The sequence below is a fragment of the Hyperoodon ampullatus genome, assembly GCF_949752795.1.
Source record: "Hyperoodon ampullatus genome assembly, chromosome: 10".
NCBI lineage: Eukaryota > Metazoa > Chordata > Mammalia > Artiodactyla > Ziphiidae > Hyperoodon > Hyperoodon ampullatus.
This window is the reverse complement of record NC_136923.1, coordinates 72,027,203-72,098,558: the sequence shown is the minus strand read 5'-3', so window position 1 is coordinate 72,098,558 and position 71,356 is coordinate 72,027,203. Positions and strand designations below refer to the sequence as shown.

General features: G+C 49.9%; 1 protein-coding gene across 1 annotated transcript; it reads left to right on the top strand.

Moving 5' to 3' along the window:
- Positions 1 to 32,830: 32,830 nt before the first annotated feature.
- Positions 32,831 to 69,250, top strand: LRFN2 (leucine rich repeat and fibronectin type III domain containing 2). Its single transcript, XM_079713672.1, has 2 exons — positions 32,831 to 34,245; positions 68,096 to 69,250. The coding sequence occupies exons 1-2, from the start codon at positions 32,846 to 32,848 to the stop codon at positions 69,063 to 69,065; spliced, it is 2,370 nt and encodes a 789-aa protein (XP_079569798.1). The 5' UTR covers positions 32,831 to 32,845; the 3' UTR covers positions 69,066 to 69,250.
- The last annotated feature ends 2,106 nt before the right edge of the window (positions 69,251 to 71,356 follow it).

Genomic DNA, 71,356 nt, shown 5'->3' with positions numbered 1-71,356 from the left:
TTTTCTCTTTGGACTTCAGGTGCCCAGACCTGAAGTTGAGTCTCATGTCTCACTGATTTTCTATGAACCACTTTTATCCGACTATTGAGTTAGTTTTCTTTAGTAACGGAGAATATGCACTAACTCACCACCAAAGAAACAGCTTGACCATAACCTACATCTGGGCCCAGTCCCAGCATCCCACACCCCCAGCACCCTCTAAATCTGAATCTCCCCGTCACTCTGAATGTTGGCCATTTCCCTTTGCTCTCCTTTCTATGTGGTTTTATTGCATGTCTTTCTTATCATTTTTTTCTTAAATTATGATAGTTTCAAGCATATAGAAAGGTGTAGAAAGTAGTGTATCGATACCTGCCTTGCTGTGTGTTAAATGCATCCAGTAATTGTTGAACACCAACTCTGGGGCTGAACTCCGTGCCAGGCACAGGTCGCAGAGATGGCCAAAGCAAGCCCGACAGCTGGCGAGGTTGGAACATGGAAACAGGGCATTATGGGATCTCTAGGTGCTTGGGGTAGGGAGGAAGAGCAGTGGGAGGAGGACTTGTTCCCTCGTCTGACACCGGGTGGGAATTGCTAGAAGGCAGAGACCAGATTCAAAAAGTTCGTCTCTGAAGCCCCACTGCCTGGCTGAGAACAAGTGCTCACTAAACACGGATAGAATTAATGACAATGTTTTTTGGAATACATGCTAAACCTCCCATTCTAGGTCAGCAGGGCCTGCGGTCCACTAAAGAAAGTCATGAACGAGGCTTGGGGTTGGACGGATGGAGGGGTTTGCAAGGCAGCCCCGCGCACATCCATTCAGGGAAATCATTCCCTAACGAGCCCATTATATCCCTTTCCACATGGTGACATTTGCACTGGCTTGTGACAGATGCTCTCTAAGTGTGTTCTAATCCTCTCACTAGGAGTTCCCTCAGGCAAGGGTTTGGGGGATCTGAGGTCAGGGGCTGAGTTTCCTGCATCAGATTTGGAGATTCCTAAAGCAGAGGCTGTCTGCTGCCATTAGATTGGGGCCACCTGCGGCAGGGACGGTGCCTCCTCCATCATGAAGGGAGATGCCATAAGTCAGGTCTGTCTCCCCTCTCAGACTGGGGCATCCTGGGTTTCAGGTGTCTTTCATCGGATAGATCTTCCTGAAATCGGAGGTTGTTTTCCTCCTTTGACTGGCAGTCCCCTGAAGACAGAGGCTGTATCTCCCCCATCAGACTGGGCCATCCCTGAGGTTGGGGTGGCTTTTTTCCCATCAGAAGCTCCTGCAGTCAGAGTTGTCTCCTTGCCATTGTGCAGGAGAGAGGGGACACGTTCCCTGTGTGCTTCCAGAGAGCAGAGCCAGGCCCCTGCCTCCTGCCCCTGAGATGTCCTTGAGCAGCGTGAGACCTCTCTGAGACATCCTTGTTTTCTCTTCTTACCTCCCACTCTGGAGGTAACTCATCTAAAAAAATCCCTGTTGCATCACTCTGAACTTTGCCAGGAGTCACTCACGATGTCCCCCAGACACTGTGTCTCCAGCTCTGAGCAGCTGAGATGTGAGTGTGGCCGGACTGCAGGGGGGTGCGGTTGCAGGTGGGGATGTCACGTCCTGTAATCCAGGCCTTGGCTCCAGCCCAGAGCCTGCTACAGTGTCCGTGGGCTGAGTCCAGCCTCTGGGAACGTGGGCAGCTGAGCCTGCCCCAAGATGGGATCTAGAGGAAGCTTTTCCCCTCCGCTCACCGACTGATATCAAAGTGAGGACACCAGGGACCTAGGCGAGCAGAGGGGAAGGGGAGAGGACCTTATTTTTGGACCATACACACCATCATCATCATCACCTCATTCAAATGTCCAAATACTGAGATAAGTAAAACATACACTGTCTTCCTTTGGCAGATGAGAAAATTAAGGTAGAGAGAGGAGTGGCTTGCCTGGGGTGATCTGAGTAGAGGTAGAGAAGCAGAAGTGGGTCAGAGTTCTACCTACATTCTACCTATAAATCTCATGCTGTGCCCAACCTAAGACCCTGTGGCTTGCCCTCCAGAAGGAGCGATCCTGGAAGATTCTTGAGTGGGGTCCTCTCCTCTCTGTCCATATCACCTCATGGGGAAGACACCCACTCATCCAGGGTTTTGTTGGATGTGTGGCCAGTGGGTTTCTTTCAGGTGGGTGCCCTATCTCCCCCCACCACCCCCATTATATCAGGGTCTCCTTGAAGATAGGGCTGAGTCTCTGCCCTCAGACTGGGAGCTCTCCAGGGCAGAGCTCTGTTTCCTCCTTCTAGCGGAGGCAGTAGTTGCACCGGGAAGACCTTTGCTTAGTACATTTATAGGTTCTCCCCCTCTTCCCCCTCTCTGGCTGTTGCCTGCTCCCTGGGGTGATCTTGTCATCTTGTCTTAAGGTCATAAAAACTCCAAACTTCAGATTTGAATGGGCCTGAAAAGGTCATCCCATTTATTCTATCTCCTGGATTCTCTGCAAAGAACATCCCTCTATCCCACGTGCTTGGTGGCTAAAGAGAGACAGTTAGCTGGAGTCTGACTTCTCCTGCTGCATCACTTTCCCCTCCTTTCTGTACACTGGGTAAGAGCCCTGGTACACCCCTGGTAGGGACTTTAGAGCACTGCGCTTCTCCACCACCACCCTGTTCTCCAGCTACTGTCCTCCCCAGCCTTTTCTTCAGGTTAAAGCTTCTTATTTCCCATGGGCACCTTTCTGAGGGAAGCAGGGGATGAGTGGGAGGTCACTGCCACCCTTCTCTGGGTGGCCCTTCTGAGCCCACTGCTGCTCCACCTGCCCTCCCTCCCCTCTGTTCCATCCCATCCAGCACACCTCTCCCTTTGAGCCACTGCTGGGCTTCCCCTAATCCCTGGTAACTGCGGGATGTCTCTTAACTTTCCAAATTCCCACAAATTTGATCATCCTGGGAACTTAATTGGCCCAGAATTCCTAAAGCTGTCAGGTATCAGATCTGGGTCAAATCCTGGGTCAGGAGAGCCCAGGCCTTTTTGGTCAAGTAACACTAGTTCTTCCAATTAATTAATATCTTATGTTGGGTCCCCTTAGAAGCAAACCCAGGTGAGGATTTGAGGGTAAGTAGAATATTTGGGGGTGAACTCAGGAAGCATGAGTAGAGAAGTAGGGAAGTGAGAACAGGAAGCACAGGAAACCGATAGAGGGTGTGTTAATGAGCAAATTACTGATTTGAACAACTGGGACTCAGTCCCACTGGGGACCTCTAGGAGTGCATTAGTTTCCTGTTGCTGCTGTAACAAATACCACAAACTTAGTGGCTTAAAAGAACAAATTTATTATCTTATAGTTCTATAGTTCAGAAGTCCACAATTGGTCAGACACAGCTGAAATTAAGGTATTGGCAATGCTGCCTTTCTGGAGGCTTGAGGGCAGAATCCACTTCTTTGCCCTTTCCAGCTTCTAGAGGCTGCCCACATTCATTGGCTTATGGCCTCATCCTTCAGAGACAGCCATAGCAGGTTTTTTTCACATTACATCACTCTGCCCTCTTCTGCCTCCCCCTTCTACATTTAAGGGCCATTTTGATTACATTGGGGCCACCAGGATATTCCAGGATTATTTCTATTTTAAGGCCAGCTAATTAGCCACCTTAATTACATCTGCAATCTTAATTCCCCTTTGCCACATAACCTAACATATTCACAGGGTTAGGATATGGATATCTTTGAGGGGCCATTATTCTGCCTACCAAAGGAAATTGTATAGGTCACACTTCAGAGTTGTCCCACCCAAGGGGTGAGAAAGCCAGGGTATTTATCCACCATTTCCCATTCAAGATTGGTTGCAGGGGGAAGTAATTTCTCAGCATTTCTGGCCTGTCTGCCCTAGCCCAGTGAGCTCCTATGGCCAGAGAAAGCCTTTAGTTAGAGTCACAGATGCTTGGAGTGTGAGGCCATCAGCATGCGTGGGAATGGTGAGCCCTGAGGAGATATGGGCCACTTACCAACAGAGTCTGCTACAATTAATTCATCCATTTCTTCATCGATAATGTGAATGTCTGGTTTGGCCAGGTCTTTACCAGGTCCCAGTGAGAGAATGATGAAATTGACACCAGAACTTACTCTAGAACAGTGGTCCCCAACATTTTTGGCACCAGGGACCAAAATGTTTGTTTCATGGAAGACAATTTTTCCATGGACATGAGGGGCAGGGGATGGTTCAGGCAGTAATGCAAGCGATGGGGAGCGGCAGATGAAGCTTCGCTCACTCACCTGATGCTCACCTCCTGCTGTGCGACCCGGTTCCTAACAGGCAGAGGACCGCTACCAGTTGGTGGCCCGGGCATTGGGGACCCCTGCTGTAGAAGGTTTCACAGTATAGTGGAGGGGAGAGACACATAGGAGATGATTATATTGCAATGTGGTCAGTGTAGCATAGGGACATGAGCTGGAAGTTTACGTGGTCTGGAGTGGGGATAAGAAGTAGATCAGAGAAGGCATCCTGCAGTGCTGAAGCCTGAGTTCACACTGAAGGACATTTAGGAGATGGCCAGAGCACAGGGGCAGGTCACTGTTCCCGATGGAGGAGATGACACAAGCAGATACACCAGGGCAAGCAATGGTGTGATACATGCAGGGAGGATGGAGTGGAGTAAGTAGCCTGGCTTAAAACCCTGCACAGGGAACTGTGAGAATTCCTCTGTAGAGCTAGGGGGCATGATCGTGGGGCATTAGGGCCCGCAAGAAGAGGTTTGAACACCATCTTGCAGCAAATGGGAAACCATTGAAGGTTCTGAGGCGGGAAGGGTTGTAGCCAGATGAGCATACTTGGTAGGTCCCTCTGTTCCTGGTGTGGAAAATGGGTTTGAGGTAGTGGGACTGGAAGCAGGGGAGATTAGTGAAGAGCTATTGCAGTGGTCCAGGGGAGAGAAGAAGAGCCTCCAAATTAGGATTCTGGTTACAGAGGTAGAAAGGCATATGTTGGTATTCCAAGGCCAGCTCTGTTTGTAGATAAAATATTATTTAGGTTGAAGTATGACTTTGACTTACAGAAAATCCAAATTGGACATCAAAAGTTTATTCCATTTTACATAAAAGCCCAGCTAGGCAGCCTGGCCTCCTTCCATCTTGTTGCCCTGATGGCTATGGCCTCCATTTCCAAACTCATGTCCTGGTCCAAGATGGCCAGTGAAACTCCAGCCACCACATCTACATTCCAGGCAGCAGGAAGGAGAAGAGGGAAGGGTCAAAACCCTCTATGGTTCTGACACTAATTCCCATGTGTGTTGTTTCCCCACTCCACCAAGCAGTTCTCCAAGACCAGCTGTGTGTCCTATAGCTCAACTCAATTCTGACGCGATCTACCTGGAGACAGTGTCAGATCCTACAGGTTAAGGACTCAGTCCCACAAGACTGGTCCCCCAGCTTCAGACATCAGTTGCAAGTCCAGTTTGTCTTCTGTGCTTCTGAGTAACTGACTATAGATCAGAGGTTCCCCATGACCCTCTCCTTGGGTTTGATTAATTTGCTAGAGCAGCTCACAGAACTGAGAGACATTTTACTTACCAGCTCACTGGTTTGTTATAGAAAAGATATAACTCAGGAACAGTCAGTTGGAAGAGATGCACAGGGCAAGGCATGTGGGAAGGGGCATAGAGCTTCCATGCCCTGCCCAGGTGTGCCACTCTCCTGGCACCTCAAGGTGTTCACCACCCCGGAAGTACTCCAAACCATTTTTAATGAGGATTCATCATAGACCCATGAATGATTAATCTTTGGCGATTGGTGATTGATTCAGCCTCTCTCCCCTCCCAGGAGGTCAGGAGGGTGGAACTGAAAGTTCCAACTCTCTAACTAAATGGTTCACTCCCTTAGCAACCAGCCCCTACCCTTAGGTGTTTTCTAAAAATCACCATTAACGTAGAAAAGGATACCTTATGGCTCTCATCACAGGAAGTTACAAAGGGTTTTAGGAGCTCTGTGCCAGGACTAGGATGAAAACCAAATTATATTCTGATAAGAGTATATCACAACTGCCTGTAAGGACACTTCTTGTAAGTCACATATACCTCTGCCCCTTACACCTCTTTGGCCAGAACTTAGTCCTGTGGCCACACCTAGTTGCAAGAAGAGCTTGGAAATGTTGTCTTCTTTCTGGAAGCCATATGCCCAGCCACAAAAGAAGGGCACAGTGGACCCTGGAGGCAACTGGTCGTGACGAGGTAAAGGTGAACATGTGTATTGTGGCCAGACTGTCCTGGCTTCCATTCTTTGTTACCTTGGACGCTTCCTTCGAACCTTGGTGCCCTCATCCATAAACAGAGATTTAGGACTCTTGTAAAGATTCGATGAAGTAACAGATGCAGAAACTTTATAAACTGTCGAGTGCTATCACTTGTGAGGTACCCCTGTGGTTGTATTCATTGTGGCCCCATTGATGAGTTGGAATTGCTTTACAAGGATGTCAGTAAAAAAGCTTGGAGTGGAAGAAGGAAAAGAGTAATGTGGTGGCAGGGCTTCTTCCAGACAGAGAGGGCTTAGGGCAGGAAGGCTGTGAATCAAGTACTGAGGGCACCTGTGGGGTGTCCTGGAATGAGGTCCACCTATCTCTGAAGGAGACATCTTCAGCCAAAGCCCAGTGGTTGTACCTGGAATTGGGCAAGAGCATATGGAGGCACTTGGATAGTTTCCTTCATAATCCAGCCATCTTCAGGGCCTCCCCCATCAGTCTGAGCCTATACCAAGCTTCTGTCCTGGGACCAAGACAAAGTGAAGATTCCTTGCTTAGGCCCTGTTTTTCTCTTCATTGGCAAATTAAATCATTTCTTGGTTTAGCTGAGGTGTTCCTTATAGTAGTAATTTCTCTATCAGTAAACGGAAAGGTTTTAATTCCACAAGGGTGCAGGCAAATTGCGCATTTTGCGTTTGCTCAGCCTTAATCAATGCTGTAACAGAATTAAGAGGTCCCAGCAAGCCTTGTGATCTTACCTAAGCTAATAAAGAATGAGCCTACATAATTACATGTAAGACCTTAGCTAATGCACTTGTCGATAACTGGTGACCACATTTTTCTGTCTTGTATCAAATTTTCTCTAGTTTATTCAGATATTGACTAAAAGCATGTGGTTTTTAGAGGCAGGGCCAGTCTATCATTGCTACTACCATTTAAGGTTTTTATGTCATCTTCTTTCATGTCACCCTAATTACGTTAAATTTCAACCTCAAGCCCCGTCATCAGTAATCTCCGTCCTCTCTCCTGCTTGCTTTTCCTCGTCACTTACCACCTTCCAGTATGCTCTTTATTTTATTTGTTTATCTCATTTATTCTCTGTCTCTCCTCTGTTGTTGTTGTTTTTGTTTTGTCTCATTTATTCATTGCTGTGTCCTCAGAGCCTAGAACAGTGCCTGGCACGTGGTAGAGACTGTAAATTATTTGCTACTGGAAGGAATGAATCACCTGATACGATTGTTGTATACTCAGTGGGCATAATTTCTAACGTCACTTTTGGCTCTAAAATTCTGTGTTTCCAGATGCTTGGTATATAGTGTATGCTTGCCCCGGCTGGTTGATTAAATAAACGGATGAATCAAATGTTACAAAACAATGATGGAAAATAATGTCGTGTTCCATCCAATAGCCTCCCCTCCCCCCTAGGTGTTCCGCAGACCCAGTTGGCCAGAAAGAGGGAGGCATGGAGAACAAGCATATATTCTCTGCCCTTATCTCTCCAGCACACGGCCAATTTTTAAAATAGCATGTAATGACCATTGCATAAAGATGTCACTGCGTCAGTGCTGTCCCCAAGCAGCTGGGAGACTTTGAAGCCCTCGAGTCTTTCTGTGACATCCCTCCCAGGGACCACAGAGGGGGCCTCCTGGCCCAGATCACCTACTTCATTTGTAACCCAACTCCCAGGATAGGGTATTCTGCTAAATACACGTCTCCCTTATCAGTCTCTCCTATGGTAATGTTCTTGCTACACAAGCCAGACAATTAGAGGTAATTGGGATAATCAGCATTTATTATGGCAATTTGCATTTTTCTACAGCAGGCAGTACAGAATTTACCATCCGGCTTGGGAATGTGCTTTTTGGATCTGCACTGAATTTGGCTCTCCATTCTGAGGCACGTTTTAGAGCCCACAGGATTTGTCCCTCCTTTGCTCACATGATGTCCTAAGGGCTGCATTAGGTGTGAATCTTCCCAGCCAATCAAAGGGGAACATGCAAATTAGGGTCTGGGAATTAGGGAAGCCTCACTTCCATCAACTGGAGCCTGGGGAAGAATCTACTGCCTGGAAGGAGCCCTGGGTCTGTGGCCAGACCCCTGGTGACTGATTTTTTGCTACATTGACCAGATGTTTGACTTAATTGACAGAATTGTTTTGTGGTCTCAGCTGAGTAACTCAAAGCTCAAGCCTGCTGTCATGTGATGGCTCTCCACACATAAGCCCAGGGGGCTTCTGAACACAGGGGTGCCTGTTCCTGTCTGCAGCCACCTCCTCTGGTATGGATATTTCCATTGTGCCAGCTTCTTGGGTACCCACTTTTCCCTCTTATGAATGAGGGCAGCGTTGTGCAGTGATCATAACGGTCAGCTCTCCACTGCAGCTTCCTGACTTGAAATCTCTTCTCCACCAGTTGTTAGCTGGGTGACCATGAGTTCCTTAATCTCTTGGTGCTGCAGTTTCCTTGTCCTTAAAGTGGAGGTAACAATAGTACCTGACTCTAGGGTTGACATAAGAATCAAGTGAGATCTTGTCCCCTAGCAGAAAGCAGGAGACAGACATTAGATGTTCTCATTAAAAGATCCTCTCTCCAGCTACTCCACAAGCCTTCATTATGCATCTTCACCAACCCATCTACAAGGTACAAAGTTTCAAGTGTCCCCAAGGAAGCACAGATAAAAATGCTTTAGCTGATTGGAGAAGGGAGCGATCGATCTGGGTGTGGACAACATGCAGGTTTTTCGAGGGGAAGAGGTGGCATTTGTTCTGGGCCCTAAAAGACTGATAAGATAGGACCTGCAGAGAGGAGATGGAGGCCATTAAGAAGCAGGAAAGGGTGGGCTATGGATTAAGAGACGTTCACAGCAAAGGGCGCATGCTTGTATCTGTACTTGAAATATCTCTATTTACATAAAAAGACAGTGTTTTCAATTTCACTGCAATTCACAAGGGAGTTATACATTACTCACAGGCTACCCAAGCCTCTTACTCTATTCCATCACCCCCTGGGCAGGGATACCAGGGGGACCTGTCATCCCCTTCCATGGCAGCTCCTCTGGTCTAAGACTTTATTCCTATGCCAGTTCCATCATAGAGTTTGTCCACTCTGTTGAGAATGTGGCAGCCAAGCTGGAGAGACAATTTCCTTGGATTATTGGGGAAAGTGAGGAGTGTTAGATGGTGGGGGTAATAGATTGCTAGACCCTTCAGAGCCCCCAACCTGCCTGCCTAGAAGGACCTGGCTTTCCTTCTTAGGGAGGAAGCAATCTTTAGCCAGGCTCATAAATAAGAAAGATTGCTTTTGTTGCAGTTGGTCCTATGGGTTCTTGGAAAGCATGTGTGAAATAAACCAAAACGTTCGCTGCAGCCTCTTTTTATCCAGCGTATCAGTTAGTATAAATGTGAAGTTGCTATAACAGAGTCCTGAGAGAGTGGCTTAAAAAAGATGAAGGTATGTTTTACTGTCACATAACAGTCTAGCTGGTTCAGGCTGGTGGGGCCACTGTGATTGACAGAGCAGTCAGACCCAGGTTCCTTTTGTCTTGTGCCTCAGCTCTCCCCTGGGCATTGTGCTCATCTGCATGGTTGGAGCTGTGTGGCTGGCACATTTGCTTTCCAACATGTGGGAACTGGAAAGAGAAGCTGAGTATAAAGGCTCTTCATTAAAACAAGGGACGCAGGAGTTGCATTCAGCGCTTCTGCATGCTTTCTTTGGAAAACACAAGATCACACTGTCACACCCAACCCTAGGAGGGCCTGGGAAGTAGTCTCTGGCTGCTGCTTTGTGCCCAGTGGAGCCCTGGGGAAGGGATGGGGTCTGTTAACATAAGGAATCAGAGTGCTTAGTGTTTCTGCTCTGACTGTTGAGGAAATAGAGGCAGCTGAGAGTTATTTCATGTTGCTCTGGACCATCACCTCCCAATGGAGCTAGGACTTAGAACCCAATTATGCAGATAGCAGTGGACAGCTGTGGAACTGAGCACTAAAAGGAATGTGTGTTGCTGTTTTCTGGGCCCTCTGGGCTTCTGCTGCTCTTAAGCAGTACCTCATTTCACGAGGATGTCCACCACCCAGCCCTCCCCGCCTCCTGCACCAGGGCCATCCCTGGTTACATGAAGGAACAGCACCAAGTATCAACAAAACCTCCATTCTGGTGAACTGCCCATTCTCTGACCTGTCCTGACATCGATTCATGTTTGCAAAGCAGTTGTCTGTGGTTTCATCTGTTCCTCATGGCAACTTTAGGATGAAGGCTGACAGGTTTTCTCCACATCATCAAAGAGAAGACAGGCTCAGTGAAGTTATGTGATATATTAGTTAGGATAAGCTAGTTATGCTTTAATAACAAGCAGCCCCAACCTCGGTACCTGAACACAACAAAGGTTTACTTCTCACCCACATGAAGTAAAAGGTGCCTGAGTGACTCTTCAGGGCAACTGTCCTCCATGTGGTTCTCAGAGATCCAGGCTGATGATGGCTTCGTCTTCTTGTAGCTTCATCATCTGGAACATGTAACCCCCTTGGTCCTCATGATAGGGCAAGAGAGAGACTGAATCATGTCTGATGATGACACACTGTCTGCTCACGTTCCGTTGGCCAGACGTAGTCACAGTGCTCACAGACCTGCAAGGGGGCCGGGTTGAGGAGTGTTGTCTGGAAGCAGGGAGAGGTGGGTGTTGGTGAACACTAGACTTATTGACCACAGATGTTTTGCTCAAGATCCCATGGCAAATAATGGCACCTGAAGCTTTTTTAAGAGTTTTCTCATTTCTGATGTAACCCTAGTCTGACAATAAGGCAAGCTCCACTTACTCTTCCCTGGGAATAACAACAAATAGTTGCAAATAATTACCTTTGTGACTGATAAGATAGTCATTTGGGGGAGAAAAGGCTACTCCCATACCCAGAAACTCTGTGTAGATGCTGGGCTTTCTTGCAAATTAGGCAGCTTACTTATATTTCAAGGCCTCAAATCCACATAATTACAATTCCTTTTTTGGGTTAGGGCCGTGGGAAAACCCTCTTAAAATGCACACTTTCTCTTGGCTTGGAGACAGGCATGTACAGCCAATATTATTCATTCATACCTCCATATGGCCATGGTATTCTTAGTGGGCAGAGTCTGGGAGTAAGAACAGGTAGGGGAAGAGGGGGAGGAGAAAGAGGAAAGGGGAGGAGGTGCAGAGGGGAGAGTGTGGGATGCCTGGAGGGGAGGGATGATGACCAGCCTAATCTTTCACTGAGTAAAAAGCCGAAGAGCTATATGGTTGACCTGTTACTGGTTAGAGAAAAGCATGTATAGGTTGAGAGGGACTCTGGTGCCATTTTTCCCAGGTGCCAAAATTCCTCTAAGTAAATATGAGTAGGGCTGCCTTTGAGGCTTGTTCGTGTGGCCTCGACCCAAGGAACACAGCTGCTCTTTCCTCATTCTTCTCTTTTCTGGGAGGGAGCCATGAGCCTTGGGTCCCGGACAGCCATTTAATAACTGTGTAACTATGGAGAGGCTTCCAATCTCTGTTTTCATTTTCTTCATTTGTAAAATAGAGATGAAAATATTCTCTCCGGGGATCTTGGAGAATCAAACATGCAAACAAATATACCAGTTTTGTTAACTATAAAGGGCTGTGCAAACTAAGGGGTTACCACTGTGCTATTGTCATCATCACCACCATCATTACCATCATCACCATCATCATCATGATCCTCCTCATCATTATTGTTATTTTATTCCCATACATGAGAGCAGAAGATACAAAGATAACAGCAATTATAAATATCCAGAGTGGCTGCAGAATCTGGCTATTTCTGGCTTAGGAAGCAAATCTCATTGGCATGCCTGGATCTGGTTTCTCTCAGTCTCTCTTTCCTCGATCCACTTCCCTCTGGTGCAGTGTCTTTCTCCTCTGGCTGTTGGTGCAGTTAGCTGCCTCTTCCTTTTAGTCTGAAGTGAAACCACACTTCTGGATATCTGTATTAGTTTTATATCGCTGCATAACAAATGACCACAGATGTGGCTTAAACAACACAGATTGCCTCGCTGTGCCTGTAGATCCTCTGCTCAGGGTCTCACGTGGCTGAAATCAAGGCATTCTTACCTGGAGGCTCAGCTAGGGAGATATCCACTCCTAAGCTCTTTCAGATTGCCAGCAGAATTCAGTTCCCTGTGGTTATAGAACTGAGGCCCCTGCTCTCTTTTTGGTTGTCAACTGGGGGCCTCCCTTAGCTTCTAGAGGCTGCCCTCTGTTCCCTGCCATACGCCCCTTCCACAGCATGGTAGTTTGCACCTTCAAGGCCAACAGGAGAAATCCCTCTGATCTTAGGAAGGGCTGAGTCCCTTTTAAGGGCTCACCTGGTTAAGTCAGGCCCATGCAGGATAATCTCTCTCTCTCTTTTTTTTTTTTTTTTTTTTTCTTTTGCGGTACGCGGGCCTCTCACTGTTGTGGCCTCTCCCGTTGCGGAGCACAGGCTCCGGACACGCAGGCTCAGCGGCCATGGCTCACGGGCCCAGCCGTTCCGCGGCACGTGGGATCCTCCCAGACCGGGGCACGAACCCGTGTCCCCTGCATCGGCAGGCGGACTCTCAACCACTGCACTACCAGGGAACCCCAGGATAATCTCTCTTTTGATTAACTCAAAGTCAGTTGATTAGGGACCTTCTTTAGTAACATCCACAAAACTTTTATGTCATATAATGTAACGTAATCACAGGAGTAATATGCCATCATATTCACAAGTCCCCACATCCCACTTCCTCACTCTCAAAGGGAAAGGATTCTACAAGAGGTGGCCTCTTGGAGGCCATCTTGGAATGCTTCCTACCACGGTATCCAAGAGGTCTCAGATCAAGCTGAATTCTAGTCTAATAAAGGTTGAGTCTCCTTTTGTACCCTAACTTTGAAAGATACAAAGAGACCTAGAAACAAGTAATTGTCAGCATGGTTATCTTAGCCTGGGGTCCTAGAAATGAGAGCCTGGGGTGGAGATTAAATACTGATGCTTATTTGGGAGGTACAGTCCCAGGGCAGTGAGAGTGAGGAAGAAGGGGAGGAAGGCAGGGAAGGATGGGAGGCACGGCATGGTGATGGGTCACTGTCATTGCGATGGCCACTGCTTCACAGCAAGCCACAAGGAGGCATCAGATGAACTTGCTCAGCTGAGCAAAAATTCTCTGGACAGGTTGTGTGGAGAATCCATACTTTGGATGGAAGAGGCAGCAGAGGAAGCTAGCTGCCTGGCTTTCTCCTGTCTCCTGTTTCCATTGGCCCCTTTGGGGAGCTGCTCTAGAAGCCAGATCCCATGCCTTGGAAGGTGAGGTCTTGTTCCAGGCCATGCTTGTCTTCATGGAAGTGTTCTGCCATGGTGGCCACTGAGATGGGGCAAGTGGCTAATGATCTGGGAGCCAGGTGAGGCCAGGAGATCATGGTGTGTTTGGTAGGTGACACACATGAATCCCGTGGTGATGCAGAGGTAACCACTCATAGAGGAATGAGAACAAGGGCAACAGAGAGCTCCTGCTGTGGTCCAAGTGGGGGAAATGGCTCAAAGGCAGGAACAGTAGGAATACGGGGGCGAGCCGGGGGATCAAGACATTTTCATTTATTTAAGGTATTTATAACTACTTTTTTATTATAGAGGTAGTGCCTTTAAATAAAGAATGGAAACAGTAAAAAAGTGTGAATGGTAAAATGAAAGTCTTTTTTATGGCCCAGATTTCCAGGTACAGTTCCCAGAGAAACCACAATTTTTCTGTGTTCTTCCAAATATTGTCTGGCTTATAAATCAAAGATAGATGAGAGATAGATCGATCGATAGATAGATAGATAGAAAAAGTGTGTATCCTTTTGGGGGGTACATATAGGATCTGACGATACATTAGGTTTTGGCAACTCAGCATTTCAAATATGGATGTGCTACAGGTGAATACTTAAATTATATACAGTCTTTGTCTATTGTAAACAATGCTGTAATTAAATCCTCGTACCTACTTCTTTGTGCATATGGGCAAGTATCTGTGTAGAATTAACTTCCTAGATGTGGACTAGTAGATGCAATTTGAATTTCTATAGGTATTGCCAAAGTGTCTTCCTAATTTGCACACCCTCTCCTCACTACCCCAACAGTATTTGGTTGTACTTGTTTGCCTATAGCCCCACCAGCACTGGGTATTCACAGTCTTTACCACCCTCTCAATAAAAATATTGAGATGTTTTCATTTGGATTTCCTTAGTTATGAATAAGGTTGAGTATATTAGACATTGAGGGAGTTTTTGTTTTAAAGATTTTTTTTATGTGGACCATTTTTAAAGTCTTTATTGAATTTTGTTACAATATTGCTTCTGTTTTATGTTTTGGTTTTTTGGCCACGAAGCATGTGGGATCTTAGCTCACTAACCAGGGATTGAACCTGCACCCCCTGCATTGGTAAGCAAAGTCTTAACCACTGGACCTCCAGGGAAGTCCTGAGGGAGTTTTAACGTAATGAAGGTCTGACTTTTTACCTGCCCACTGGATCTGGCAGTCCATCCTCTTGGTCTGGAGCATCCCAGCTGAACGGGGTCACTTCTAACAGGATGAGATGGAGCAGAGAGATAGTCCAGCACAAAAGCTCATGGGGACTGAGGGTTAACCTGAATCAGGGAGAGGCTGGTAGATGTTTGAGCCCAATGCATGATGGATGGGGCTGGACTTTTACATGCCTGTTGACTTTGAGCTTTGGCATATCTGTGAGAACCTTGAAATTGGTTTGCTGTAAAGGATAGTCAGTATGAGTGACTTCCTGATCCTGGGCACAAAGCACACACCCAGCAAATCAGAGACCCTGCGAGAGATCTGTGAGTAAAACTCCAAACCTTCCTGCAAAACATCCAGTCCTGACCACACTGCCCTTGGGGAAATGGCTTTGGGGAAAAAGGAAGGATTTTTGAACCCAGAGGGAAGAAACATCTGGACATCAAAGCCAACTCAAAGGGAGTTGTGTGTGTCTGTGAATGTCTGGGTGGGGGGAGCGGTGGTTGGGGGGGCTTCCACCATTGGGGGAGTTATGGTGGGAGTGGTTTTGCTAAGGGTGGTGGCTGTCGGGGTGTTGGGGTGATGCTCTTTATAGAGATGCTTCCCTCTTAGATCCTTAAAGCTAGAGAGAGCTGAGACTTCCTTCATCCATCCTCCATAGTGGGATATAGATGAGAATATCAGTGCCAGCCAATCACATCCCCCTTTCTCCACAATAGCATTGCCACATCCTCACTCTCCAACTCTCCTTTTCCCTTCTTCCTTTTCCCTCCAGCCTCTTGACACAATCAGCGACTTTCCCAGGGTAAGATTTCCTTACAGGACACACACAGGGAAGCACTGCTGATTGCTTACTGGAGCGAGCTGGGGCCTCCACCTGCAGTGGTGATCAGAGTGGGGCAGGCCGTAGAACATCCCCCTTGGGGAAGAAATCACCTATTGCTTCATCTCCTACACTTGGCAACAGGTCACTCTTATTCTGCATAAGTAACGTACGCTACAACCCAGCATCTTGCCCTACGGGGCTGGTGTGTCTGTTTCCAAAGTTCCATGTATTCATTTATATTCTCTCCCTCTCTGCCCCCTCTTCCACTCTCCTTCCTTCCTCCCTTCTTCCTTCCCTTTCTCTCTCCATCTTTCTCTCGCACTCCCTCCCTCCCTCTCTCTATGTGTGTTTCACTTCCCATGTGATAAGGAGGTGCGGGGGAGAAGGATAATTCCATTTGTTCACACAGTTGTCTTCAGGGAACCTTGCTGATGTCGTCAGTCATCTTTCTCCTGTTAGTGGATCTGTGTGGCTCCTCTCAGAGCCCTGTCACCATCTGTAAGGTCTTCTGGACCTAATGGAACAGTCAGGTGCGTCTGGTCCCTCAGTTCTTCTAGGTTTTGATGCAGAGAATTTAGGGACGGTTGTGCTCACACACCACAGACTCAGAGACCGAAGGGCACTCCTCTCTCCCACACTCAGGATGCCCTGGGGTAAGAGTCCACCTGGGCTCAGAACTCACCAATGTGGACAGTGATATTATAATCCTGACTGGCGACACCGCTGGATGTTGTGGCTTTGACAGCTCATGTGGTTAATTCTGGATCATTGTCAGCTTGGGATGCTAACGGTATCACAGGAGCAGACTGATGGCATGGTGGACCCAGGATTGGATGGCCTTGGACTGATGATGTTGACCAGCCATGACCCTGGCCTTGAGGCCAGCTGATACCATGGATGTTAAGCGGGCTGACCTAGAGAAACTCCCACCTGCATTGTCACATTACACAGCAAATCTGGTCTGTGCCTCACCCTTTGTTCCTGGGAGACTTCCACTGCGGAGGTAAGATTGAACACTTTAGAAGTCCTCCCAGAGTCTTCCACCAGTGCCCCTATCCTCTTTCCTGTGCCTCTGTTTCTCCTCGTGTGGAAAGGAAGGTAATGGTAATCCCAATGGTGACCTGGAGCATCCATAATATCATTTTCATTGGTAGAGATATCCTCGGAAGCGCCAAGATGAAGGAGTGATGGTTCCTGGAAGATTGTCCGCCAGCAGCCTGTGGCGTTCTTGCTCATTCCTAATCTGTAATCATCTCTCTGCAGCCAAAGTGGTCCAGGCCCAAGGGCACATCCCCACAAGGCCTTCCTCTTGTACTTTGGGATCCCTTAGAAGGGGCTTCTTGCCTCCTCTGGTCACACAGAGCTACACGTGAGACTAGGGAGTGGAAGAGAGCTTTCATGTTTTGAACAAGGCAAGGCTCACAGAAGGATGCCACTTGGCACTCTGGTCCCTTCTTATAATTGTCAGGAAACCAGGATCAACACAGTGCCACTGAATTCTGCTAATGAAATGTCTGCTCTCCCGAACACAGGTCTCATGGCCAGCCTAGAGAGATGCTCATTAAGTGAAATGGCTGATAATTCAATCACTGCAGGGCTGGGCATAAGCAGAGGTTGCTGCTTCCCTAGGAAAGAGCTCGCCCGACTCCCCCCACACACACACAACGCCCTTTCTCTACCTCCTGCCCCACCCGCTCGAGCTGGGGCTGGGGATGGTTTAGTCTCTCCAAATCAGGTCTCAGGAATTAGAGCTTGTGCAGGAAGAGCCACATCTAGAAATATCCAGCCTGTCTCCAGTATGGAGTGTATTCATTCAGACAAGTAATGGTCTGACATCCAGCAAGGGCTTCTTGCCAGCTTTTGAATAGGGGTTCAATTTGGGGGCAAATAACCTCTACCTTGCAGAATCTGATGGAGGCTGTGGACATTCCTGCCAGAAAAATGCTTGACCACACAAAATTCAGCACACGATTCCAATAAGTTCATAGACCCCAGAAACCCTTCCTGTGCTGCTGGGTTACATCACATATGTCCAGCTCCACAGGTGCACTTCCTTCTAGTTTGGGGGGAACAATGATAGTAAAGCTAATAGTAATGTGGGTGGAGATGCCTCGGTGATCTCTTTGAGTTGAATGCCACCTTCAACCCACATCTGTGCACATCTAAGTGTTGTCCAGCCTGCAGGCCTCATGGCAAAGCCTCTGAAATTCATCACTGGTTGTCCTTCCCTCTTCTTCGTCTGAGAACATTGTACCCCTAACGACGATGACCATTTTCTTCTTACACTATATGTTAATACGCCTTCTGTCCTCTCTACGGGAGACCTGTTCCCAGGAGGTGGGGACCAGCCATATTTGTTTCATCTTTGGTTGCCCCTCAGCACCTATTGTAGAGTCTTTTCTATGTAGCCAGTTCTCAGTATATGTTTTCTGGATGCATGGATGGATGATGAATGTGTGTCCTCCCTTGGGAACTACCCACATGTCTAACCAGACTGCCTACAGTAGGATGAAGCTGGACATTGACAAACACGGCCCACTTGGCCTCCCTTGCAGGCTTCAAACACAGTTGCATCTCCCACATGCACCCACTCAGGGATACGGAGAAGGCTGTCCCCAAGGGGAGACGTTCCTCCCTTCTTCCCATGCAGCACTCTCAGGATTCTTTGACATTTAACTCCAGTGCAATTTGTTTGTTTTCACCCTAGTTGAAAATACCAACAAATGTCACCCGCCTTCGTTCCCCTGTCCTACTAACATGTGACTTTGATGGGCCAGGAGCCAGCAGCACTAATGAGCATCTCAGGTCTTCCTGAATTAGCAAGGGGATGCAGAGCTCTGCGTAGGTAAGAGGTGGGTGTGGAGGTGGGTCCAGCAAGAGAAGGGTGAGCACAGAGTTAGGCATGAGGGCGGGGATGCCTGCCAAGGCCAGTGGTAGAGCAAGGAGGTTGGGGATGAGAGTCCTTTCACCAGCACCATCAAAGGGAAAGATGGCTCGATAGTCCTATGCCTCTCACTGTTCGAAAGGACTTCTCCACCTTGCCCTGAAGGTTGTCTGGTTGTTCCCTGCATCTGGGCCAGCTCCTGCCTGCCATGTGCCTTTCTCAGGGATGGAGCTTGGATGCCACCTTATACTTTTTGGAAATTATATCAGAAATTGATTTCATTGTGAGTGATAATAAACAAAATAAAGTAACCTAAGTGAGAAAGACTTTTTTTTCTCTCTCATGTAGAAAGTGCAGGCAATAAGGTCTATATTCAAGTGAACAGCATTGTAACAATGTCAAGTTCCTGCTTTAATAATGTACTATAGGTATATGAGATGTTATCACGGGGGAAAGTGGGGTGAAGAGTCTATGGGAATTCTTACTATTTTTGAAACTTCTTATGAGTCTTAAACTATTTTTTTAAGTTATAATTAAAACAAAAATAAAAACTTCAGGGATCCCAGGACTATATGGTGGTGCTATGATCACCAGGTGCCCAGGTTCCTTCTGTTTTGTCACTTTGTATCCTCAAACACATGGCTACCAGTTCGTGGACCAAGATAGCTGTGCAAGTTCTGTCCCTGCATCAACATTCCAGTTATTAGGAAAGAGGGAGGGGCAAAAAAGGGTGCATCCTTTCTTAAAGGACACCTCTAGGGTATCACATACTAGTGTTTTACTTATAGCCATTGGCTAAAACTTAGTCATATGACCACACCTAGGTACAAGGGAGGCTGGGAAATGTAGTCTTTATTCTGCATGGCTTTGTGGCCAAATAACACTTGGGGCTTCTTACTGGGGAAAAGGGGAGAATGGATATTAGTGGACAATCAGGGGACTCTATACTGTCACACCGTGGAGGAAGTGCACAACGCTGGGCGTCAAGGAAGGGCTGGCTGATTTGATTGCCCTCCCAACTCTCCAACCTGACTTCTCCGCTACTCCTCCACTCAACTACAGCAGGAAGTTGCCCTGTTTCCTTCCTTTAGCAAAGTAGACTGAGTCCTCCTTCACTCGTCTAGGGAGCCTCCATCCAATCTCCTTGTCTCTGTATGGGAACTTAAGCCAGAGGCATTCGTCCTTTCTGGCTCTGCTTTATGTCAAAAGGCAGGAGTCAGTTATGTGATGTGAATTAGGAGATACAATTAGACTCTCCCAGCCTTGCAGTCTCTCCTAACGCCATTCCCACAAATCAGGGGATAATTCCTAAAATTTCATTAGGTACCCTGTTCCTTGGTTAAGCAGTGCAGAATTCTCAATTAACCTAATCAGCCATTAATATTTTAACCATTTATTTAATCTTTGAAAGTGTGGCAACAAGAATAGGATTAGGAAAGGTTACGTCTGGAAGAGGACCCAGAGATCGCCTTGCTCCCAAACTCCCTTCCCATGTACATTGGAGGCAACTGAGGGTGGTAGGAGAGATGTAGACAGCTGTGGTCACGCTGTGGCAGGGGCAGCTTCCTCTCAGCTTCAACTTCACTCTGATCTCCTGATTATCAGAATAATGATTTTTTTCACCCTACCTGAGGCTGGTTGAGTTAGGGTCTCAAGAGGAGCACTTGCTTGCTGGGACTAAACCCTGGGGGTTGCAGGAGAAACATAAAACTCACTGCCTCGACCAAGCACTGATTTGCTTTTCCCATTCATAGCAGGAAGGCATGAGTCCCTTCCTCCAAGTCGGCAACCCCCCTGAATCCTGAGGCCAAGTGATGGTGCAAGTTGAAGAGCGATTCACAGTCCCCCACTGGGACCTGTGTGAAGCACACCACTCAGGAGCAGCCAGCCCCATGATCTCTCACCTGCTTGTGCTTTAACTCTGGGAGCACTCTGACCTTTGACACATCAGGGCGGAGAACCCCACCCCGAAATTCTAGGGTGAGCTCCCCATTCTCTCTCAGTTAAATGTTTGATAATAAAGTGACTCTGCCTACTGTTTGGCTAGAGCCCCTGTACATTTTGTTGATTGGCTCTCCTGGAGAGCTTCGTGAGTCCTAGGGTCCTGAGACTGACAATATTGACAAAACACTCGGACAGCCCAGAGGGACCAGCAGTCACTGACTAGGAGCGGGACTCTGAGCAAGTCACCTAAACACCTTTCTGAGCCTCACTTGCCTCATCTGTAAAATAGGGATAATTCCACACCCATAGGGTGGGTGGGAGGATGAAACGGTTAAAGCATGAAATGATGGGCATGAAATTAACACTCAGCAAGTGTTCACCCTTAGATGGTGATAGATGATGATGACGTCATCTACATTTCAAGGGCTAAAGAGTAAGATTTATTGAAGCCAAATTCAAGTCTTTGGCCTTCTGAGAAGTTCACAGAAAAATACAGCTTTAAGGACACACTTTCTCAAGACTCTCTCATCACAGGTCCCCAGTTAGTTCAGGTGGAAGAAGGCATTACCAGACAGTGACAGCTGTGCCTATGGCAGTGCTTTAGCCAAGTTTGGGAAAAGAAGAGAGACTGAAGGTGAGGCTTCACAGAGGAGAGGTGGCTTGCTGAGGCCATGGGCAGGACCAGGATGGGACCCAGGTCACAGAACTCCTACACCAGGCTCTTCCTGCTGTATTAGTCAGTCCCTGAGAGCCAGGGTGCTCCCATTCCAACATGAAGAAAGACAGCATTAGGAATGCAGAGAGCAAATCCCAGGGTAATGGAGCCTGATGTTTGTAATAAAAATTTAAATGTGCCGTCCTGGCGGCAATGGCGACTTTTATCTGATCAGCCTGTCAGCGCTTACGAAGGCTGGGCTGTGTAAATGGCAAAAGCAAATTGAATTCATATTTACTGCCCTTGATTCTGTGGAGTTTATTGTTTCCAGTGGATTCATCTCGCTCTCCTCTTTCTCCTCTTCCTCCTTTTTCCTCCCTGTTCTTAAACTTACAAGTGGTTGTTTTTGTTTGTTTGTTTGTTTGTTTGTTTTTGCGGTACGCAGGCCTCTCACTGCTGTGGCCTCTCCCGTTGTGGAGCACAGGCTCCGGACGTGCAGGCTCAGCGGCCATGACTCACGGGCCCAGCCGCTCCGCGGCATGTGGGATCTTCCCGGACCGGGGCACAAACCCATGTCCCCTGCATCGGCAGGCGGACTCTCAACCACTGCGCCACCAGGGAAGCCCACAAGTGGTTTTATTATCCAACAACTCACCGGGAAAGTTGACAAGAGAGAAGGCTGCTCTCTCTGTGTGCAGATTATTTTCCAACTGCTCCTGCAAGCGAACTCTCCACCTTTATCTGCCCTGCCCTGTGCCCTGGGAGGCTGGCCTGTGTGCACCACTTCCTGCAGGCTCCTTTGTCCTCTAGCTTCCTGGGTTTGGCAACTGGGAGGCCCAGGAGGAGGTGAGAGGCAGGATGAGAGAGAGGGGACTGTTTCCTTGGCCAGCTCCCTCCCAGGCTGTAGTTGGTCTGTGGGTTGTATCCATCCCTATCTCGCTCCCGTGTCTGTAACACTGCGTGGATTCTGGGAACTGCCCTCTGCCTTCAACCCTTCAGGACTAGGGATGAAAGGGTTTGAAAAGCCTCCCTCTGTTGGCAGCCCCTGGGGGCTGCATCACCCCTCTTGGGTTCCCCTAACCCTGCCCACACTTCTGTAAATAGTCTAGACTTCCTTCACTAAACTCCCTTCAGGTATCCCTTCAGTTCTTTCATCTGTTCCTCCCTGACAGATGATGTTTCTCTGTCCCTTCTGTCCAGAACTGGGAGGACACAAGAAGATACTTTTTACAAAGTGGGAGGAAGCCTGGGGCGCTGGAGCTAGAGCTGGTCTATGCGGAGGAGTTTGCCTGGGGGTAGAGCGGGCACCAGGCCTGGCACCCTGCACCCCACCCCCGAGGGGCTTGGCAGCCCTGCCTCACCACCCCTCCTGCCCCTTTAGTGCTGCTCAGCTGGGGCATGTGACATGGGACAGCATGTCAGATGACCCCACAAGCAGGCCTTTTCCCTAGTGTGACTTTTTCGCATGACTTATGTCTACTGAGGGAATTTGTGGGAGCTCTATAAAACAGCAAAGGTAGCCCCGACTGAAAAGTCTTCTTGCTTTCTTGTGTCACCTTGTAAGTCTAGGTTGGCCAACAGGGGATGAGGATTCTGTTTCAAGGCCAAAGAAAGACCTGACCTTGGAGGTGCAGCATGGGAATCTTTGTCTGTAACTGTGTCCCCCACTGCAGGAGCGCCCTCCCCGCCACCCACAAACAGGCAAATAAACTCCCATCAAGCCAATCTGATTGTCTAAATTCTTTTCCTTTTAATAATCACAGGTGTTACTAAGAGTCCAAGATTAAATATGCCACGCTTGATGTTGTGCCAAATGCATAATAACGGGGAAGGGTAATAACCACAGGCCTGTGCAACGAGACATCACTCTTCTCGGAGCAGCCTGTGAGCTTCAATGATATTACGCTGGGGGCAGCCCCTGCTGAGGCCCAGCCGTGGACTGGCGGGGAAGGGCTGCTTCAGGGAGGCCTGGCCCTCACCTGGGCTTCCCAGGGTGGGGTGAGGTGAGGGGGCTGTGACGAGCAGGAGGACACTGCTAATATTAACCTCAGATCCCAGAGGAAGAACTGTGGGCAGATGCTAGCCACAGCCCCGCCCTGAGGGAGCCCCGGTCTGAGGGGAGACACAGCCCTGCCTCAGGGAGCCCCAGTGTGAGAGGAGACACAGCCTTCTCCTCAGGGAGCCCCAGTCTGAGGGGAGACGCGGCCCCGCCCTCAGGGAGCCCCAGTCTGAGGGGAGACGCGGTCTGAGGGGAGACAGCCCCGCCCTCAGGGACCCCAGGTCTGAGGGGAGACACGGCCCCGCCTTCAGGGAGCCCTGGTCTGAGGGGAGACAGCCCCGCCCTCAGGGAGCCCCAGTCTGAGGGGAGCCAGAGCCCCGCCCTCAGGGAGCCCCGGTCTGAGGGGAGACGCGGTCTGAGGGGAGACAGCCCCGCCCTCAGGGACCCCAGGTCTGAGGGGAGACACGGCCCCGCCTTCAGGGAGCCCAGGTCTGAGGGGAGACAGCCCCGCTCTCAGGGACCCCAGGTCTGAAGGGAGACAGCCCCGCCCTCAGGGAGCCCAGGTCTGAGGGGAGACAGCCCCGCCCTCAGGGAGCCCCGGTCTGAGGGGAGACAGCCCCGCCCTCAGGGAGCCCAGGTCTGAGGGGAGACAGCCCCACCCTCAGGGACCCCAGGTCTGAAGGGAGACAGCCCCGCCCTCAGGGACCCCAGGTCTGAAGGGAGACAGCCCCACCTTCAGGGACCCCAGGTCTGAGGGGAGCCAGAGCCCCGCCCTCAGGGAGCCCCGGTCTGAGGGGAGACGGGGCCCCGCCCTCAGGGAGCCCAGGTCTGAGGGGAGACAGCCCCCCGCCCTCCGGGAGCCCCAGTCTGAGGGGAGCCAGAGCCCCGCCCTCAGGGAGCTCCAGTCTGAGGGGAGACGTGGCCCTGCCCTCGGGGAGCCCAGGTCTGAGGGGAGACACAGCCGTTCCTCAGGGAGCCCCCGTCTGCTGAGGGAGATCCAGCCCCTACCTCTATTGACCTTCAAGTCTGATATCCTGGTCAGGTGTTAACCCATAATTAATTTCTCTAGCTGGACTAAACTTCAGTGCTATGCAGCCATTGCCTAGCCTGTAGCCTGGTTGGCTCGAAGAAGAAAAGCCAATTTTAATTTTAGCCCGAGCCAAACATAATGAGGAGAGTAAATCACAGAGTGAACATTCCCCAGCCGAATGGAAATGAGGTTTGGATTATCTGCCGCTTTGAATTATCCACCCCCCTTGTCCCTTCCTCACCGGGTCCTAGAGGGGGCCACACACTCTGCTTGCTCCCTTGAGCGTGGGGACCAGAGAGAGGCCAGGGGTGCTTGGTGGCGGGTGCTGGTGAGTCAGTGAACCTGCGGGTGCTCTGTGGTTCAGAGCAGGCGAAGATGAGAGGGCTAAAATGGCGAAGACGGGGCCTTGGCTATCAATCTGCTGGGGAAGACTCTGGGAGAGGGAGAAAGGACCAGAAAGGCCCAGTCGACTGCAAACGCATCCCTGTGTATCCACATTCTCTGCACTCCACCTCTGAGGTAAGAGGCAGTGGTCTACCCAGGGGCCCAGAGCCGGAGCGTCGCTTGCTTGAGGCTTCAGGTGATAGAATCTAGAAGATGCTTGAAACGGGGGCCGGGGTTATTGCAGGGAAAAGTCTTGAAAGTCATGACTGAATCAAAGCCGAAATCTCTTTGTGGGGAACCTGAGCCCTCACACGTTCCCAGCTGAGGGCTGGAGTGGAGGCCAGCACGCGGAAACAGGCAGGAAAGGCCGAGGCCTAAACCGATGCTGAGAGCTGCCAGCCCCGTGGGCTGTCTGTGTCCCCTAAGCAGGGACCGATCACAGGCAACCGTGGAGATGAACGCACCTGCAGTTGACGACACAGCCACGAAACAGCATTTGCTCCCATCAAAGCTGAACAGATAAGCTGGCCTCCCCTCCCTCACACACCCTCACAGGCAGCCTCCTGCCCATCCAGGCCCTCCTTCACCCACACAGCCCTCCCTCCGTTCACCAGACCCACAGGTTCCCTCACTCATGGCCTCTGTCCGTGTAATGCCCCCTCGCTCCCCCACAAAGGCGCCTCGGGCACCTTCAGCCAGGCGCGCCTGCGCCCTCGCACACACACGTCTCCGCTCGTGCTCCACGCCCATCCGTACACGGGCCTCCCTCATTCACACACGAACACTCATCCACACACTGGCTCACACGTGTCTCAAGACAAAGGAGGGCTAGTGTTCCACGGCCCCGGTTGTGAATACGTTGGGTAGAAGCCATTTTCCATCCAACTCTCAATACCTAGCATTTGTGTGGGAGCTAAGGTCTCTTTCCTTCAATAAGTGGCCTGTTTGTGTTAGTCACTGACGAGAATGGGCATGGCTTTCCGATCATTTTTGATTCCCACGTATCTGACGTTTCCACGATGGCCCAGGCTCAGCGCGTACCTTATAGCATGAGAGTTGTAAGTAAGTGTGCCCTGGGCTGGATTCCCCAGAAGTGGACTTGAAACAAGGATTTGAGTGTAAGTGGCTTATTTGGCCCATGATCTCAGGACACCCAGGTAGAGGAAGAGGGATGGGAGGTGAAGCGGGGAGGGGAAGGCAGCCAGTCACAGGGTGTGTTAGAAGCAGGTGACTGCGAAGGGCCACTGCGGCTCAGTCTCACTGGGGACCCGTGGGAGGCTGTGCAGAACATGCTTCGGAGTCGTTCCACCCAACCGGCGAGGAAGCTGAGGTCTTTATCTTCCACCCCCCTTTACTAGCCTTGGCTGGGGGGCTGTTCTCCAGGGCATGAACGTGCCAGCCTGCCTGGCCTGCCCCAGACGGGGGCGAGCACACTCCTGCAGTAAGAAGGCGTGTACAGTGTCGAAGGTGCCAAGGTGTACGGCTATTTATGCTGGAGCTCTCATTCATTCATTCTGTCATTCGTTCATTCATTCTCTCATCAAACATGTCCCTGGTGCCTGCTCTGTGCTAAGTACTGGGCTTGCTACTGGGGATTCAGAGCTGAACAAAATACAGTCCCTGCCAAGAAGGGGTTCCCAGGTGAATAGGGAAACACATAACTACACTGCAACAGAATCAAAGCTATCGTGGACGCATTAACACGGAGGCATCGTGCTGTCCCTGAGAGCAGACAGGAAGCAGTTCTGAGCTTAATAACTTACTTAGGATAACAGCTGCTTACCTTGCACAATAGAAGTTTAAACAGAGCCTAAGTGGGCTCCTTCTGCCCTTGGATGTTTTAGACTTCGTTTCCCTTTTCTCTCCTGTTACCTCTGCTATCTAAGACCAGTCTTTTTAGCTAGTTTATGAAGAAGTCCCAGGATCTGGGATGTGGCCTCTGTCTCCTTGGCTTTGCCTGGGGACAGCACAGGGCATGTTTCTGCCCATCCTGTGTGGGTGTCTTTCTGCAGCCACGGAGCTGAGATCTTCCAAGGGCAGGCTTTCTGGTTTGCTCTGTCTCTGCCTGTCAGTCTCTCTCTCCTTCTCTCCCTCTCCCTTCAAACTAGAATCTGTGACTCCAGCGTCAACATAGAAGCTGCCTGTGGTCAAAAGCTATGCCTCCCCCATCAGACTGGGAACTCTCTGAGGTCAGGAGCTATCTCCCTCTCCAACACATTCATTGAACTTGCCCCCATCCCCTCTTTCTCAAGATTCTAGAAGGATTCCTGTGCAAAGCAGCATCAGGGAGGGGGATGGAGAATATCAGTTCTCTGATGCTCACTCATTGCTCTTACCCTTAGAAGAAGCCCCAGACTGTTACTTCCTAAGGGCCTGAGAGGTGGAGGTGCTGGCGCTGGGGCAAGGACAGGGGCTGGAAGCCCCAAACTGGAACCATGCACCGGGCTGGAGACAGGGTCGCCACCCGACTACTCCTAGATCAGAAAAGCAGCCCCTTCAGGAAACCCATGTCTGGAAATCAAGGTTCCTTTTCTGGTCCCCTGGCTCCCCTGCAGGTCCCTTCAGGGCTCGCCTTGAGTGGTGCGATTTATGGGGAGCAGCATGTACTCTGAGAGGGCAAGTCTGGAAAGGAGACGCAGGCGGCTGCCTCTCCTGGCAGATACGACCCCCTCCCCCTCTTATTAATTCCCACTTTCCTGTAGGCCTGGAGCACCCTGGAGGGGCCATTTCTTTTTACCTGAAGCAGAGACAGGCATCTTACTTGATTTACAGGCTCCAGGGGCAGGTGGCTCCTCGGCTGGTTGCTAAGGTATCTTTTAAATGGAAATCAGAGTGGAGAGATATCACATATATCGTGCCAGCCATCTGCTAAATGTTGCCTCTTCTGTCTGGAACAGCTCGAGGTGGTTCTGGCAGGAAGGCAGGGCCAGGGGCTGGGGGAAGGGCGAGGAAAGTCTGTGGTCTCCACATCGAGTGAAGGAACAGGAACTTTCCTTTTGTGCTGCCGTGTCTGCCGTGTCCCTTCGTTTTCCCCTTTCTGTCCTCATCGTTCTTTTTTTCCTTTGGTTTTAAATATAAAATCCCATCTGGAGCTTCTGATTACAAACCACCAGCCTAGTTCCACAACTCTATATGCATTGCCAGTATATTTAATTGTGTGCGTGCGTGCGTGTGTATGTGTGTGACTCACTACCATCGGGCCTGACAGGTGGGTCTTTCTGAGCCAATTAGGCCTCAGCTTCTGAGAACGCCAGCAGCATTCCTTCCAGGCCCATCCCCAAGCAGGAAACACAAGTGCCCAAATTTAGTTGAACAGCTGGGTTGTCACAGGTTACTAAGCAATCTCATGGTAGAGGCAGCCGGTTTCTACGTACACCAGGCACATGGAAGCCTCTAGAGGGGCCTCTTCTACTCTCAGGGAGGCCTGGAGCCAGACTATCCTGAGTTCAAATCATGATTCTTCTCAGGGGAGATGGGAGAGTTTGGGCAGGTCCAAGTCTCTTTGAACCTCACTTCCTGGTGGTTAAAACAGGGGTAGCAATACTCAGGCCATGAGGTATGGTAGATCAGGTTGCTCACCGCACAAGGCTGTTCAGCTAAGGAGGACTCCAGACGCCCAGTAGGGACACCTCTTTGCAATTACACCAGAGCATCTTAATGGACTAGTGACAGCACTCACCTTGCAGAGTTGTTGTGAAAACCGAGTCCAGAAACCTAGGGAGGAAGGAAGGAGAACTGATCCTACCCTGGGTAAACTCCCGGAGACATGCTGATTCTCTCAGGCACTGCAGGGCCAGGGGAGACTGTGTCTCTTCCTCTCCAGCTCATCGCCTGGTCCCTCTGGCAACTTCCCTGACTCGCCCCTCCCCTCCCCCCAGTCCTGGCTCATAGACATTCTGAGCAGACAAGCTTTTGCTCCTTTGTGGATGGATTCCTCCCATGAAGGCTGATTCTGACATTTGATACCAGCATCCATTTCATAGCCTCGCTTCTGATCCCCAGGCACCTCTCTCAGCTTTGGCCCCTCCTGCCTGCTTTCATCTGCTTCTTTGTTCCCGATACCAGCCTTCTACTCGTAATCCGCCACCTCTCCGTGGTCCCCTCCACCACCTACACCATTCCGAGATGCTTAGAGGGACCTGGGTTACTCCTTCTAGCATTTGTTCAAATCTCCGCTCAAAAGAGAGATCCTCCCCACCCCGCCTAGGTGTGCACTAGTTGCCTGTTATCTACCCCGTTTCCCTCACCTCCCTCCCAACTTGGGGTTTAAGCTGCTTTTTGTTGGCTATAAGAGTAATAAGTGACGGTTCTCAGAATACAATTTTAATTAAGATTCAATAGTCACTTCTCTGTCAGTAAGCTTCCACGCTGATTACTTAAAATATATTTACCCAGCTCTATTATGTCACAGATTTGAATTCATTAGATGTTTGTTAATCCTCAACAAACTCTTTTTTAAAATGTGGTTCGTTTAGCATAATTTACAGGGGCAAAACTGTTTGAAACCATGGGCCCCATGCAGGGTGTACATCCCAAAGTGTCCAGATCGTTCCCGCTTGCTGCCACTGCCTTTGCTCTCTGCCGGAGGGCAGGCGACAGAGGCAGGGATGGAAAGACCCAAGGATGCCGTAGGACAGGGCAGTCAGTCTATATCTCACTGATGCTGCCCAGGCTGGTCAGCCTTCCAGGACACAGGGCAGGGTCAGAGAGGGAGGAGAAAGAGGATCTGGAGGGACAGTGGAAGTTACCCCCACAGGCCACCAACAGCCTCGGCTCTGGACTCAGATGCACTTGACAATGATTATTACCATTTCTTGTGTGTGCAGCGATGGGAAGATGTTGGAAAGTGCTGCTGAGCCTTAGAAACTGCGGTGTTTACTGACAAGAGCTCATGAGGAGGATGCCCTTCTCAAGGGGCCAGAGGCTTTGAGAACCCTACCCCCCCCATAAACATACACATGCACATAGACACAGGCACACGTGCACACAGCCACCTCCAGCTTAACTAGCAAGGGACCTCCTTGCGTGTGGCTATCCCTGTGTCCCCAGTGGGTGTAGGAGATACCACTCACCTCTCCTTGAGCAGATGAAGGGACCAGAGACCTCTGACCTCCCTGACTCTATGACCACAATGAGCCATATGCTTGAAAGCACACGGATGGCTCACAGAAGATACTTCTGAAGCTTCTGCGTGACCAGGCCACTCCACGAAGATGGTTTTCTCAGCTGATTAGCCAAGTGAGCCCTGGACAGAGCTGATACAGAACTCAGAACCTCAGTGACAATGCCAGAAGCTCCCTTGGCTCAGCACCATATTTTATTCATTCACTCATTCGATACTGATTGGGCACTTACTACAAGTCGCGTGTGGTACTGGGTGTTGGGATACAGTGGTGGGTGGACAGGGTAGATAAATTCCCTGCCTTGTGGAGTTTCCAGTCTAGGGAGACAGATGTGTAAGTGATTAAGGAATTGTATAAGGGTGGTGAGCAATACGTAGGACAAGTATAGGGTGCTAAGGGGTCCATAGCAGGAAGGTCTGTTTTGGTCTAGGTTTTGGAGAGGCTTCCTGGAGCAGGTGCCATTTAAGCTGAGCCTGGAGGTGGACTAGGAGCTTGGTCAGGCAGGAGTGGAGGTTGGGGAGAAACTGGGAAGAGAGCAGGGCTTGGAGGAAGTCCCGGAGGAAGATCAAGCCTGGCAATTATAAGTGAGAGAGGTTGAGTGTAGTCGAAGCAAGAAGAACGAAGGAAGAAAGAGTCGTGAGAAAGAAAGTGGAAAAATGGGCCGAACCAGCTCTTGCAAAGACTTGTCCTTGTGCTAAATATAAGAGGGTCAAGGCAGATGGAAAAGATTCCTGTTTGCTTTATCAGGACCCAGCTAAGTATGGACCTAGAAGGCCATGCATTTGGGCATGGAGAAGGTGGCACAAAAGCTTCCACATGTAGACACCTCTGGGATGGATGTGCCTGGTGGGACCTGGGTCAGGGCAGGCTGGTATCCCTCAAGGAGGAGATGGGCGAGAGCAGGAACTGGAAGGGTGGGCTTTTGCTCATGGGAGCTCAGAGCAGAGCTGCATGGAAATAGGCACGTTGACAGAGGTTTTTAATGAGGGTGACCATAATGAAGAAGATGTAAAGAAAAGAAAATCCTCTGGAACAGAGGTAAGCAAATTTTTCTGTAAAGGGCAAGACAGCAAATATTTTAGGCGTTTGCTGGCCATATTCTGTCTGCTACAACTACTTACTTCCACCATTGTGGCGTGAAAAAAGACATAGACCATATGCAAACATGAGCATGGCCATGTTTTAATAAAACTTTATTTACAAATATAGGTGGCAGGCTGGATTTGGCCCTTGGGCTACAGTTGGCTAACACCTGCTCTAACGGTGCTGTCCATTGTGGAAACTCATAGTCACATAAGGCTATTGAGCACTTGAAATGTGCTCTAAGTGTTAAATACACTTGGATTTTGAAGACTTAGTACAAATAAAAGAATGTTGAACATTTCATTCATAATTGTTTGTATTGATTACATGTTGAAATAATACTTTGGATATAGTGGGTTAAGTAAAATACATGATCAAAATTGATTTCACTTGTTTCTTTTCACTTTTTTAATATGGCCATGTAATTTAATATGTAATTTAAAATTATATTCGTGGCTCGTATTATGTTTCTATTGGACAGTGCTGTTCAGGAATAACACTCACTACAGATTAAATGCAGAGTAAATCTCACCCTGAAACGGTGGGAAATTTACCCTTAAAGAGACACAATGATGGAACTCAAATCTTCACAATAAAGTCATATCTGATTGGAATAGGTTTTTAAATTTACTATGTATCTTTTTTTTTATCAGCTAGTTGTTTTGTCTGCATCTCTGCTCCTTAAACTGGGAGCAATAGAGCTCTACTTCCTCAAGGCATTAATAGTTGTTATGCAAAAAAAATAGGAGTGTATTTAGCTTAAAAAAAGGAGCAATGCAGAATTAAACATTAATTCAAATTTCTTTACTGCCACAGAATTTCTCAACACTTCTACGAACTTGCTAGTGCAGAGAGAGCTTTTGCAAGGGTGAGCAAGAGTGGGCCGTGCTTCCCATTTCAGTGGCCTTAGGAGCCTTCCTTGCAGAACCCTAATTAGCACTCCTAGAAGGCAAATCGAGAGCTGTTGGTCTGCGTGATGCTACACAGCCAGTGTGCAATGATTTTCCAAAAGTCCAACTCAGTTGATGTTCTTAGTACTACATAAATAGAGCCACATGGAATAATGATGAAACTGTAAGATTTGGAGATTCAAAGACCTGATCCAAAGCCCTGTTCCTTCCTTCCCTGGATAGTCATTCTCACAAAAGCACCTACTATGCGACAGGCAGTGCTATAGGCCTTTTATTCAGTGGTGAATAAAAACAAGCCCCAACCGTTTGGGACTTTTTTGCCAGTGCAGAAGACAAACAATAACAAGACACATAGGTGAAACATACAGTAGCTTAGATAGTGATCAATTCCAAGGAGAAAACGCAGAGCAAGGAAGAGGGATGTGCACAGAGGGTAGGGCCTTGGTGAGAAGGTGACTTTTGCTTAAGGACCTGAAGGAGGCTCTTAGGCCATGGACAAGTCCTCATCTATATACACAGATAAGCCCTTCCCCGTGAAGGGTGTTCCTGAAGCCCAGATGAGGTGATGTATATGAAGGTCCGGGCAGGGGACCCAGCACATACTAAGTGCTCAGAAGAAGTCCATGCCTTGGCTTCCCATCCCACCCCCTTCTTCACCTCCCTGAACTCCCAGAGATTCACCCACTATGTGGATTCTCCATGGTGAAGAACTTACCCAAAGCCAGTTCCCCACTAACCCTGGCATCTCCCAGGGACAGCTCTCTCCTTGTCCATGTTCTTGTTCTTAGGGAATGCTGGTCCAATTTGATTTCATGCTGAGCCTAATCCAATTAAGAGGGCAAAACCGCTTCAAAATACAGCCATAAAACACTTTTCAAATCCAATGATTATTCGATGAACCACTGGTATGGAATTATCCATCCATGCATCCATCCAACAAATATTTACTGAGCATCTACTATGTTCCAGGCACTGTGCTAGATGTGCAGGTTATAGCAATTAACAAAATAGACAAAAGTACCTGCCCTCGTGGAACTGACATTCTAGTGAGGGAGATAGAAAATATTCCATAAACATAATTAATAAGTAATTAAATAGTCTGTTCCAAGGTGATAAGAGCTAAGGAGAAAGGAAAAAGTAGAATTGTATTGGAGGGACTGGTTGAAGAGATTACACCCGTGTGAGCAGATGCTACTCTGCTGCTCCCCAAGGCAGGGGATGGGTGTGAGGGAGGAAGCTCTGGGCCAGGGCTTTAGGAAGTCGCCTCCTGATCCTGACCTTGTGTCCCTCCCTTCCAGGCGCCACGGCCTGAGTGACCAGACCATGGAGACCCTGCTTGGTGGCCTGCTGGCGTTTGTCATGGCGTTTGCTGTGGTCGACGCCTGCCCCAAGTACTGTGTCTGCCAGAACCTGTCTGAGTCACTGGGGACCCTGTGCCCCTCCAAGGGGCTGCTCTTCGTACCCCCTGACATCGACCGGCGGACGGTGGAGCTGCGTCTGGGCGGCAACTTTATCATCCACATCGGCCGCCAGGACTTCGCCAACATGACGGGGCTGGTGGACCTGACATTGTCCAGGAACACCATCAGCCACATCCAGCCCTTCTCCTTCCTGGACCTCGAGAGCCTGCGCTCCCTGCACCTCGACAGCAACCGGCTGCCCAGCCTCGGGGAGGACACCCTGCGGGGCCTGGTCAACCTGCAGCACCTCATCGTGAACAACAACCAGCTGGGAGGCATCGCAGACGAGGCCTTCGAGGACTTCCTGCTGACGCTGGAGGATCTGGACCTCTCCTACAACAACCTCCACGGCCTGCCCTGGGGCTCCGTGAGGCGCATGGTCAACCTGCACCAGCTGAGCCTGGACCACAACCTGCTGGACCACATCACCGAGGGCACCTTCTCTGACCTGCAGAAACTGGCCCGCCTGGACCTCACCTCCAACCGGCTGCAGAAGCTGCCCCCGGACCCCATCTTCGCCCACTCCCAGGCCTCTGCCCTGACGGCCACACCCTTCGCTCCACCCCTGTCCTTTAGTTTTGGGGGAAACCCACTGCACTGTAACTGCGAGCTTCTCTGGCTGCGGAGGCTCGAGCGGGACGATGACCAGGAGACTTGTGGCTCCCCGGGGGGCCTCAAGGGCCGCTACTTCTGGCACGTGCGCGAAGAGGAGTTTGTGTGCGAACCGCCTCTCATCACCCAGCACACGCACAAGCTGCTGGTCCTGGAGGGCCAGGCGGCCACACTCAAGTGCAAGGCCATCGGGGACCCCAGCCCCCTCATCCACTGGGTGGCCCCCGATGACCGCCTGGTGGCGAACTCCTCCAGGACTGCCGTGTATGACAACGGCACCCTGGACATCCTCATCACCACGTCTCAGGACAGCGGCGCCTTCACCTGCATCGCTGCCAATGCCGCCGGGGAGGCCACGGCCACAGTGGAGGTCTCCATTGTCCAGCTGCCACACCTCAGCAATAGCACCAGTCGCACGGCGTCCCCCAAGTCCCGCCTCTCGGACATCACTGGCTCCAGCAAGACCAGCCGGGGAGGTGGAGGTAGTGGGGCCGGGGAGCCTCCCAAAAGCCCCCCAGAACGGGCTGTGCTGGTGTCCGATGTGACCACCACCTCAGCCCTGGTCAAGTGGTCGGTCAGCAAGTCCGCCCCCCGGGTGAAGATGTACCAGCTGCAGTACAACTGCTCCGACGATGAGGTACTGATTTACAGGTGAGCCCGGGACTGCGGCAACACGGGGAGGTGTCTGGCTGGGCCAGGAGGAAATGATGGGGAGGGTTTTGAGCTGTTCCCACCTATGCCCCACCTCCCCAGAGGTGTCTGTGGGATTCTGGGGACAAACTGCGCCATTTGTGCAGGTAAGAGGAAGTAGAATGAACATTACCTACAAGTTTAAGAAGAGGGGACCCCACACGGGCAGCCCGAAGAGATGTGTATGTTGGAGGACCCTACCTCCCAGGGCCGTGACTGTGGTAGGAGGTCTCGTGGCTGAGAGCCTCAGAACTTTCTGTTTTGAGCCTCAGATGGAGGGCACACAATAACAATGAGCAGAACTCTTGGCCAAAGAATCTGACTCCTTCAAGGAGGGATGAATCTGACCTTCACCTGGACTTGTAGGCAGTCACGGTTAAAGTCAGGAGGTGTAAAATTCAGATCATCACTCTGCCACTTGCTAGTCATTTACTTCTCTTGCCCTGCCTCAGTTGTCCTCATCCGTAAAATGGGGATAATCTGCACCTGACTTGGTCAGCAGGTAATTGAACTCAACTCAAACTGGCTGAAAAAAAGAAAAAGGGAGAGGTAATGTGTTGGCTCATGTAATTGAAAACTCAGGGACCTACCTGCCTCAGGGTAGATCAAAGGCCTCACAAACATCCTGCATTCTCAGTTTCTTAGCTTCCCTAAGTTTCATTTTTCTTCTGGTTTGGCTTCACCCTCAGACAACCTCTTTCCTCTGGGCAGCCCTAGAAGGAGAAGATCATCCATGTCCCAGTTGGTCCTGCAGAAGCCCTGGATGAGCTCTGATTAACCAGAGCAGGTCATGTGAGCCTACTGAATATTAGAGGTGGGGTCATCCTGCCCACCTGTCCTGACCACTCTGGGTGTCAGTCTCCTCATCTGGAAATGGAGACATTGATGTTCATCTCCTTCTGTGATAATCCAAGGGCCATTTCCTAGGCTGATAGAAAGGGAGATTAAGACTGAAAAGCTGCAACAGAGTTGCCTACGTTTTTTGGAGGGAGGGAGGCGCCCACAGATGATGTTCCAGGCCAAAGGGTCAGGGGCTGACCACAGGTGTGTTTCCTTCTTGGCCAGCCTCAGCTTGTGTTAAACATGACAGACATGGCCTAGAATCTTACAGCTCAAGGAATGCATGGTTTCTTTTGAAATCCTGTGTTTTATTGTATGCATTTAAAATGATTATTCTGAGAGGGGATCCCATATACTTCACCAGACAGCTGAAGCATCCATGGTACAAGAGAGGTCAAGAACCTTGATCTGTCAATGAGGTTTCTTCCAGCTCTGACTTTCTCAGTTGATGAATCGGTCTCTGGATGGGAAGGTGTGGGGAAAGGAAGGCATTTATTCACCAAATGGAGTCCATGAGATGGAGGGTGGGTGCACCATGGAAGCTGCAGGAGCCAAGGAACTTCCCTTACCTGGCGTCATATGTGTGGCTTGTCTGGAGAGCAGCTTCATTCTCAGGATGTAGAGAAAACAGCATTAGAACTTAACTGAAGTATATGCATGTCATATATGTATATATATGAAATTAAACAATATATGTTATGTATTCATATATATATGAAATTAAACAATCTGCGTATATATTTTTCCTACTTATAAAAGTAATAGTCTTTGTAGAAAATTTGGAACATAGGCAAAATGATAAAGAGAGAGAAAAAAATGACCTGTAATCCCACCACTCAAAATTAACCAGGAGCATTTGGCCTCTAAGTTTTATTTCAGTTCAAAACAATACTTATGATCAATCTAGTGTGTCCTTTTGTTTCTTAATTCTTTCCATTCAACATTGTAGCTTGCTTAGATCTCATGGTATTAAAGTACTTTTCATTTGGCTATACCGTAATTTATTTAATCAGTCTTCTACTGTTGGACATTTAGGTTGTTTCCATTTTTCAATATTAAAAGTAATGCAGCAAAGAAAAAAAAGTAATGCAGCAATGCATGTATCTTTGTACATAAATACATTTGTGCAACTTCAGTGATTTCCTTAGCATATTTTCTTAAGTGTTGAATCACTGGTTTCACGGGTAAATTATAACCTTTATACATTGCATATAAACATTTATTTATCCTCTCACCAGTGGAAGGTGACAGTGCCCATTTGACCGCACCCTTGCCAATTATAGAGTATATAATTACTTTCATTTTTTGCCAATCTCATAGGTGAAAAATGGACCTTGCTTTAATTTGCATTTCTTTGATACCTTGTGAGGTTGACCTTTTGAAAATAAGTATATTTCTTCACTTGTGAATTTATTATATGGTTTTGACTTTGATATAAAGTGTAAAGGCAAAAAGCTACCAGCTCTGAGGCTTGCAAAAGCGCAGGATGAAGGGACATGCAATTTGTGAGGGGGAGATACTGGCATCAAGGTGGCAGCAAGCCAAAGTTGCCAAGATGGCACCCCTCCCTGGGGGTCTCAGAAACCCTCCGAGGGCCACGGGAGGGGTCGGAGGTATACTTCTGAATACTCAAAGCTGAATTCAAAGTGCTTTTATTTGGTGATTGAGATCCTGGAGACACTAGCTTTATAGATAGAAATATAGGCACACCTCAGAGATATTTTGGGTTGGGTTCCAGACCACGGCAATAAAGTGAATATTGCAATTAAGTGAGCCACATGAATTTTTTTGGTTTCCCAGTGTATATAAAAGTTATGCTTACACTATAGTGTAGTCTATTGTGTATAACAGCATTATGTCTAAAAAAATGTACAAACTTTAATTAAAAAATACTTTATTGCTAAAATATGCTAACCATCATCTGAGCCTTCAGTGGGTCCTAGTAGTAATGTCAAAGATCACTGATCACAGACACCATAACAAATATAATAATAATGAAAATGTTTGAAATTTTGCGAGAATTACCAAAATGTGACACAGAGATATGAAGTGAGCAAATGCTGTTAGAAAAATATCCCCTATAGAATTCCTCAATGCAGCATTGCCCCAAATCTTCAATTTGTAAAAAACATTATTTGCAAAGTGCAATAAAGCAACATGCAATAAAATGAAGTAAATGGAAACATCAGAAATCTTAGGGAAAAAATGCAGATAACAATGCAGATTTCCCCTTATTGTGGTCTTGAAGATTAGAAGAGAAGCAGCGTGGAAAGCTCTCCAAACAGTGCAGGCACGTAATAGTAAGTGTTCAAGGAATACGAATTATTATTATTATTGTTGTTATTAGCAATAGTGATGGTGGTAGTAACAGTAATGGTGAGAGTTGAGACCATTATCTTGTCTGCCATCCTGGGCGAGCAACGGGAAGAGTATGGTTAGATGTGCAATTCAGTCTTTAAGAAGTTGGATTTCCAAAATTTAGAGAAAAAGGACAGCATGAGTCTGTAGCCAGATAATAGTAACAGCAATCACCAGACAACATTATTGCCAGCTTACTGTGGGTTTCAATGTAGCTTTCCAAGAAGTAAATATCTCATTTAAATCTCCTGGACATACCAAGAAATATAAAAGACCAAAAGAATTAAAACTCTCCCAAGGTTGTGCAGCCAGAGAGAGGCAGGACTGATCTGAACACAGGCCTCTGGTTTCAGTGCCTAGACTTAGCCACCATGGCTGTGCTACCCTCACCCTAACAGTGAAGCTGGCTGTTAGGACAAATGGGAGACTCCAAGAAGGATACAGTGGATTTTTAGAAAGCAAATTGTCCCCATAAGAAAGAAGAGACACCAGTGGGCTGCACAGTAGCTCTGTGACACGCTTGGCCTTCAACAGGGATGTGTACAAAAGAGAGGCAGAAAGGCTTCTATCCAAAGATGAATATTAAAGAGGAACACACACTGTACAGAGGGCAGGGCTTTTAATCCATGTTCATAGCAGGAAGGACAAATGTGCTGGTTAGGAGGGAGGCTGCAGGAAGACTAGACAAGAGCCACAGGGAAAGCTGCACAGTTTCCAATTGGCCTCCACCTTCCCCGACAAGAACAGGGCCAGCGATAATGGTACACATCTGTGCTGAGAGCTTACTTGAAGCGGGCACTATTCTGAGGGCTCTATGTGTACTAACTCATTGAGCTTCCTCAAAACCCCAGGAGGTGAGAACTATTGTTATTTCACTTCCCATATAAGAAACTTGCCCAAGGTGTTACATGGAAAGTAGCAGAGACAGAACCGGAATCCAGGCAACATGGGAAGGGCAAGACCAATACTCAAGGAGGAAACCAAGGCCAACAGAGACACATCACACGTACCCAAAGGGTCACATCCCAGGACTAGAGGATACTAGCTGAGTTTCCCAAGCCCATGGGGGTGGGCCTGAGACAGCATGGACAGAAAGAGAAGTGCCCAAGATGGGAAAAGGGTGGATAGTCTCCTTTTGAAGACTAGACCCCATAAAGCATAGGATGCTAGGCTGGGCAGAATTGCTCAACAGATGGCTATAAGCCCTTTGCAAAGAATGCTGATTGCCAGGACCCAGCATGGGTTCCCAGGGGACAAATCCTGCCCAAGTATTCAGCTGTCTTCAGGGGACACTATGACCCAGTATTTCTTTCTTTTTTTTTGTAATTGAAGTATAGTTGATGTACAATATTACATAATTTACAGGTGTACAACATAGTGATTCACAATTTTTAAAGGTTATATTCCATTTATAGTTTCTACAAAATACTGGCTATATTCCCTGTGTTGTACAATATATCATTGTAGCTTATTTGTTTTAAGCATAATGGTTTGTACTTCTTAATCTCCTACCCCACTCTTGCCCCTCCCACCCACTGGTAACCACTAGTTTGTTCTCTATATCTGTGAGTCTGTTTCTTTTTTGTTATATTCACTAGTTTGTGACCCAGTAGTTCTTTTAATCTGCCTCCTTGTCACTCACAAGGGCAGCCCTCCTCAGTGACATCCCTCCTGACACAGGATTCTCCATGAGACCCCCACCCCTATGCATCTCCAAGGGGGAAGTGGGCCAGAACCTCTGGGGTGATAGATGCTATTGGAAAACATCCTAGGAGTTTCCATAGCTGTGACTCACTGCCGTAAACAGAGCGCATCACAATTGTAAAGGACACTTGACAAAAATCTCACCCTGTGTTTGGGCCAAAATGGAGACATGTGAACTGGTGAAGTGGACTTGTAACTGGTCAAGTAATCAGGTTGCTTAACAAATTGATGTGAGCATGGGAGAAAGCCTCTGCCTTGTGCCCATACCTGCCCCCATTCTGTACTGCTCAGTATGTTTTCTTATTGACATGGATAATGACACAGAAAATATGTATTCTCTTTCGGTTCAAAAACTCAGCTGCATGAGTTCAAGGTGAGGCACATCTGGCTTGACTGGAATTTTGTGTGGCATCGGCTCAGAGTTTTAGCTGATCTCAAGGACATCATGGCCGCAAAGTGATGGAGCTGCCAAAAGACTCCTGTAATTTGGGGTTGTGTTAAGAGAGGTGAAGTGCTCAGATCATGGGAGGTTACGATTTTAGTCACTGAATCATTCAAGCTGGTCGGAGTGGAGCTGTAACACGTTTAATACAGGATGACAGAGTCTCAAGAGATTTTCTTTACCAATGGCAATATATCCAGAGATCTGTTGATGAGAATGGGATTCTAGAATCTTGTGAGATGGGCAGAGGTTACCTTGGAGATGACAGGATTTGGGAAAGGAGTCATATATCCCTTAATTTATTCAAAGAATGTATGAGTAGGAGAGAGGAACACACACACACACACACACACACACACACACACACACACACACGAAAGCAGGCACGGACCCATTACAATAAAAAAATTCCAGTAGCAGCGTCTGTATCTACCTCTCTCATTGCTCTCCATCTGGCTGCAAAATGATTTGGCTTGTGTCTTTCTTCCTCTCTAGCATGTGCTATTCATACCTACTCATCTCTGTATCCCCAGCTCCTAGTAAGTCCTGGCCCACAACAGCTATTGAGTCAACACCTGGTGAACTGAATAGAATGGAAATGAACATCAGAGCTGCCCAACAGCAGAATAAACAAGGGCTGCCATAAGGTAGTGAGCTGCCCATACCAGAACGGTTCAAGCAGAACCCGGCTAACTCCATGCCAGGGATGCCGAGTGGTCAGCCTAACTGTAACACTTAACTTAAGTGAGCCCACCCTGATGGTCTATGGCTCTGTTTTCTTATTATCCCATGATCAAGACAATATGGTTACCACACTTGCTAAATTCACCTGCTTTTGCCAGTTGGGGCCACATGGCATCTTGCCTTCCAGGGTTAGGGTGCCCTGTCTCACAGGGGTTTAAGCCCTGGGGCCTGAGGCCACAGACAGGGACCTTGGTGGAGGCTCAGTTGTCCAGCCAGATTGGACACGTCATTGACAGGTCACCATTGACCCACACCATGGGCCTACAGAAGCACTGGGGGCTGTGAGCTGTGTCTGAAGCATCAGGTTCTATTCTATGTACCAGGAAGGGGGAGCAGAGGCATGGCTCATTCCAAGCCATGGATAACTCAGGATTTGAATTTGACTATGAAATAGTGTCTTGCTTTTATTTTTTTTAATCAGATAATTAGCTCCCTAATTATCTAATGGTTTTTGCTGACTTCCCAAGCCATTTTCCTTCCCTGAGTACATACGGCTGAGCCCTGCCGGCAGCCCTGGGTCATGCTGGACACCTACAGTCCACAAGTGAGGCCTGGCCTGTTTCCCGTGGGACTGGGGAGGGCCAGCTCCCCCATCTGTCTGCCCCAGGGCCTGCCCTTTCAGGATGTGGCTGGCATTAATGGGGGCAGTGTCAGGGGGGTGGGAAGGAGTCATCGAAGGGAAGAGGAAGGATGGCGAGAGGGGAGTCAGAAAGAAGGGGGCCTCCCCTTGCGCATGAGAAAGCAGAAGCCCATCCCAGCTCTGCTTCATCCCCCGTGTGACGTGGTAAGTTAAGTGTCCTGCATGTCATTAGCAGCCCAAATGACATTCACAAACACTTGCCTCCAGGCATGATGTTGGAACAGTCCCCAGGAGGGCCAGGGGAACAGCCAGCATACTTCTATAGCACAGTGTGGAATTAGCCAGGATGCAGCCTTGTCTTTGTGCAGCTTATTCTGCTGTCATCATCTCCGTGTAGAAAAAGTGTGGGGTTATGAGGAAAGAGACCTGAAGGTGGTAGAAGATAGTGACCATTCCATGCCCCGACCCCTAATTATCTTCAGACCCCCCTTTCCATGCCATATTCTTCCATGATTGTCAGACATACTCCCCACCTTGGGGGAGACTGAACCACCCCACAGAGTTTCGCAGGGCTGGGATTGGGGCATTGTTTTTTTACTGTTGCTCTGTTTCCCACCTGGGGAAAGAATAAAATGGCAGATTCAGCCAGTTTCTACCCCATCAGGATCTTATGAATCAACACCTCAGTTGGTCCCCCCTACCCCATGAAAATGTAGCCCTCTCCACCTTGGGGTGGAGGGAAATTTACTGATGAACCTGGGATCTTGTGGATATGGGGAGAAACTGCTAGGGACAGGTGCTCCCTAAAGGAAGGGTCATGCCATATGCAAAATCTGACACCTATGCAGGGGGAAGTTTCCTTGACTCAGCTGCTTCTTTGACATCTCAGCTTCTCCTGAAACAATGGATTGAACCCTGACAGGCGGAGGAAAAAAAGGTATAAAGGAGGAAATTGGGGTGGATGGGGTAGAAAGATCCCCATCAACTCCCTGGTCAGAGCCAGATCAGCCTGCCTTGGGTTTTACGTTTTTCTAAATTTCTTTTACATTGCTTGACAATTGAAATCTGACATCCACAAGTGGAGATGGACAGGACAAATATTATACCCATTTTATAGATGGTGAAACTAAGTCTTTAATGAATTGAGCGGATTTCCCAAGGTTCCACAAAGCAAAAACTAGAAATGTGGTGTCCTACATCCAATGCCAGGTACCATGCTGTGGGGCACATCTCACAGATATCTCAAGGAGTTTTCCTTAAGGCTGGAGACTTGGGCTGGGGGGCACCAACTATAACTTCTTTTTCTCGGAAGGATGGGGTAACCCACTGGGAGTCTGCTGAGATTTTCTCTTCCAGCTTTAGTTGCTTTCCCCACATTTCTAAGGCCTAGCCGTGGCAATTAGGATGAATAGAAAACTTAACCTAATGAGATTTAAGTTCATAAGGGTTTATGTCTCTTGTGTAAGAGAAGTCCAGTGGAAGAGAGTTTAGCCTGGGTTTCTGGGAAGTATGGCCACCAAGGGCCGAGCTCCTACCTCTCTGATCTGCCATCCTCAGCACACAGTTTCTGTCCTTAAGGTTCCCTCATGGTGCAAAATGGCTGCCGGCACTCTAGCTTTCACATCTCCTTTCTATACAGCAGGAAAGATAAAAAGCTGAAGGGCCAGAGGGCAAAGGGGAAGAGATTCTCTGAAGCTCTACCCAATAACTTCTGCTTATATCTCTTTTGGCCACACATGTCTGCAAGGGAGGCTGGGAAATGTAGTTTTCTAAAACTAGGCACAATACACTGCCAGTAATATACAGAAGACAAAGAGGCAGCTAGCACTTCTAGAACCTGAGTTTGCACCCTAACTCTACCATTTACTAGTCTTGGGATCATGAGCAAAACACTGCATCACTGTCAGTCTCTGTTTTCTTGTCTGTAAAATGGGAACAGAGATTCCTTTCTGCATAAGTTATATAGACAGTGGCATGAACTGAATGAGATCACCTATTTGAAAGTGCATCTTTCATAGTCAACTGTGAAGTACAGGATACATGTCATTACTTATTGTTATTAGGAGCCTGTCCACTTTCCTTTCTTAGCCCCCTCTTTTTGTCCCTGTTCTCCAGGCTTCTTCTTGTGGCTCCATTCTTCAAAACCTTACTCTAAGAGAACTGTAAACTGGGAAAACAATCTGATAGAGTTTTAAGAGATCAAAGTGTAAGGTGTCACCCCTTTCAGAAATCTTCACAGTTCAATTGGAAACTCTGAAGAACCCAAAGGAGTGAATCTCTAATGGTGGAATTTCAAAACCCACAGCAAGTTTGTGCATAGGAGAGAAATTTTTCAGGGGTGCCTTCCAAGAGCATCTCAAATCATATCACCACTTTATCATCCTCCCCTCCTGCTCTGCACAAGAAGATGACTCCACTCAGATTCAAAAACCTTCAGGGCATCTGTTCAGAAGTGACTAAATTCTCTACTTGTCATTCACTCTTTATTCTCAAAAAGTTCTGTCTGAAGACATCTTCGAAGGGAGAAATAATTAGCAGGAGTAAAGGGAGTAGAATTGTGCATCCAGTCTACCTTTCTTTTGGAATGTGGCTTTTCCCCTCTAGTAAGTGAGAACCAGAGAACGAGTTCCTTGTTAATTTTATATACATTTGGTTGGTTTGGGGGTGGGGGGGTATTACTTATTTCTCACCAGGAAATTACCAAAGAAGGTTTACAGAGGGAGGGGTTAGGCTTGAGGAGTGTCTGGGACTTGGGGATCATGCTGGTGGTGGCAGCCATCAGAATGACACCAAACACAAACACTCATCTGACAACTAGAATTTCCCCCAAACATGTTCACAGCAGCCAGCTCCTTTCAGCCTCGTAACAGCTCCAGGAGAACTGTGGGTGGGGGAAGTGTGAAACCCAGGCATTCTGACCTGGAGCCTGAGGTTTCCCACCACCCCAGTGTTCCCCAAGCCTAGCTGTGCACCGGAATCCATGGGGAGCTGTATCCTCTCTGCAAGGGATCTTGAGTCAGCTTGGGGTGGGGCCCAGGCATCCGTGTTGTCAAAGCTCCCCCGGTGACTCTGATTGGGCTGTTGTACCTAGGAAATGGGCAGTACTGGTGGGCGGAGCTGCTGTAAATCCCACGGCTGGGGTTTGGTCTCTGAACTTCTGGTGAGGCAAGAAGTCAGGAGACCTGGGTTCCCATCCAGCTCTACCTTGCCCTGGTCATCTCACCACTCTGAGACTTGGCTTCATCTATAACATTGAAATACAAACCCCTTCAAATGGGGTTATCTCCAAAGAGATAAAGTATGTGAAACATTTAGGAAACAAAAGCATCTTGTGCATTTTAGTTGCTGGAGTCATTTTTCTTACCCCTCAGCTGAGGCTTAGTGATTAATACCAGGAGGATCGAATCCAGGGCTCCAGATGTAGTCTCTTAACCCCCTCCCTTTCCTTCTCTGAGCCTCAGGCTTCTCATCTGCAGAATGGGGATGATAATAACTCACAAGGATGTTGTGAAATGATAAAAGATGTAAGACGTGAAGAGCATCTTCAGATAGTGTGAAGTGCTTCTCGTAGCAAAGATCTGACTGTAGTGGTTTGAAAAAATGTGGGGTTTGTTTCTGTCATGTAATGGAATTCCAGAGGGATATAGCTCAGGGCTGGTATGGGAGTTCCATGGACCTCAGGGACTGAAGCTCCTTCTTAGGTCAGTTGCAGTCTTTAACATGTGGCTCACTGACCCTTCCCTCTGGGACTTCCTCAGGTGTGCCCAGCCCACAGGGAGGGCAGCTGAAGTGCAGGAGAGTTGACGTCCCCAGGAGCAGCCCCACCCTATGCCAGAGGGAGTTGGAGGATTAACACCCCAGCTTCCTCCCCCAGGGGGAAAGAAGAAGGACAGCTGAGGCATGTTCTGTGCTGTCTCCCAGAGGGTCCCAGTAGGACTGAGCCCAGATTGCTCACAAGGGTAAGTTGCTTAGCGAAACAGCCTGTTTGGCCTTTCTTCCCCATTCCAGAGAATCCTGGGCCCACCTCCCAAATGAACTACTGGCACTCAAATCTTCATCTTAGAGTCTGCTCCCGGGAAAGCCCAACTAAGACAGGTACCAACCTTCTGGATGAGTCACAGCCCCTTTAAAGAGTCCCCCAGGAGCCCCACCCAATGACTCCTGCTTCCATCTCATTATATTTCCTCAGACCACGTCAGAGCCTGAGAAAGTTGGTCATTTGTTCAGGCATGTTGCTTTCCCAAATAAAATCAGGGCTCTGCAGGGGAGTTAGAAGTAGAGGACGGATGTTGGGCAGGAGTGCAGGCACCACAGAGCCACATGGGCGAAAGCGTCCGTGTCATCCACGTCTCTTGGCACCTGCCCACAAGATCCCGGGAGCCAGTAGCCAGTGTGTAGTTTAGCTGAGGCCAGCCTGGGAAGGAAGGTGATCTGGGCTGATTTTCTGCCACTCTGTGAGTGCTCTTTGCTCATCTCTAGAGACACTGAGACAGAGAGAGAAGCCGAGAGGGATGTCTGAGTCCTTGCCAATTAGGCCTGTGGTCTGGCATGTGTGTGTGTGACGAGAGTGGGCACCCCGTAGGTAACAGAAGGGTTCCAAACATAAAGTCAGGTTAATGCCCATCATCTTCAGAGCCTCAGGGGTGGTGGTGGGGGGGGTGAGCCAGCAGAATCACACAAAACCACAGACTGTGATATGCCAGCCCAAGGTGAAAGCAGGGCCACGGAGACATGCAACACGCATGAACAAGCTCATTAACTATTTACAAAGGAGAGCTATTTCTTGCTGGGGTGGGCTCCAAAGATGGGCTCCCACTTGTGCTGTGGCTGCAGGGCTGATGCTGTGGGTGGGAGTACTGGTCCATATGTGGGAACTAACTGCTGTTGCATCGTCAGGAAGGTACTTGTTCAGAAACTAAATATCACACGGAACTATAAGACACTCAACCTTCTAACCAGGTAATTAGTTAGTGATGATACTAAGTTAAGGGGCATTTCAGTTTAGTAATTAGCCACCTAAAAGGTGAAAATGTAAATGAATTTGCTGGGTGAACTTGATCCACTTGAGCTTTTTCATGGGCTGATGGAAGTGCATTCACATGCCTGGGTTGGGAGGGGTGTATTCTGTGGCTGGATGGGGCAGGTGGAGTGAGGTATAAGCTGTGTCCTGGGGAGTAGGTGGGATTTGGAAGGAAGAGGGGAGGGGTTAGCTGTTTTAGGTGGAGCAATAAAGAGGCCGAGGCAGGAATGATCAGGCCTGGTCAAGGACCCCTGAGAGCCCCAGTATATTAGTCAGTGTCACCACAATAATGCTGTGTGACAAACAAGTTCAAAATCTACGTGACATACAACCTATTGAATCTTCTTATTTGTGGGTCTGCAGGTTGGTTGGAGTTCACCTGGTCTCAGCTGGGCTGGGCTCCAGGCTCTGGGTCTGGTTTAGATCTTCTCTGTGTATCTTGTTCTGGAGCCCAGGTAGGGTGTAGTGGCCATCCAGAGTGTGTTCTTCTCATGGTGATAGCAGAAATGCAAGTGGGCAGGTGAAGAAGCAAATGTCAAGCCTCTGCTGGCATTACATCTGCTAAATCCCATGGGCCAAAGCAAGTTACAAGGCCAAGCAGGGCATGCATATCACCCACTGTCAGGCCACGGCAAGGCTGTGGAGGTTTTATCTTATTAAAGAGAAGTGAAGAAACAGGTCCAACAGCTCAATCTACCACACCTGGCTTACCTGGTGAAAAGGCTGTCTCTAGTGCAGTGGTTCTCAGGCTTGAGCACGCATCAGAATCACCTGGCAGACTTGTTAGCACACTGATACAGCGCCCAGCCCCCCTGAGCTTGTGACTCATTTGGTCTGGAGTGGGGTCGGAGAATCTGCAGTTCTAATGCATTCTTGCAGTGATGCTGAGCTGTCTATCTGGGGGCCACTCTTTGAGACCCTCTGGTCTAGGGAAATAATAAGATGTTTGTTCAAAGGATGGAAGAGGGCAGACAGAGGGTGGCCTTGAGTGTCACACACAATAGCTATATTTACTGAGCCCTTACTACATTCTAGGTGTTGTTTTAAAGATGTGCTGTGTAATTTATTCTCTTATTTGGTACATTAACCCTGTGAGGTATGATATTGCCATTTGACAGTTGAAGACTCTGAGCCATAGGGAGGTGACATGACTTACAAGGTCCCCCAGCTTGGAGGTGGTGGAGCTGGAGTTTGTAGCCAGTGCTCTGTCCTGACTTCAAGATTTCTCCTGTTGGCAGTGGGGAGCCATGGTCAAGTTCTGAGGGGAGAAATGACCTGTGGTGGAGAAACTCTGGATCTGGAACTGGATAGTCTAGGCACAAACCACACTTTGACTTTTGGTATCTAGACTTTTATTTATTCAATCAGTAAATACTTATTTTGTGTCTGCTTTGGGGTAGAATCTAGTCAAGACCATAGGGTTAGAACAAGATAGGTGAAGTCCTTGTCTACAAGAAGCTTACATTCTTATGGAGGAGAGGGATGAAAAAATTTAAATGTGCACTAGGAAGAAAAATAAGTAGTGTAAGGAGACAGAGACTGGGGAGCTGCTCTTTTACATGGGTGGTCAGAGACGACCTCTCTAAAGAGTTAATTTGGAACAGAGACCTGAATGGAGTGAGAGGAAGAGCCATTCAGGGGAAACAGCAAGTGCAAAGGCCCTTAGGGTAGGATGCTGGAGACGCAGCAAGACTCCAGTGAGTCTGGAGGAAGGGTGACAGTGAATGAGGTTAGAGAACCGGATGGGGCTGCATCACGTAGGGCCTCATAGGCCATGGCGAGGCCTTGGACTTTATCTGGAATGGGATGGGAGCCGTTGGGTGGTTGAAGACTGGAGAGTGGCATGATGTGACTAAGAAAGAAGATTCTGGCAGCTGGGTGGAAAAGAGACTATAGGGGCAGGGGTGGAAGCAGGGAGACCAGGTACAGGATGGTTTCAGGGGTCTTAGCAATGTCTTGAGACCCTCCTGGTCCTTCATGTCAGCATCCATAAAATGGGGGGAACGACCCCTTCCACCAAAATTTCCCATCTGGGCTTGTTATGATGGTGGAGGGAGGTCAGGGCGTGGGCATGTGAGTGAGCAGGAAATACCCAGGTAGGGAACAAAGCAGCATTTTGTGATGATGTTTCTGGCAGACTCCTTGGGGCTCCATCTCCCTGGCCCGGGAACCTCCCTGAGGCCCAACCCACAGCCGCAGTGGAGAGGAGTTTCCCATCTCCCCCTCCAGAGCATCACAGCTCACCCATCACTGTCCCAGCTCCTCAGTCATCACCCCCCCTCCCCCCAAGTCCTCTCACTCTGATAGGGAGTAATTATTTATGTTCTTGTTTAATTAGCTCATTAGGAATGTGCTGCAGTATTTCTGAGACTACATCTCCCTCTCTAGTGGCTCTTAAGAGCGTTTTTTGCTGGTGCCTGGCTGCAACAATTGGGGTGGCATTTGTGGGTGTGAGGGTGGCCAGTGGTCAGGGGCTGGGTGACCTGTGTTCTGTCTCCTGGGGTGTGTGTGTGGACAGGTGCGGAGGCTGCTGAGGTCCTGGGCATGGAGACAGGAATCTTAGAAGCTGAGATGGTGGCGGCAGCCAGCACTGAACACCAGAGAGATATTTTTACCACCCGTCAGAATGCCACCATTTATGAGCCAGTGCCAAGGGCTGGTTCCCAATGCTGCTTTTCCACCAAGCTTTGACTATCGATCTAAAGAAGGTCTGAATGGAACAGGGAGGCTTTGAAAATTCTCAGGTTGGCTAGGCTGGTGTTCAGCAGTCCTTTCCCTCAGGCAGGAGGGCTGGAAAGAAGCTTCTGTCCTGCAGAAGAAGTGAGTGCCTGAGGTCGGGAAAGGATTGCCCAGGTCCAGACCCAAACTCCAGTCTCCCTCGTCCTGCCTAGAGTGGGCCTAGGAATAGAATCCCATCCAAAAATACTGCCTTCACAAAAGATCAGAAGATCTGAAATCCACCATTAGAGATGTGTTTCTTTGCATTTGTCATGGGAGATACTCAAGTGGTTTCCTCTGGGACTGGCCAACAGAGGATGCAGACATGATGGAGGGCACAGTGGAGGCTCTAACAGGAGGAGGGAGAGGAGGTCAGGAAGGGGTCATCAGGCGTCCTCAAAGCCTAGTTCCCGTGTGTGGACACATTGCCAAGGGCTTGAGCGAGCTCAGGGAGAGGGAGGAAAAGCCAAGGTCTGGGGACCAATTCAGCTGTTCATTTGTTAAAACTCTCCTGTGACTCTGTTGTTCTATCTGTAAAATGGGCCTAGTTCTTGCTACTCTCATAGACTGAAAAAAGTCCAGAGTGAAAAGGGGACAGTTCAAAGTCATCCAGGCCAGCCCTCTCCTTTGTTCATGAATCCTTATGATGCCTACCACCCTTCCTACTGATCACCCCCACTCCTACCACCTCCTTGGGATGCTGACTGGCCCCACGTGGGGATAACTTCCAGACATAGGAACCTGCCCTCTTTTTTATTCAAGAGCCCAGACCACTGCTGGGTGCCTTTACGCTAAGAAGTTTTTTTCTTACAGGCCCCAAACTCCATCTCCCTCTGCCTTCTAGGCTTAGTTTCTGTCTTCATTCTCATCAGGAATAAAACTCATTCTTCTTCCATAATATGTCTATTTAATTTTTGCAGATAATTCTCATGGTTCACCTAGTGCTATTTTTTTCAGATGCAACATCTTCCCTCCCTGCCACCGTCCATTTTTGCCTTTTACTTTTAGTCTTTCAAGAGGTATTTATGTTGCTGGGTCTGGGCCACTCATGGGGAAGACAGCTGAGAATGGGACACCCTGCCCTCCTGCAGCTTGCATTTCCCAGGGAGACAGGCATTAAAGGACTAGGTACTTGTGTAGTCACTGATTCATATACTACAGCTGTGATAAGCTGTGTGAGCCTATGAGAGCCTAGGGTGGTCAGGGAAGGCTTCCTGGAGGTGACCCAGAAGGTCAAGTAGGAGGGCAATCAGTGAAGAGACACAGGAGGGATTACAGGTAAAGGGCTGTCATGTTTGTCCCTGGAGCAGAAAGGGACCTGGGGTGTGTCCTGTGGCAGATCTCCTGGTCCCATGCCTCAGGTGTGTACCAGGTTGTGGCATCCCTCTGCATGTGTGGGATCCAGCTGTGGGCAGTATGCTGGATGTGGCCTGACCAGAGCGAAGTGGACTGGGGCAGTTCCTCATGGGCCGGGGGTGCCCCTCATCTGAAGGCAGCCTCAGCCCCACTGGCCTCCTCTGGTCCAAGTCCCACACTGAAAGGGTGGCCCTAACTAAGCCACTCCCCTCACATGTTCCGAGGCCATCATGCCCCCTCCTCCCTAGGCTCTTCCCAAGATGAAGTGGCCCAGCACTGTGTGGCAACCTGGTGGGTATGCGGGGGTTATAAGTGAGGTTACTGTTTGGACATCACAGCAAACATCCTGGGGTCCTCTAGTTCAAGCCTTCTTGCGGGCTCATGATCTGCCATAAAACATTTTAAGAATTTACTCGTCTCGTTTTATATGTGTTTTTATGTGGCAAGGCCCTTTATAAACTTGGTTGGAGGTTGGTGGATTATAAATCACAAAACCAATTGATGGGGCTTAGGTCAGAAGTGCCAAGTGATTGCAGACGGTTTCTCCTCCAGTAATGGTGATGATAATAAGAGCCGACCTTTCTGAGAAATGATTACGTGCCAGGTGCTCTTCTAAGTGGTTTCCATTTATTGGCTCATTTAATTCTTGCAACATCCCCATGAGATGTTATTATCCTGATGAGAAAACTGAGGCCCGAAGAGGTTAAGAAGCTTACCCAAGGTATCCCACCTGGGATTTGAACCCAGGTGGGCTGGCTCTAGAGTCTGCACCTCGAGACCTTGATAATACACATTTAGCATTTGAGTGCTTGCTCTGTGCTTCCCCACCCGCCTGCATCGAGCATGCTCACAACCCCTGGGAGACAGCTGGGACTATTATGGGCGCTTTGCAGGGTAGGAATCTCTGGGATCAGAGAGGGTAAGTAAGCTGCCCAAGTTCTCCCAGCTTGGAAGTGGCAGAGCCAGAATTCAAACCCAGGTTGGCTGTGCTCCAGAGAGCTCCTGACCCCTCCTTTTCCTCCCAGGACGTGAGTTAGGATGGACAGGAGCAAGATGGTATCTTAGGGTCACAGGTGGTGTGTTCAAAATAGAGGCCAGTGACTGCGTTTCCTTTCTAGACTGCCTAGCCGCTCCTTCCCAGCCACCTAATCTATTAGCGAACCCAGACCAGCAGCCCGTGTCACTCAGACTACCATGAGGAAGCAGGGGAAGTATGAACCAGACCATCCCATCCCACCCACCATCCACACATAAGGAGGAAACGAGAGGAAAGAGGCGGGTGCTGCAGGGAATGGGTCTCCGTTAGACAAGTGGAAGAACTTCCAGGAGTGCTGGTGGTGTCTGACAAGCAAAACCAGGCTTCTCTGAAAGCAGGAGGCCTCGGCTGCCGGAAGGGCCTGGAGGGTTCCATCTGAGGCAGGCAGGCTGATGCCTTTTCGTCCCTTCTCCATGCTGAGAAAACTGATGGCCGTGCCCTTGGTGTTCTAATGTATGACTTGCCCTTGGAACCATGGCTGCGAGGCCTTCCCATGGCTGCCTTCTCCCAGGACTGAAATGAAACCCGGGTCATGGGTTCAACCTTAGTGATGGGGGCTGCTCAGGGGAGAGGGGGTAGATTTATGGCTTGGTCTCTGCCCTCAATAAGCCATGGTCCCCCAGAGCGACCGTGGCTGCTGCTTCCTCAGCCAAGCAAGGCCCAGGCCCAGTGCCTAGGGGCCGGCGGAGCGTGGGGCTGGGAGGTGGTGCCATGAATCTCTGACAGCCATGGGGCTCCCTGGCTCACAGACGGCCAGTGGAGGGAGCAGCCGATAGATTGCACCTGGGCTGTTGACCTTGAGACTTAAGCAAAGTGAAGAATAAAAGTTCATATTTATTCCATCAGAGCCACAGGAGCCGTGAAATATTGAAGTGTGAATAAAGACGGTGATAAATCACTCACCACCACTGGGGACTTGGCTGATCTGTCTTCTGGCCCCATCACCCACTGGGCAAACTGGGGCTCAGTGTGCTCAGAGAAGGAGAGAAAATAAGAGATGGGGACTCCAGGGGACCCCAAACGGAATAGAGAATCACAGAGATTCGTAGGTTCCTGGAATGTAAGATGTCCTTCACCTCAAATGTCACCGCTAAAGGAGGTTATCCCTGACCAGCCCACATGGAGCTGAGTCTGCCCTCCCCATGCCCAGACCCTTTCACCTTCTCTTAATCTGCTATGCTTTTTCTTTTTCCCATAGCACACTCCACTTTCTAACATAGTACATAATTTACCAATTGTGTTAATCATTTACCCTCCCACCCCCGGCCCAGAATGCCAACTTCACGGGACAAGGACTTGTGTCCTGTGCTCACTGCTGTATCCCCTCTAGCAGCACTGGCACATACAGGTACTCCATAAAAATCGCACGAACAGATGAGTCTGGAAAGACTTTAGCAATTGTCTAATCCCTTACCAGGGAAGAGCAGAGACTCAGATTGGGGATGGGACGTGCCCCAGTCATCCAGCCTATCGGGGGTTGCAGAGCTGGGAGAAGAATCTGGGCACCCGACTCCTGAGCTCAGGTGCCGCGTAGTCCAAGCTGCTATCACACCCAGCAAAGGATGTGCTTGTTAGTCACATGCTATTAACTACCTATAGGACCTGGGAGCTATGCAGCCCAGGGTGGGGCAGGCTGGGTTCTTGCTTGCTTCCTCCTTTGATAAAAAACAAACAACAACAACAAAACCCAAACAGATAGTAAATTTACTGATAACTAACTTCCTAACCCAAAGAGGGCCCAAAAATACGGGTTCCATGACTGGAAGAGGTCAGGGAATTTTCCTTCCTGGGAATTTTTTTTTTTTTTTTTTTTTTTTACAGTACGCGGGCCTCTCACTGTTGTGGCCTCTCCCGCTGCGGAGCACAGGCTCTGGACGCACAGGCTCAGCGGCCATGGCTCACGGGCCCAGTTGCTCCGCGGTATGTGGGATCCTCCCGGACCGGGGCACGAACCCGTGTCCCCTGCATCGGCAGGTGGACTCTCAACCACTGCGCCACCAGGGAAGCCCCTTCCTGGGAATTTTTAAGGGGTGGGGTGGGAGTGAAGCGAGAAGCATTTAGTAAGCACCTTCACCCCTGTGTGACTGCCGGTGTGCTGGATCCCTCACATGGATCACTCACTCAATTCCACCTCCCAAGCAGTAATGGAGTGTAGTAACGACAGCTAACGTATTAAGCTGTGTGCCGAGCACTGTTCTTGGTGCTTTTATGTATTCATTCATTTAATCTGCCCAACAACTCTCTGAAGTGGATAGCTTCTCTTATTGTCCCCGTGTTACAAATGAGAAACTAGAGGCAAATATGCTGTCAAATAAATGCTACTGTTCTGGGTGCTCGGGATGCATCAGTGAACAGAACACCTGAAGATCCTCGTCCTTGTGGGGGAAACGGGCAACAAGCACGATAACTGGGCAAATTATAGAGGTGAGGGGAGAAAATCAGTGTTATGCAAAAATGAACCTGCAGAGCAGGGTAAGGGGCTGGGAGACGGGGTGGGCAAATTGCAATATTAAATAGGGTGGCCCGGGAGGCCTCACTGAGAAGGTGAGTCAGGACCGAGACTTGAAGGAGGTGAGCCAAACAGAGGGCTATGGGAAGGGCATTTCAGGCAGAGGGACCAGCCGGGGCGAGGCCTCAAGGCTGGAGCGTGTCTGAGGAGCAACAGGGGCCAGGGTGGCCGCAGCAGCGGGAGAGAGTGAGGGGCAGAGGCCAGGAGACGGGGCAGGGAGGTAGTGGGGCCAGACCACGAGGAGCCTTGCGGGCCCCTGGAGGGTGTTTTCTCCAGGCTCTGACTCATTCAAACTCTCACCTCCTTTAAATGCTCACAGAGGCTCACAGCCTCAAGCCAACACCCTCCTCTCATCTACTCACACACCAATGATGCTTCTAGTCTGGTCAGTAGACACACACACACACAACACACCTACACACATACACACCAGTCAGTGGACACACACACACAGCTCCCCCGCCGGGCTTCAGCCTCCATCCCGCCTGTGTGGGCAGGAGAGGGGCAGGCCGCTCACCTGCCTTTTGCCCCCTCTGCAGCCCAGCGACACCCCTCCCAGGCTGTACCAGAAGAGGGAGGAAAGCGAACCAATTTCTGGAGCCTCAGACCCATGCACCCCAATATACAGTGCTGGAGAGACCACCAGAAAGTTACGGATGTAAGTCTGTGATTTACTCACATTAGATTTACTGACATGATTACTTCCATACTAAGATCACACACCCACAGGGCCATCCTCCAGGGACCCTGAAGCACATTTAGGGGCTCATTGTCCCCACAGGAGCTGCTGCCCCAGGCTTGGGGAGGGGAGGGGGAGGGCAACAATACTGCTTTCAGTTATTCCCAGTTAAAACCAGGACGATGCACCTCTAGACCAGGCCAGCCTCACCTGAAAACTCTTGACAAATGAAGGAATTCCACAGTGAAGCTTACCTTCCCACTCAGCACAAAGTGCCAACCCCCAGGCAACCCACCATTCCCCCCAGATAGTTCACCTTCGCCACTGCCAGAGGTCCTTCTGGGAGATGGGTGGGTTGGATGGTGTTAGTATTCTCTATAAAAACTATGATGATAGATAGATGATAGATGATAAAGTAGGTAAGCATTCACTAGATACATATATGGTCTATTGAGTATATATCATATGCCAGTGCTTTCCATACTTTATTTCTAATCCTCATATGACTCTGCAAATTAGGTTGGCAGACTGCTTTTACAAACAAGACTGAAGTTCTGGGGAGTTAAGTACTGGGGTAAAGCTTATGCAGCCCATAAGTTATGAGTCAGGATTTAAGCCCAGAGCCCCAGTCACTCTGTTGCCAAATCCCATGTGTGCTCAGAATTGGGGACCTGGTGCCCGAACTCCCACAGCTCTTTGATGGCTGTGCCTCGCCTTCCCCCCTCCTGCCTCTCCCTTGCTCCTGTCACCCCTCTCCTTGTGATATTCTTGTGGAATTCTAGAATGTCAGAATTGGACATTGAAGCACAGAGGAGGAAAGTGACATGCCCAAGGTCACACAGCAATTCCATGAGAGAGCCAGGGTTAGAGCCTTGTCCATCCAGCTGAACTTGAGACTATTTGGTGGGTGGGGACAGCTCTGCTCCTCCATCCACTTGACTGGACAGTGACCTCCCCACTGCCCAATGAGGTCTCACTTCAGAGGTTGTTTCTCTCCTGACCTGATTCGTCCCATCCCGGCCAGCCTGCTTGTTAGAGGCGGAGGTGTCCAGGGCAGGATCAGCAGAAACACAGGCTGGAGAAGTGCTAAGCAGGCTCCTCCAGACCACCAGCTGGAAAGGGCATCTCTCCTTGGGGTGAGGCAGCAGGCACTCCGGTGCTGCAGCTTAGCGAGCCGTAAGTCGGGCAGGCCTCTTAGTCGTGGAGTCCAGCCTCCAGGCATGCAGCTTGAAGAAGCCCTCAGGGAGGTGCCTGTCAGTTTCTCAGTCACTCATTCATGCAAGGGTTCTGAGGGTCCCCATTATAAAAAATGACACCTCAACTTTGTGAGCACTTTACTAAGTGCATCCAAGGAGCTTGGTAGGTTTTCCCAACAATCTCCTGGTTCAAGATCCCTCAGCTAGCAGCTGTCAGGGCTAGGATTTGAACTTGATCTTCAGACACCTAATCCACGTATCATCATGGTTGTTTTTGTTTTTCAATAAATTCTGAGGTTTATTTAAGAAACAGCACAGAGAATCACTTATTGCCAAGTTACTAAAGGTAATACTGATTACTGTTATTTTTTTTAAAATTTTTATTGGAGTATAGTTGATTTAAAATGTTGTGTTAGTTTCTACTGATGGCTGCTTTTTATTGCACAAATATAGCCTATACACTATACTCAGTACTGAACAAATATCACTGTATTTAAGTTTCACAAGATGCCATAGGATCAATACTATTAACCCATTTTGCAGGCAAGAAAACTGAGTGAGGCTCAGAGATATGAAGTGATTTACCTACGTTGCACAGTCAGTAAGCTTTTTACACCATAGCACAAACTTACCTGGGGGGTGATAAAGTTGCCTTCGTCAAGGAGCTTCTGATCTGACAGAGGGAGGGGATTAGAACTGGGGGAAAAGGCAGGGCCCCAAAACCCGTCCATGAGATGACTGAGGACTTCATTTCATCTTGAGTTTTTCTATCAAGGGTCATCACTGACGTCACCATTGTCATTCAAACAAAACCTTGTGTTTGCTGTTCCCTGATTTATTGCCAGGAGTCCTGCCAAATGTTTGACACACTTTACCTCATTTAATCTTGACACTATTCCTACAAAGTAGGTACTAGCATTCTATGTAACTAAGACAGAGAGGGTTAGATAATCTGCCTCAGGTCACACAACTCGTCAGTCAGTGGCAGAGTGAGATTTGAACCCAGATCCAGCTGACAGTGCAGCGGATGCTGGGAACCACCATGCTTTATCTTTTGAAACCTCTTTGCATGCATTTGGTGTGTACCAAGTTCTGCTCTGAAGCTGCCTTGTTCTTCAACACAGGACAGATGTAAAAGAGCAAGCAGGTGGCCAGGGGGCCACTCTGCCCCACCCTGTGCCCTCCCCTGACCTGACTGGGCCAACCAAGCCTGGCAACAACAGAACCACAAGGTCCCTGCCGGTGGTGACTGCACCTGCGTGTGCATCAGCCACACTGAAGTGACAAATGACACCAACAAACTCTCCTCTTCCTGCCCACCTGGCAGCATTTGCTTTGTGAGAGCATCTTTTTGGCCACTTTGTTGTAGTGCTAAAATATACATAACATAGAATTTACCATTTTAACAATTTTTAAGGGTACAGTGCAGGGGCCATAAGTATATTCACATTTGTGTGCAACCATCACCACCATCCATCTTCACAACTTTTGTATCATCGCGGACTGAAACTCTGTACCTATCTGATACCAACTCCTCATTTCCTCCTCCCCGTGGCAAACACTCTTCTACTTTCCGTCTATGAATTTGACCACTCTGGTACCTCATATAAGGGGAAACACACAATATTTGTCCTTTTGCTTCTGGCTTATTTCACTTAGCATAATGTCCTCAAGATTCATCCAAGCTGTAACATGTGTCAGAATTTCATAAAAATATGGAATGCTTCACGAATTTGCATGTCATCCTTGGGCAAGGACCATACTAATCTCTTCTACATCATTCTAATTTGAGTATGTGTGCAGCTGAAGTGAGCACCATCATAGCAGTTTTAAGGAGTTGGTGCCACAGGTGACTTTGCCCCTGCGTGGTGCCCCTGGGAAATTATGGATCTGCTAACTGGGCAGAGTTGTCTGATCAGGTACATCACTGGGTGGCACTGATTTGGCGTCTGCCGGTGGTTCTAGTGCGTTTGGAGGCGGCTGGTGGGGAATCTTCATTTTGTTCACTCCTATGTTTACAATGAGGTATAATTGGTCTGACACCTTCTGCATTTCTTCTGTAAGTGAGGAATTGTTATTGAGCAAGCTTTTCTCAGCTCCTTGAGGAGATAAATGGCAACAATCGATCGTGGCCGTGGCCATCGTCGTCATCACAGGAGTACTGAATGGCCCTGGGAAGGGAGAGGAGAGGGCAGTCATGTTTTCCCCAGCACACTTAATGTCTGGTATTCAGCACAGGAGGTTGGGACTGCTAGTTCCATTTCATACATGAGCAAATTGGGTTCAGAGAGAGGAAAAACTGACCCCGAGTCACACTGTTGGTCAGGGGCAGAACCAGCCTTCAAAGAGAGATTTCTGTCAGATCCCAAAGCCCACATTTTTTTTTTTTTTTTTCCTGTGACGTGCCCACCCAATCCTTGGGGGTTGGGAGCTAAGGACAATTAGATGCAGGAAAAAGGTCCACATCCATAGAAACTTGGATGAGGAGAAACAGAGAGAGAGAGATAAAGATATACAGAGAGAGAAAAAGGCCTGATGAGGGGAGGGGACCTCGCCTGGGTCGACTCAGCCTATGATGGTAGAAACGTTGCTTTAGGGGACAGAATGGGAGCAACGTGGCTTAATTGCAGCCCTGGGGAAATCACAGGGTGTTTCCATTAGCCACCTGCTCAGTGTGAGCCACCGAGGCGATGCAGCTTCCAGAAGGTCCCGTGTTGTCTTGGGTGGGGGGCCTCAGGAAAAGCAGGATGTCTGGTTGGGGGAACGTGACTCTGTTCTCTGGTTCAGACCCCGCCCACCACCCCCATACACACAGAGGAGGGCCAAAGACAGATTGGCGTGTGATCGGTGAGGGGCCGCTGCGAGGCAAGCTGGAAAGCGTGTCCCGAAAAGATGGTGGGAAGGAATGGAAATGTTCACTCTGGAGAAGTGGAAACTCAAGGGGGTGGTGGTGAGGGAGCTGGTGCACAATTTGGGAAGCGCTGAAATGTGTTCAAGAAAGAAATGCCTTGTCCTGGGTGTCTCTGTGGGGTTGAGTTGGGGCCAGTGGGACCAAGCAGCAGCCGTCAGACCATAGCAATGTGAGCAGGGATTCTGAGCAGCTCGGAGATGCGCGAAGCTGGGGGATGGGGGGCTGCCTGGTGTGTCCCTGGAAGTGTGTGAGTGGAGCGCTGACAGCCAGGAGGTCGATGGGCCCCCTCAACCCGGCTTTCCTGTGGTCTGCAAGTGGAGATGGCACAGGGAGAACTAGAAAGAGCCGGCATCATCTTGGTGGGTCAGCCAGAGAAGTGCTAGGCTGGAGGGCAGGCTGGGGGCAGCGGAAGAGACAGGCCGCCAGAGCTCAGCTGGCTGGTCCAGGAGCTGAGCTGTGTACCTGCCTCACTAGCCCGTATTTAATCTAACCTCATGCTGCGGTATTCATCTCCATCCCTGTTGGGGCCAGATGACTCCCTCCGTCAGAATCACTACATATGCTAAGCTTGCGATGGACCAGGCATGGTTTAGATTACAGGCACTGACTCATTTCGTCCTCAGAGCAACTCTGTGAGGGAGGCCCTATCATCTGTCCCCCTTTACAGAGAGGTTAAGTGGCTTTCCCAAGGTCACACAGCCGGTAAGCGATGGCACTGGGCTTTGAGCCCTGGTGGTCCAGTCCCAGGCTCACACTCTCACTCCCGGCTTTATCCCCTTGATGAAGGAGCACCATGGAACAGGATGGAACTTGCTCCTGATACTGTCGTCCCAGCCAAAAATGGGGGCTGGCGATTTCCCAAACCCTTGCCAGGCAACTTGATCTGTCACATTTCCCGAGTCAGGGAGCAAAGGCAGGGCCTCCCCAGGTCAGATTCTCACCGGTCACCAGGTAAGCCCTTACTCTGGGGAGATGAGTGGAGAGGCAGCCTGCTGGGGCTTGGCTCACTTTGGTTGAATTTCCAGTAATCCCTTCATTCACTCAGCCAGGGCTGGACTAACACTGTCACCACATTTCTTCTGAAAAAGACTTTTAAAGCCACATGCAGGGGGGAACATGTCCTGCTGCTGTGAATGTTGAAGCCACGATGTCTCCTATCAGCCCAGACAGGATCCAGGGGCTGCTCACATCTCCCAGGGTCTAGCTTGCATGAGATTTGCCAGCCACAGACCCTCGAGGCCTGGATGTCCACTATCAGAGATACATTACTTTTAGTTCAGCATCACCCACCCTTTATATATCCAACCCTCCAGTGGAGTTTACTGTGTGCCAGACACTGACCCGGGTTCCTTATGAGTCATGAGTCATTCAAATCTCATAATAACCCTATAGAGCAGAGATTATAAATGCCCCATTTTTTCCAGAAATAGGATATTTCTAGGAAACTAAGGCACAGACAGGTAAAGGAATGGCCCACGGTAAGTGATTACTGCTAGGAAGAGGCAGACCCAGCGTTTGACCCCAGCAGTGTAGCTCGAGACTCTGTGCTCCTCACCACTGCCCTCTCTTTCTAATGGTCACTGTTCCTGAGAGGGGTGACATTCATCATGGTGATTGGATTTATCAGGGAGTTTTCATAATAGAGACTTACACAACAGAAGTACAAGGGTAACTAGTAGATGAAAGTGGAAAAGCAGGAACAGGGTGTAGCAACGGAGGACCAGAGGGGCCCGAAGCCTCAGTTAGGCCCAGGGCTAGCCCAGCCTTTGGACCGTGGGTAAAGGGAGGTGGTACTGTCACAGGACAGAGTCTTGGGAAGGGGCTGGACCACAGGCTGAGTGGGAGGTGGAGAGTCAGAGCACTCCTGGGGGGCAGACGAGCTTGAGTCAGGCCTGGGGGAGCCCCAGAGAGACCCCACTGAACTTGGAGGCCCCAAGAGTCAAGGGAAGCTGGAAGAACCAAAAAGAAGGGATGAAGCTGTCCAGCATCATGGAGAGAACGCCTGGGGAGGCAGAGAGCGCAGAGGCCCAGACCGAAGCCTTCAAGACCAATTGTCCTGGTGCGGGAGCTGTCCCGGAGCTGGACAAGCCTCCCTGGCCTGACCCATCTGTTTGGGGCGCCAGGACTCACATAGGAAATGGCAGGATTCCTACCACCTGCCAGAGGGCATAACAAGAGCCCCGGCCAGTAGAACTCTGAGATGGTGGGCTGCCCCCCAGGTGCGCTGTCCAGTGTGGCAGCCGCTGGCCACATGTGACTACTGAGCCCTTGAAGTGTGCCTAACGTGACTGAGGAACTGAGTTTTTAATTTCATTTAAATTTAATTAGTTTGAAGTTCAATTTAAAAGGCCACGTATGGCTACTATTGGACAGTGCCGGTACAGGACATTCATTTCATTCACCTGCCTTACAGAATGTTTTTGAGGGCCTACTATGTGCCGAGTGTTGTTCTAAAGGCTGGGGAAACATCAGGGAACAAAGCAGACAAAAAAGCCTGCTCTTAGGAGTGGAAGGAGAGAGAGAGTGAGAATTAACAGGAGGCCTAGTAAATAAGCAAATGATAGTGTCTGTCAGGCAATAAAAGTAATGGGAAAAGATGGAACAGAGTAAGGGGCTGGGGGGTCAAGGTAAAGATGGGGGAAGCCCTCAACGTTAAACGGGACGGTCAGAGGAGGTGACGTTGGAGCAGAATTGAAAGAGGTGAGGCAGAGAGCATATGGACATCTGGAGAAAGAGCATCCAGGCAAGGGCAACAGGTGGTGCAAAGGCCCTGTGGCAGGAGCACCCTTGGCAACACCCTGAGGAACAGCAGGGAGGCCAGGTGACTGGTGCAGAGTGAGCAGGGTAAGTAGGAGGAGAGGAACTCGGAGGGATGAGAGGCAGGTCACAAGGGGTCTGGGGGCCACATCAGGACTTTGACTACGTGAGGCAGGCCTCACTGGGGGCATTGAGCAGAGGAAGGACTTGGTCCGATCTGGGTTTTAACAGGATCCCTCTGGCTGCTGGTAGAGGAGAGGTGGGGGGAGGGGAGCAAGAGGGTTCATCCAGAGGCCAATGCAACCAAGAGTTTTGATCCCCACCCTGCCTGCTGTTCTGAGGGCTGTGGGAATGGATATTGGGGTTCTCTGCCTCAGAATCTCAGTCATGTTGAATGTTCCTCCTTTACTTGCTGATGGGGCAAAGTCATTGCCAATAAGACAGAGTGTCTCAGGGCACCCAAGGGAGCCCCATGTTCTCAGGAGGGGCACAGGCAGTAGGGCAGCGACAGAGCCTGGCCCCGGGCCCCTGGCCTGTCTCAGAAGTTAATGAGAGGCTCCGGATTCTTGGAGCCCTCACTGAGTCACGCCACCTCTATGGTAATCCTGCTCTAAAGAGCAACCATGGGCCTTCCCCTGTTATCACTCAGGGCCATGCATTCAGGGAAGGCCAGCCTCTGGCACCAAAACCAGAAGAGGGGATTCTACCACTTGTACCGGTATTTCCCGTACTTCTCTCTAACAGCTCTCTGATCCTGAGACTAGAAACAACAAATATAAAACAGATTCTTCCAGATCCATAGCACTCTGTCCCACTGAGTTTGAACACAGCCTCAGAATCCTTCTCAAAACTGGCACCCAGCAAATCCTCAGAGTTGGCACACAAGACACAATGTGTTTGCAAGGCCTCTAGAACCTGGCTCCTGGCTACTACCTTGGTGACTACATTTCCTACCACTCTCCCTTTCCCTCACTCTGTTTCTGTCATACCGGCCTCCTCATGGCTCCTGCCTCAGGGCCATTGCACTGGCAGCTCCCTCCGTGGGAAAACTGCCCACAGACATCCACATAGCTCCCTCACTTCCTTCAGACTTCCCATGAACATTCAGAAGTAGCAAAACAACCCTCATGGGACTCTCATCTCTACCCCTAATTAGCTATAGGGGGTAATTTAGTTAATACCTGTCTCTAAAATGGGGAGCATAATTCCGAAAGGTACTTCCCAGGGTTATCAAGAGCATTTATTGAAATAATGTGACAGTGCTGGCTTCAAATCTTGGCTAGGCACAAACATTCTCTCTATGAGACCTTGGGCAAATCACTTAACTTCTCTGAGCCTTGATTTCTTCTTCTGTAAAATGGGGATAATAATAGTACCTCCCTCATAGAGTTGCTGTGAGGATTATACTAGTTAATACAGGTAGAGTACTCAGAACACTGCTTGACATATAGTGTGTTCAATAAATGTTAGCTGCCTTTGTAGTAATATATGTTTCTGTTTTGGGTTTTTAATTGCTGTCAAACAGTTACCCTGACTCTAAGACTTGCTTCCTGCTACGATCTGATGCTGCTCAGTTCAGTTCACGGTAATACAGTATAGGGAAGACCATGCTTGGTGGCCTGGAAGCCCTGGCTAACAACACTGGCTCAGCTGCCTTCCAGCTGTGTGACCTTGAGCAGGTGACCGATCTGCCTGAGCCTCAGTTTCTTCATCTGTAGTGTGGGGATAATTATTCCTACCTCATAGAGTCAGTGTGCAGAATCAGAGACCCAGCCTGTCAAGTGCCGGGCTTATAGTACGTACTCAATGAATCGTACGCCAGATAGAACCAGCCACGTCTCCTGTGCTCCCTTGCAGTTGTGCAGGAAAGCAAACAGGCCCCTTTGGGGCTGGCAGGTAGAGGGAGAGGCTGGGGAGCCAGGCTGCTTGCCTTGGTTTAATGAGTCCCTTTCATGTGCCCTGAGATGTCATGGCCGGCCAGAGAGGTTGGCAGGCTGGTGGTTCTGTGAAGAGCCAGTAATGAGGGTGCAGAGCCAGGGAAGTGGAGTGAGGGCAGCTTGACATGGCGTCTCCAAATTAGTGCTGGGGCTCAGCAGGCAGCCAGCGCATCATCGGTGGGGGAGGGGAGGATGAGAGCACCTGAAAGTGGTGCTGCTGGGAGCTGAGGGGGATGGAGGCTGGAGGTAAAAGAGGTGGTGTTTGCTGACAAGTCCAGGAAGGCAAGAATCGCATTTCTTGTGTAGACACCAGCACCGACTTCTTCCTCTTACACAAAGACACAGGCACCTCTTCAGTCACCCACACACACATTCACGCCATCTTTTTCTCTGTCACACTTACACATAACAGACTCCTCAAGTTCACCTCATCCTATCTGCAGGGGCCTGGATTAGCCAGGAGAGGCCAACTACTACAGAAAATGGATGCAAATGCATAAAGGCTCAGACACGGCAGAATTTGATTTCTCGCTCTCCTGAGAGTCCAGGGCAGTTTACCGGCTTAATCAGGAGGCCTTCCTCACGTGGAGACTCAGGCACCCGGTCTCCAGCATCCCTCGGGTGGGCCTTGTTGTCATCTGCCTGGCCAAGGCTGGTCACTGCACCCAGGGTCCAGCCAGCAGAGGGGAAGGAGAGTCAGGCAAGTACTCCCGCTCTTGTAAGGCCTGGCACAGAGGTGCACACACTGCTGCCATCATATTCCATTGGCCAGAACTCACCACCTGGACATCACTAAGTGCACAGTTGGCTGGGGAATGCGGTCTGGACTGAGCCCACGAAAGGGGGACAGTAGACTTCGGTGGTCAGCTCATAGGCTTTGCCCTGAGGCCCAGGTGGAGACTCTAAGAACCTCTCCCATCTCCGTTCCCAGATGCCCCAAATAGTAGCTTTAATGGCAGCAGTTAGGAAACGGCAAACTTGGTCTGCAAGTGTCTCTGGGAGAGGTTACAAGGGATGTCCCCTCAGGAGTGTTAGGGGACATGTGGAGCCTCTGGGGGACTGGGTGGAAGAGGGACAGAGCAGTGACCACCATTGTCTGGAACTAGGACCTTTGTGTACTATATATAAGTGAACACCTATACGCACACACACACACGCACACACACACATGCTCACATATACCCATGCAGCCGGCTCTCAAATGATAGACATGCAGACATGCCCCCCACACGTCGTTTCACACACATGCACGCACATTCATCTGCACTCACACACCCCAACACTATCTACATGCAAGTCCGTAAAGGTTGTCAGGGGTGTGCTTCAGAGATGTAGAAAACGCCTCTCCCGAGAGATCCTCAGGACCAGGCAGTGTCTAAGGGTCACCAGCTATCGTATTTAACTAAGAATCCCTGACATTTGTACAGGCCTTAATATTTAACAAAGCAGTCTTTCATTCACTGCTCAACTATAGGGTAAATATTTACTCAGCAGTGATGCAAGGCCACATATGATGACTGGCAACAGAGATGCAAAGGTGAAGACACAGCCCATGTCCTCCGGGGAGACACAGGCATCCGCCGAGAAGGGCTCTAGCAGAGGAAGGCAGGGGGGCTGTGGGAGCAGAGAGCAGAGGTTGGGTCAGAGGTGATGTTGAGTCAGGCCTCAAAGGATGAGGTCACCAGGTGGAGAAAGATAAGTGGTTTCTAGGAAGAGGGGCTGCCCTACACAAAGACGTAAGGTGGTAGATTTGGAGAGTGATGAGTGACTCCGAGAAGGTGGCAAAGTGCTTCCTCCAGCTGGGGTTCTACTAGATAAGATGTGCTACTGCTGACATCAAGTAATGATATTTTTTTCCCAAAGTGCAAGGAAAAAATAAGTTTTTCCTTCTTGTGTAAATTATATGTCCTTGTGTCACCTAGGATTCAGTAAGGAGAAAAAAAACCAAAGAACACTCCAGATAGAAGAGGGAATTCAGTACTGGGGTTGGGTAAAGGTGATGGGATTGTTGAGAGGTCAGCATCACAGAGATTAGCTACAGCAGGAAGCCACTGCCACCACCCACCCCGCCCAAGGATGGAGGTAATGGAGGAGATGGTTTGATCGGAGCCTAAGATCCAGGTCTCTCTGGCAGGAGGTAGAGCCCCTGGAGCTGGGATCACAGAGGAGGCTTAGGAGCTGAGAGGGAGACACCACTTAAAGCAGAAAAAGGAAGAAATACCTGGTTTCTCCCCTCCTCCCACCCTCCAGTCTTCCTCTGGGGCCTCCAGTGGCCAGCTCTACCTGGGAGGCAAAGGAGCCTGGGAACAGGCAAGGGAGCCTGGGAAATGTAGTTCCTCATTGTCCATGGGAGGGCCGGTGAAAGGGAAGACAGACCTGAGAGTCAATAGCAGAATAACCAGTACACTCCCGTGTGATTTCTTCTTAAACCTCTGCTATCAGCTGTAAAAATTTGCTAGTGTTAAACTGTTTGTAGTAGTAATAGTGGAGTCTGCTTCCCAGGATAAGACGGCTAAACACTGAGATGATTTCTGGGCTCAGAGTCCATCTCCTGTGTCCTGGGATTGTGGTGAAGTTTAAATGCAATATTGAATGTGGAAACCCTTGTCACATACCAAGTGTTCAATAAAGCAGCCAGCCCGTCCCCTCCTCCATGGATATGCTCTTCCATCGCTCACGACCCAGAGAGGTGGCGGAACAAGGTGGGTCAGAGTGGACAGGAGTCGGACTGCCTGGGAATGAATGCCAGCTCTGCCATGTTACATCTGCTTAATACCTCTGCAGAACAAGGGTCACGACAGTGGCTGCTTCAGAGAGTTGCCGTAGGGCTGAGTTGATAGAAGTAGGACACCAAAAACAGAGCCTGGAACACACTTACCATTAAGTGTTTGCTCTACTATTGTCACCGTTCTGGGTGTGCACAGCTCCTGCCCCTCCAACTCACGTCACTTCCCTGAGGGGGGAGGAAGTGGGCCCGTGTAGCCCTGGGCTCTGCACAGCAGTTGGCCCAGCAGACCTGAGGCTCTGCTGGTGGAGAAGCGTGAGCCTCAGTGGGCTCTGAATATTGCTCCACGGAAGGGGGTGGCTGACCTGCCACAGGCCCGGGGCGGGGAGTGCAGTTTTCATTGAGATGAGGAAAAACGTCCGAGTTTGTGGAAAGGCATAAGACCAGACTGTGGATCTAGAAGCTAGTGTTAAAGCCCCAACTGCCTCATCTTGGCAGTCCCAGCTGTGTGACCTGAGGCAAATCACTTAGCCTCTCTGAGCCTTGGCCATTCCTCTTCTGTGACATGAGGACACAGCATTACCACGATGGCCAGGTGAGACAGATAGACCTAAGGGGCTGGCTTGCAGGGCGCATGCTGGATCTGGGCCCCGACCTCCTCCACCCGCCTCTTCCGCCCCATGCACTGTAGCTATGGGTTGGGGATGGGGACGGGGGCAGACTCAATTTCTTCCATGTGGCTTCCCCAGCAGCTGTGCGGGCCAAGAGTGAGGAGGGAGGCGGCAGCCTCCAGGGCTGCCCACTGACGGGTTGTCAATACCTGCCTGTCAGTCCCAGCATCCGTGCACGGTTCCCAGGTGGAAGTGTTCAGGCTCCAGTATTTCATATTTGAGATCTCAATTAAGCTGCCTGGCTCTGGGTGTGAGGGGTTGACAGGCACAGATGGTGCCCTGGATTAGTAGGGGACAGGAAAACAGAGGGCTCTTTGAGAGTGGAGGGAGATGGGGAAGGCTGCAGGGAGAGATGTGGCACCTTCAGGCCGAGGTATTTCTGCAGGAGTGTTTAGGGGGTGAGACAGGTGTCATTTCTAGGGACGCCACCAGAAGGCATCATACTTGAGAGATCACAGTTTGCATTCACGCTTCCTGAAGGTCCAGGCAGAAGGGGCCCAGGCTATGGTGACGGGCCCCAGTGAGGGGAGACTGCTGGCCCCTCAGACCCTCCCTTAAGGTGAGAGACCAGTCAAGGCCTCCCCGACCAGTCATACCCTTTCCCAGGTGTCTTTGGATGCGTCTGGCCTGCTATGGCAGTGATGGAGGACCCGGCCCCTCCCTCTGAGAAACAGTTGCCCACCATTCTTCAGCATTGCACCGTGCCCTTCCCCTCCAAGCAACACCCCCCCTTTCTACCTCCAGTTTTCTTCTGCTTAGTCCCCAGTCTGCACCAGCGAGGTTCTCCCTCCTGAGGCATGAGAAAGCCACGTGGAGATGAGGTTAGAGTTGGTCCCTGAGGGCAGGACCTTGTCTGTGACTCAGGACAGCGCCAGGCTCAGAACAAGGCTCAGTCAGTGCTGAGGAATCTCGCAGGACAGACGAGGGGTGGACCCAGCCTCTGGGAGGGTGCTGAGGGGCCAGGGCCGACCTTACTCTCACCCCCACTGTCCAGAGACCCAGGGACTATTTGCAGCAGACAAGGCAGAAATGGGGAGGTGGGGAGTCCCTTTTGTTCAGTTTTTGCTTCTTCACACCTTTAATGTCTCTGCCTCTCCTGTCCCTCCCTCTGCCTCTCCCCGTGTGCTTCCTCTCTCCTCTCTGCTGAATCTCTCCCCTTTCTTCCCTGAACCTGCATCTCTAACCAATTTCCACTGTCTCTACCGTCAACTATCCCCCATCTCATTCCCTTCTTTTATTTCCACATCTTCTGGGTTGTTCCCTGCAACTGATCGCCGGTGTCTTTCTCTGTGTACCTGCTTCTGGCACTTCCACCCTCCACCCCGGAATCTCTCTCTCTCGTTTCCCTTTTCGCCCCAACCTGTCTCTGTTCTCTCACCTGGGTCCTGGGTCCCCCTCCTCCCCCTCCTCCCCCTCCACTTTGTCTCCCCGTCTCTCCCTTTTCCTCTCTCTCCACCTGTCACCCTCTTCTGCTCTGCCTCATTCTGTGTCCTTGCGTCTGTGGCTCTCTCTCCCTCTCCATCTCTCCTGTCTCTGTCACCCTCTCTCTTTTCTACTTCTCCTCTGTCCTCCCATCACCCTACTGTTCCTCACCATCCCCCCCCTCTATGCCCACCCACCCCCCGCAGGATGATCCCAGCCTCCAACAAGGCCTTCGTGGTCAACAACCTGGTGTCAGGGACTGGCTACGACCTGTGCGTGCTGGCCATGTGGGATGACACGGCCACCACGCTCACGGCCACCAACATCGTGGGCTGTGCCCAGTTCTTCACCAAGGCTGACTACACGCAGTGCCAGTCCATGCACAGCCAGATCCTGGGCGGCACCATGATCCTCGTCATCGGCGGCATTATTGTGGCCACGCTGCTGGTCTTCATCGTCATCCTCATGGTGCGCTACAAGGTCTGCAACCAGGAGGGCGCCGGGAAGCCGGCGGCCACCGTCAGCAACGTGCACTCGCAGACCAATGGGGGCCAGCCCCCCGCGCTGGGCAGCGCGCCCAGCGGGGCCCCCGCACCTGGGCCGCCCAAGGTGGTGGTGCGCCACGAGCTCATGGACTTCAGCGCTGGCCTGGTCCGAGGCAGCGACTCCTCTTCCTCCAGTTCCCTGGGCATCGGGGAGGCTGCAGGGCTGGGACGGGGCCCCTGGAGGCTCCCACCCCCTGCCCCCCGCCCCAAGCCCAACCTTGATCGCCTGATGGGGGCCTTCGCCTCCTTGGACCTCAAAAGTCAGAGAAAGGAGGAGCTGCTGGACTCCAGGACCCCAGGCGGGAGAGGGTCTGGGACATCGGCCAGGGGCCACCCCTCGGACCGAGAGCCACTGCTGGGGCCACCCGCGGCCCGGGCCAGGAGCCTGCTCCCCTTGCCTGTGGAGGGCAAGGCCAAACGCAGCCACTCCTTCGACATGGGGGACTTTGCGGCTGCGGCTGCGGGAGGGGTCGCCCCTGGTGGCTACAGCCCCCCTCAGAGGGTCTCGAACATCTGGACAAAGCGCAGTCTCTCTGTCAACGGCATGCTCTTGCCCTTTGAGGAGAGTGACCTGGCGGGGGCTCGGGGAACTTTTGGCAGCTCCGAGTGGGTGATGGAGAGCACGGTGTAGGCCTGGGTGGGGGGTGGGCATCCTCCCTCCCACCCTGTCAGGGTGAGAGAAGAGGAAAGCATCTTTACCCACAAGTCTTTGTGGCGTTTCCATGGTGATGTTTACATCCAGGGACAGTTTTGTCTCCCTGTCAACGGCCTCCCCTCCCCACCACACCACGCACACCACCTTCCCAGGCCCGTCCCCCACCGCCCATCCGGCTGTGCTCAGGGAAAGCAGACTCGATGGCTCAAATGTCAGGCTAAGCCCTGAGTGTTTGGAAAGGCGGGGCTCCTGCCTTTCTAATCACAAATGTAGCCTATAAGCAAGTGGCTTTGCATTGCTGATGGTTCCGGTGTTGTTTTTATTTCTTAATTTCTTTCTTCCACTTCCCCGACTCCTCCTCTTCAGTGACACGGATAACGGAGAGTTTACACACGAAAGCGGGTTCCCAGCAGCCCTGGTGGTGGGGGATCATTGCCAACTGAGAAGAGCAGGGAATGGTTTGGGTTGCACGTTTGTTTGGGGGAAGACTAGAGTCCCCCGCCCAGAAGCCTCATTACTCCCAAGAATCCCCACACTTGGGAGGGATGAGTGACCTCCCCCATCCCTGGCCCAGCTTCCTTTGCTTCTCAAATCCCCATCACATCAGCTTAAACTAGAAGGGTAACTTCCGGGACTCTACGTGCGGGTGAGGGAGAAGGGTCTTTATGAGACACAAGGACATAAGGGATGTTAACTTTTGGAGTTGCTTTGGGATTTTTGCCTCTTTTGGGGGAAGCTGGGACAGGGAGTCCCCATGGACATGGTGGGGGGCAAGAGGGCTTCTCTTAATTAAGGAGAGCAGAGTGGGGTGGCAGAAGGAGCACTGGACACGGGGTCCAAAGCTCTGAGTTTGGGTTCCAGAGCCACCACCGAATAACCAGCTAAACACAGTGGGCAACACCCTTTCTCTCTTTGGACCTCAGGCTCCTAATTCGTAAAATAATGCGATCATACCAAGTCTCCAATTCCCTTCCAGCTCGAAGGACTAAGGACTCTTCATGACTAAATGAATTGTAGGGTTCTGAAGCCTGAAGAGGTGTTTGCGATCGTCTCATCCTTAACCCTCTCTTCCCTTCCCCCAAGGGTCTAAAGGACTTGCCCAAGGTCACATAGTGCATTAGTGACCAAGTCAGGGCAGGGCCCAAGGCCACTTACCTCCTGGGGCTGGTGCTTGAAATCCCTTACCCTGTCTTCACTGTAGCTAGGGTGTTTCTATGTCCAAAGTCTGTCCCTTGTTTGTTCCTGAAGAAGGTGGCTCAGGGTGGGACATGGGGACACAGGGGATGCCTCCCATGGATGCCGTTCATGAGGAGGATCCATCATGGAAATGACAGGATGACGATGGGAGGGGCACACGGGCTCCTTTCCATCTAGGGATTGACCCCCACGCTCCCAGACAGTGGCCAGAGGGGGCAGACGAGACGTGGCGGGGGAGAAAAGGCTTTGGAAGCATCTGAAGGTCTTTCCCCGCATCTCTGTCTCTCCTGGTCCCTGTGTGTTCCAGGTCTCTCCTCACTGTCAACGCACTACCTCTCCCCACCTCATGCTTCCCTCTCCCGAGCATCTGCCATAGATCTCTAGCCTCTGTCTCTTGTTCTCCCGCCTTCTGCCACTTGCTGACTACAAAGCATACAGGTGAGTCCATTTGGGGCTGAAATGTTCTAATGGGCTCAGACCTGGAGCTGAGCTGGTGGCCCCCAACCCCGCCCGGAACACACAGGGAGAGGGCGGGGAGCTGTCTATGCAGGACTGCCGTCTGGCTCCTCCCAGGAGCCTCCAAATCCCATGCCTTCGTCCTTCCTCCCCCTCCTCCTTTCCCTCCTCACCTTCCCTCTACTCTCCTGTCTTCATTCTTTTTCTTCTGGTGCCTCTCTGCCTCCCCCCAGTCCCTTTCTGGTCCTGACCAGGACATTAACAGACCAGGCCATTAGCAGACCAGGCCAGTCTCTTCCTGAGACCACAAGCTAACGTTCAGCCCGAGTGCCAGAGCACATGCTTTCTGCAGTCATGAGGGCACCCCTAGCCTCGGTGACTTGAAAGGAAATTTCTCCCATCCTCCCTCTTTCTCGGACCCGTTTTCCTCCACTCCTTCTTCCCTCTGCGCTTTCTCACTAAGCCTTTCTAAATGTAGCCATTGAGGAAGTGACCCCAAATACCACCTTTCTTTTTGCCTTTGGGTTCAGATGCCCAGAGGGAAAATGGTGGACATCGGAAGGGGGGGAATCAACTGTCTGTCCTCATCAGCGGCTACGAGCTCTGTCGTGACA

Coding starts and splice junctions, on each gene's coding strand:
- LRFN2 (XM_079713672.1), top strand. CDS start 32,846: ATGGAGACCCTGCTTGGTGGCCTGCTGGCGTTTGTCATGGCGTTTGCT. Junction 34,246..68,095: donor GATGAGGTACTGATTTACAG/GTGAGCCCGGGA, acceptor CACCCCCCGCAG/GATGATCCCAGCCTCCAACA.